The sequence below is a fragment of the Hirundo rustica genome, chromosome 2 (assembly GCF_015227805.2).
Source record: "Hirundo rustica isolate bHirRus1 chromosome 2, bHirRus1.pri.v3, whole genome shotgun sequence".
Classification (NCBI taxonomy): domain Eukaryota; kingdom Metazoa; phylum Chordata; class Aves; order Passeriformes; family Hirundinidae; genus Hirundo; species Hirundo rustica.
Genome location: NC_053451.1, coordinates 22,883,858 through 22,936,593, shown reverse-complemented (window position 1 = coordinate 22,936,593; position 52,736 = coordinate 22,883,858). Strand labels below are relative to the sequence as shown.

Here is a 52,736-nt window from a genome sequence, read left to right as displayed (position 1 = left end):
ATTGAATTGAAATCTGTAGTGAAACTATTAACAGAAAAAACATGCTGGCCAGAGTGAGATATTCATAACCACACCAGCAGGCAGATTTCCCTATTTCTCTGTCAAACTGTGACACATGAAGCAGAACAAGTGCTTTTACCTGCTTTTGCCTCGTACCCCCACACAGCTTGCAGCACAATACACCCAGAGGAGGGAAGGCAGAAAAGCCAATTGGTCCATTTAACAGCACATCTGCAGGTGTGATGATGGGAAGAGAGGTGCCCGGTTCACAGGCCAGGGTCCAGCCACTAATTAAGTTTCTCTTTTTAATGTGACTGCATAGGTGGCAGGAACAAATTAAGGCAGTATAGGACCTTTTGAATACTTCTAATTATAGCAGAGAGTAGATAAACAAGAGCGTCCAGTAAAACCACATCTAAAACCTGCAAATTACATTTCATTAGGAAATGTTGTTTTTTGGTTTTGTTTTTTTTTTCTTGGACCAAACTGCAGCCTAGGTTCTCTGGGGCAGACCATAGGGACAGAGCTAGTAAATTACTAAAATTTAAGCTTGCTTTGTATCTCCCCTGAAAGACTCTGCTTTCTATTGTACATGTTATTGCCAAACATCAGGCATTCACACTGGCATTGCCTGTGGCTCATGTCTGTGGCAACAGATGTCTCTTTTCTGTTGCTGGTTATATAGTTCAAATGTTAGGGAATTACTACAAAAGTAATTTAGTCCACATTAAAAATGCTGACAATCATTCCTCTGGAGTTTGAAAGAGGTATCTGTAACCATTGACACTGACCTAAATCCCAAACAATAGTCAAGAGCATGGAGCTGGAAGGAAGTGGCAACCCCAGTTGTCTTGTCTGGTCTGATCTCATCTATCCCAACATTGTGAGGCAGGCCAAAGCATCATTCCTTTCAGATATCTGTCAGAGAAGAGTAGCTGTGAGATCAGCTGGAGATGGAATTCTGGGAGAGCAGTGAGGTGCATTTTGGACGGTTGGTTTGGGTCCTGTGAACCAAAATCAGCTGAGGTCTTGAGTTTCATTTCCACCAAGAAAAACATGGACCAAATATTGTCACCAGGAAGCATGCTTGAAAGGACAGGGTGAACACACCAGCCTGCCTGCTTTCTCTTGTGTCATTAACAGCACTACTGACTGTGTCTGAGTCTGTGCTTCCCCTTAAAGTACATCTTATCTTCTTTTCACTTGGAAGGTGGTTTAGGAATTAGAGTTAGTAGACTATAGAGTCTAATGGGTAAATTATTTGTATAAAATGCTAAAATGCTCTGCATTTTCCTCTATGCAAACTACTCGACTGGGGGCAGGGAGAAGTGTCTCAAGTCCCAAGAAGGAATTCAAGGCCACAGATGTCTCAAGGGTTGGATATTCTGAGACATTAATATGAAATGGTTTAAAAGATTAAAATACGAATTATACACATTAGAAGAAAAGGGTTTTTTTAAAGGTTCTATAGTAAAGAATGAAAGAGAGAGTCATTATTGTTCATATGGCAGCTAACACTGCTAGTCCAAGCTGAAGAATTGTTTCCACTGGTTTTCCAGAACTAAAATTCTCTTTACAATATCTGTTTCAAATTTGATTTTTTTCTCCTGGACCCAAACTTACAACATCAATACTAGGGAAAAAACCAATGCACGTCTCTGAAAGTTAAATGTTTTGGGGTTTTTGAGTTAAAAAAAAGAGCTTTAAGTAAAAAAAAAACTTTTCAAGGTGAGTGCTGTTACTTGCTTTGAGCAGGAGATGGAGAAGAAAGCACAGCTGTAACACAGGTCCTGACAAAAAACCCTCATAGCAGCAGAAACAGCAGCAGCAGCATGAAGCCAATCTGCAAAACTGCTTTGTCAGAGGCTGAAGCACTAATGCCCATTAGCAGCTTGCTCTGAAATGTCCAGGAGGGCAGCTAAACCCAGAATTTGTTAGGTCTGTTATGGGGGGTGCAGGGGAAGGCTAAGTTACTCTGCTGGAGGTGTGATGTACATCCAGAGCCAGAAACAACATAAAGGGAACAGGATGTCATGTAGTCATTAATGGTGGTTGTGAGCTGTGAATTCAACTAAAACAGAGTCTCAGAACACAGAAGCCTTCTGAGCTGACACAGAAAGTATCTAACAGCGAAGGACACTTGAAATCAGCCCCAGGGCTGTGCTGGAGGTGGTTGGAGAACAATCAGGTCCAGTAGCACAGCTGCTTGGATCTGCTGCCTGGGGCACAGCCATGATCCTCTTGACACAATACTGCCGTGCTCTCTGATTCCACTTTTAGCATCGGACTGAGAGTTTGGGCTCCCAAAACCAAAAACCAGTCCAACCCCTGCCAAATCACCCATGAACAACCTTTCCACAGTCATGCAGTAAGTTGCTGTGTTGTGGCCAGGCAGAAATCCAGAGACTCAAATCCCAAAAGGCTAATTAGAGAAATTCCAACACAATTTTCCAGCCGTCACTTTGAATGTCAGAAATGAGGCAGAACATTTAGCAGAAAGCCCCAGACCCAAAACCATTAGGCCTTTCCCCAAAGTAACTGGACTAGGTTGCATCCCATACTTTAGGGAATTCTCCCCATTTATCAGGTGTTTTCCTGCCTTAGTTTCTAAAATGACTCTACATTCTCCAGGTGCCTGGATCTGTTGCTCCTCATTAAACCCCTAGTAATTAGAACCTTAAAATCTTCTGATTTTCATGACTCGGACCATTATTTCATGCTGCCTCTGCCAGTTAGCTCTGAACTTACCACAGACTATATGGTTGAAACTATGGTATGTCTCACACTACAGGGATCTACATGTGATCTTTGCATCTTGGACCTGCCTTGAAACATAAGTAATGGTTGTTGCACGTCACTGCTAAACCACACAGTACTGAAGCAGAAGCTGTGTTGACCAAGGTGCAGGCTGCTATCTAAGATTAATTGACAGAGTGACTTTTTGGAAAGTATAACTGAAGCAACAAGACATCAGAGATGATGGTTTCATTGTACTGTTGCTGTTGTCTTTCATAAGAACTGTAAACAGAGGTTGCCTAACCTTCTCTTTGGACTCACCCAGCTTTTTCTTGGAGTCATTTATGGATGTTATGTCTCCTCTCAGGTAAATAGCACCCACTATTTGGGTTAAGGGTGGGGTGAAGGAAGTCATGGTTGTCTGTGTGCCAGTAATCCCTCCAGTGATGGGTGTCTTGCATCTATTTGATCACAAAATGGAAGCCCGTGTGTCCTGGTTTGGAGACAAATTTGGGGGAAAACCCCTGAATAGGATCCCTCTGGGAAGCAAACCCAAGTGGCCCCTCCCTCCAACCAGTCCGAAAAAAAACCCTCTTTGGGGATCAGTGGAAAAAACTATTTTACTAAACAAAAAAAGTGCATACAAGTATAAAGAATGAATAATATGAAACAATAAAACCTCTCCTTCTGAAGTGAGATGGCAAATTGAGAAAGTCCTTGCCGTGGGTGTAGCTCCGCTCTCTCTCTCAGTCTCTCATCAATCCCAGTCTCTCCGGCGCTGCTGGAAAATGCCGAGGTCCAGGCCCCGGTGGGCTGCAGGTGCAGCCCCCAGTGCTCCCCTGGGTTTTCAGTCTAGAGCAGGTTTAAACAGTTCCAAGAAAAAGGGAAAAAAAATAGTCTAGGGAACTTCTCTGCCCTAGCTAGCTGAAACTAACTAAAAGCAAAAAAAAAAATCTGTCCTGCAGTCTCTCCAAGCCTCCGCCAAACACTCCGTCCGCAGAAGAATGTGGAGGAGTCAGGCAGTTTTCTCAAAACAAACGCCGCGCTTCTCCTTGCTCTTAGAACCAGTCTTAAAGGCACAGGACTCAATATACAGCACAAATAGAGCAGACAACTGGGGATACAAGCATCATAAAGTTACCCTAGGACATTCCACCCCTTATCCCCATATCGTCTATTTACTAAAACTAATATATACTCTAGCTCTACACACACATACATCTATATAAAAAACAATATGCAATATACAGCTACATACAGTGGCAGTACCATTTTGCTGCCTTGGACTTCAGCTCATACTGGAGTTCCAGCATGTCCGGCACAGCAGCGCTCAATGGTGGAGTCACTTCGTTCAAGGCACGATAGTCCACAGTCAATCTCCATTCTCCGTCAGGCTTGCACACAGGCCAGATGGGGCTGTTGAAGGGTGAGTGGGTTTTGCTGACCACCCCTTGGCTCTCCAGCTCACGGATCATCTTGTGGATGGGGATCACAGCATCTCGAGTTGTTCTGTACTGTCGGCGATGCACTGTTGAAGTGGCAATTGGCACTTGTTGCTCTTCCACCTTCAGAAGACCTACAGCAGATGGGTTCTCTGATAGTCCAGGCAAGGTATTCAACTGCTTAACACCCTCTGTCTCTACAGCTGCTATCCCGAATGCCCACCTAAATCCCTTCGGGTCTTTAAAATACCCATTTCGGAGGAAGTCTATGCCCAAAATGCATGGAGCTTCTGGGCCAGTCACAATAGGGTGTCTCTTCCACTCATTTCCAGTCAGGCTCACATCAGCTTCCACCAAAGTAAAATCTTGTGAACCCCCTGTCACCTCAGCAATGGAAACAGATTCTTCCTCCACATGTCTTGATGGGAGTAATGTGCACTCTGCATCAGTGTCAGCTAAGGCCTCATATTTTTGTGGTTCTGATGTGCCAGGCCAACGAATCCAAAAAACACAGTCCAAAAAACATGGTTTTCCCTAGCCTCTACCTGGCTAGAGGCAGGGCCCCTCTAAGCCTGATTATTCTTATTTCCCTGGGTAACCGGAGCTGCTTCCTTCTTGCTGGAACTTCCTCTCACAGTCTTGCCATCCAACAATTCATGCAGCCGTTGTGTCATAGCATCAGTAGATTCTCCATCCCATCTTTTCATGTTTTCTCCACAATCACGCAGGAAGGACCACAGCTTAGCCCGTGGGATGCCTTTTCCCTCTCTATCTAGGGAATGTTTGCGTGTGGTGCCAGAGCCCCTAACTTGTACTGCAGAGATCTGGAGAATGTCCTCCTTGAGTTCTTTGTGATTCTCCTCTATCTTGTCTTCTAATTCCCTCATACGCGTTTCCAGAGCTGCAATTCTTGCATGTGTTGGACCATGCACAGCATCTGCATATGTTCGGAGCTTCTTTGCCATATCAAGCACGGTCTCCTCTGTCTCATCCCGCTTCATTATTGCTAAAGCAGAGGAGTATTCTTGTGGCCCAAGTCGTACAAGTTTTCTCCATATCACAGGTGTACATGGTACCAAGTCGGGGTTCCTAGTGTTTAGGTCATCTGAGAAGACAATCTCCGCCACTGCCATTTCCCTCAAGCGCTGGATCCCTTGTTCAATGGTTTTCCACTGGGTTTGCTGCATATAGAGATCGTCGGCACACAGATATCTTTGTGCCACACTTCCCAGGACCCGTTCCCAGAGACTGCAAGGACTAGCCTCCCTCATCATTTCTTGGTCAATAACTGGATCATGTGATAGGGATCCAAGATGTCTTGCTTCAGTGCCATCCAGTATTGTGGCCTCGCCTGCAGCATCCCAAAGACGGACTAACCAACTAATTATAGATTCATCAGGTCGTTGAGTATAATCCTTTCTTAGGCCACGAAGGTCCTTCAGGGAAAAGGACTCAATAGTATCTCCGGATCTTGTAGCAGTTGGTCGGGCTCCTGATCTTGTAGCAGTTGGTCGGGCTCCTGATGTTGTAGCAGCTGGTTGGACTCCCGATCTTGTGCCAGTTGATTTGGCTTCCGATTTTGTATCAGTTGGTTCGGCTTCTGACTGTGTATCATCAGTTGCTTCAGCTTCTGATTGTGTGTCAGGTGGTTTGACTCCTGACTGGGTGTCAGGAGGCATTGAGGATCCTTCACCTGAATCATCGTCTACTGGTCGATCGGTTTTGTCCGTGTGCTTCTTTCCCTTCTTTACTGCAGCAACTGCCGGTGTCTTAGCCTCACTGTCTGGTTTAGCTGCAGCCTGAGTGACTGATTTATCTCCCTGCTCCCTTGCCTCTATCTGCTGCCCTACAGTGTTTAGCAGTGTGTGACTCATTCTAGAAAAGCTATAAACCATATAGAGGAAGCTCACCAGGTGAAATACCAGGAAGGTGGTGTCTTTAACATTCAGGAGACCCTGAACATTCTCCAAAAGTGATGTAACTGAATCAAAAGAGAAGATGAAAAAAAGAGGCTGAAGAACCTCATCCCCTACTCTTCCTCTAACAAACTGGGTGCAATTATTGATAAATCCCCAAAACATGCTGCTGGAACTAGGATGCAGGGTAGGACGAAAAAACCATAAACTGAACATACCCAGAACAAACTCCATTATCTTTATAATCTTCTTGTAAACCATAATCACCGAACCCAGCAAAATAACTATTCTAATTTGTGCATCCCTAGTGTAAAAGCTGTATGTTAGGGACAATATTGGAGCTATTTCTGGGTAGGAAAACAAACCTAGGGACCAGAAAGGTATTAAGACCTCAAAAAAGCCTAGGGAACAGAAATGCAGAAAAGACTCCATTCTAAGAGACATTAGGACTTCAAGAAGCAACATGGCCACTGACTGTTTAATCCCCACCCAAAGGACAACCAAAAAAATGCAGTAAATAATAATCAATACAAGTTTTTTCCACTCTCTTGAGCCCGCAGTGGGCGCCAGTTTGGGGTATGTCCTGGTTTGGAGACAAATTTGGGGGAAAACCCCGGTATAGGATCCCTCTGGGAAGCAAACCCAAGTGGCCCCTCCCTCCAACCAGTCCGAAAAAAACCCCCTCTTTGGAGAAAAGTGGAAAAAACTATTTTACTAAACAAATAAAGTGCATACAAGTATAAAGAATGAATAATATGAAGCAATAAAACCTCTCTTTCTGAAGTGAGATGGCAAATTGAGAAAGTCCTTGCCGTGGGTGTAGCTCGGCTCTCTCTCAGTGCCTCTCCTCAGTCCCAGTCTCTCCGGCGCTGCTGGAAAATGCCGAGGTCCAGGCCCCGGTGGGCTGCAGGTGCAGCCCCCAGTGCTCCCCTGGGTTTTCAGTCTAGAGCAGGTTTAAACAGTTCCAAGAAAAAGGGAAAAAAAATAGTCCAGGGAACTTCTCTGCCTTAGCTAGCTGAAACTAACTAAAAGCAAAAGAAATCTCTGTCCTGCAGTCTCTCCAAGCCTCCGCCAAACACCCCGTCCGCAGAAGAATGTGGAGGAGTCAGGCAGTTTTCTCAAAACAAACTCCGCGCTTCTCCTTGCTCTTAGAACCAGTCTTAAAGGCACAGGACTCAACATACAGCACAAACAGAACAGACGATTGGGGATACAGGCATCATAAAGTTACCCTATGACACCGTGCAACCACATTTCACACAGCCACATAAATACATAAATCTGCTCTGATGGTAGTTGTAGGGGGAGAGTTCTGTTCTTAGAACTGTGAAATAGTCATCATCTCTTTGCAGCTTGGTGGCTTCAGAGTGTGGAGAGGCAAATATTTCTCTGATAAAATTAAATTCAGTATGTTAATTTCCAGGGAGGTTCATCTTACATCTAGGAAAGCTGTCCTTGCTGGTATAAGGCAGGAGTCTTAATCACATGGAAAGATGGACAGTAGTAGTTTAGGGAAAGGCTTCTAGGGATCTTGCATAAATTAAGGCCCTCTTCTGTCCCTCTACAAAATCCCACAGCTCAATGTTCACTTTTGTGTATATGTGGGGGAATATAGGACCAGAATATATTGAGAAACAAAACAGCAGTAAAAAAAAAAAAAAAAAAAAAAAAAAAAAAAAAAAAAAAAAAAAAAGCAGCCTTGGCCTAACTAGGTGTACTGTTGTCAGAGGAAAAGAGCCGTAATATAAATGTACATCATACCTATCTACCCTCCCCCCCTGTAGGTGAGAAGTGATTGCCCGTGCCTTTTAGAGAAAATGTCTTTGTCTATTACATATGTGGGGAAGGACAGAGTGGGCAGAATTTTTTTCAAGAGATTTTGCTTTTAATATGTTGAACACCCTTTAAGTGGTTAACTAAAAATATACTTCCCCTAATTCCCAATGATAAAATTCTTACTGTGAGCATTGAAAATTTTATGTTGTTTGAAATAGGTGTTTGTTTGAAATAAACAGTTAGAGTTGTTAGGCTACAAACTGAGCTTTAGCTGAACTATATAAATATGTTGTGTAAATCAAAGATGGATTGTAGTGAAACTAGGAGATAATAATCTGAATATTCATGATAGTTATGAAAGGTAAACCTAGGAGCTTAAATATTACTTTAGTATTAAAAACAAGAGTGGCCAGCCCGTAGATTGGGTGCTGGAGTGTGTCCAGGGCAGGGCAGTGAAGCTGGTGAAGGATCTGGAGAGTAAGTCCTGTGAGGAGTGGCTGAGGGAGCTGGGTTTGTTTATCCTGGAGAAGAAAACACTCAGGGGTGACCTTATCACACTCTTTAACTATGTGAAAGGAGGTCATAGCCAGGTGGGGATTAGCCTCTTGTCCCGGGCAACAAGCCAGAGGACAAGAAGACATAGCCTCAAGCTGTGCCACGGGAGGTTCAGGTTGGACATCATGAGGAATTTCTTCACAGAAAGGGTGATCAGACATTGAATTGGACTGTCCAGGGAGGTGGTGGAGTCACTGTCCCTGGAGGTGTTGAAGAAACCACTGGACATGGTAGTCAGTACTATGACATAGCTGACAAGGTGATTGGTCACAGGTTGGACTTGATGATATTGGAGGTCTTTTCCAGCCTAATTGTTTCTATGATTCTGTGCTATGAACTGTAACAGCCATATTACAACAAGGACTATGGGGCCGACCCAAACCCCCGCAGAGACCAACCTAGGAGGATGTGAAGATGATCGTGTAGCAACCACTTGGTAATGGAACAGAGAGCCAGTGAAGAGTGAGAAGATCCCAGACCCTAATATTGCTGTGGGTCCAGACTGGCATGTGAGGGATGGGGAATCAGATTGTAAGGGTATAAATACCCAGAGGTGTCTTTGTTCCTGTCCTCTCTTTTGAAATCCCTAGCTTGAGCTGCCAGATGTCATAAGTGATCTTGTGCCAATAATCCTGCCAAATGTAGATGAGAGCCTTGTGTTAAAATTTTTGTTAACAGCAAGATCCAAGCCAAACATGAAAAATCACACCAGTTAGGCTTTGTTCAAGCTCTGCAGTAGGCTTTGTCTTCTCACAATAACACTGGGGACAGCATGTCAGAAGGCCACTGGGCAGAGAGCAAATACAAATACCACTTCCTCTCTGCTCACCAATTCTCATCAGAGAAAGCCTTATGCTAAGAAGAAGAACCAGCTCTTCGTAACCGCACTGTGGGGCTCTCAGGAGCAGTGGAAGAGCAGTGACTCTGGCTTCAGGGTCACTGGCAGGAGATGCTGGGGAACTCTCAGCAAGACGGAGCGTGCAAGAAGTCCTTCTCACCCACAAAAGCAAGAGTTACTTTGAAAGTTGTTGGAAAGAGCACTTGCACCATTGTCCTTCTCACCATCGCTGCAGTCACAGGAGCTACAGGTACTTCTGATGGTACTTTGCCACCACCTCTCTCTTAAGGGCAGAGGAGGAAAAGGCGGGGTATCAGAGTGATATGTACTCTTCTTTGGGAAAGAAAAGTCTGGTAGAAGGGAATTTTACAAATTGCTGAAGGGACTTTTGGATGGAAAACCAATAACTTGCAAATCAGAACATTTCTAGCTGCAAACAGATCTTTTCAGTTTTTCAGTTGTCAAGCAAGGAGGTGCTGAACTTGGACTTTTTGATGCTTTGATGAAAACTAGTAATGATTTTGTTGGGGTGTAATATTTTTTATTAAAAATATGATTGATGGGTGATCTTATGATCAGTGTGATCACCCTAAGCTCTGCTCTTAGGTCTCAGTGACCTGTCCTGACAAGTGAAGTAAAATGAGATTTTAAGACACTAGGTTCAGAATTAAAGTTTCAATAAGACTTAAGAATTAAAGTTTCAATAAGACTTAGAAGAGCAAATTCCCAAAACATGGGATCTGAGAATGCAGCTATAATCCTTTCCCTCCTTAATCTACATTAATTATGCAAATTCCTGGTTGTTTTTCTGTTTGCTATTGTTAGAACAGGTGGAAGAGGTCACAAAGCAATGACTTTGTGTCTCTTGAGGATCTCTGCATCTAACAGCAAACAGGAATGGGTTTTCTCTACAGTGAAATGCCCTGGACTCCTCAACTATTTCATCTGTCACCACTATAATCAGGGAAATTGGCTCCTAGAAGCTCTGGAGCATCAGGGCAGAAATTTCCACCTGTGCTTGACTCCATTAAAAGGGTGGTTTATGTCTAGAACAAAAGTTGGGTGAATGTTTTCACACTCATTCTTCTGCTGTACTGGGCAGTGATGCTGAGGGAAAAAGCAGCCTGAGAGATCTCTACAGAGAGATGGGATCTGCAGCTCATCCAGACTCTGCTTGCCAGTCATGCTCTTTACCCCCTGGCCCAGGGAGAGGATCTTACAGAAGGAGGGAGTGAAAACAAGGCTCAGTGTATGTGAACACAGCCATGAAACTGGAGATGTATTCCTGCCTAAGTAGAAAATCACATCTCTTGGGCTGGCACAGACAGGGCCTTATGCTGGCATGTCCCAGTGGAGACATTTCTCTGTGAACTACAGACCAGACCTCCAAGGCCACGTGTGCCATCCCTGGGCATCATCTCACATGTTCTTCTCATTCTTTCTCTCCTCAGGGAACAACATAGTGACCACAGCAGGTAACAGCTCAGTTCTCACCTGCCTTATCAAAGGACAAATAAGTAGGCTAACATGGACAATCACCCCCAAGGTTGGAGGCCCTTGCACCTTGGTATACAGGACTGATACGAACATGACACACAGAGCAAACTGCAGTGACAACATAAACTGGAAGTTCAGAGCAGATCTGGCTCCTGCCCTTGAGATACAGCAAGTGGGAATAGCCCAGGAGGGAAATTACAGCTGCGAAGTGGCATCAACAGATGGGAATTTCCGCATGACGTACCATCTGACTGTGCTGGGTAATGCACTCCTTGCTCCTTTTACAGTTATCCAAAGGACCACGTCTGTGCTCCTCTCCCCATGCAGCAGGGGAAGTGTGCAGTAAGAAGTGGAGCTTTTTCTTTTTTCTTTTTTTTTTCTTAAGTGAAGGAGAGTAGATTTAGATTAGATATTTGAAAGAAATTCTGTACTGTGAGGGTAAAGAGACCCTGGAAAAGGTCACCCGGGGAAGGTATGGATGCTCCATCCCTTGAAATGTTAAAGGATTAGGTGGATGGGTCTCTGAGCAGCCTGGGGGGGTGGAAGGTGCCCCTGCCCATGGCAGTGAGGTCGTAAGTAGAGTATCTTTGAGGTCCCTTAAAATTCCCTTAACCGAAGCCATTCTGTAATTCTTGCTGGGATAAACTCATGCATTTCATTGATAGTAGCTGCCATATCCCTTCTCCTTATTTTCCAAAACTCTCTTTCCTCTGTTTCCTTTCCCACTAGTTAGAAATGACAGGTGTGAAGTGACTTCCCATGTACACACAGAGGTCATGAATGGCTGTGGTAAGGCTCAACTGGGTGGAGGAGGAATGTGCAAAAGGGAAAAAGAGAGCTGTTCTTTGTCTCTTGTGCTTTGGGTGGGATGGGATGCCACCTCCAAACTTATTCTCCCCTTTTCACTGGGTTCATTTTGGGTGGAGAAGAAGAAGAGCCCAGCCCAGCTGTGCCAAACTAACTCCGTGCGTCTCCCTTGCCGGTGCTTTGCAGCCCCGCCGAGGCTGAGCGTGTACTGCGATGAGCAGGGCAGCCCTGTGTGCGAGGCAGCGGCGGGGAAGCCGCCGGCTCAGCTCTCGTGGGTCCCAGGGAGCAGCTCCAGTGCGGAGGAGCGGTGCCACGACAACGGGACAGTGACTGTTCTCAGCAAGTTCACAGCGTGTAGCACCCATGGAACCAATGTGACCACGTGCATGGTGTCCCACGCAGCTGGGAACTGGAGCCAGGCCATAGCCTGCTGTCCCCCAGGTGAGCTTCCCTTTGTGTGTTCGTGTTCAGGGCCCTGTTCAGCCCTCTGCTCTTGCATGAAGCAAACATGAGTGGCTCTGGGAGGATTGCAGCAGGAAATATGCAGCTGAGTTTCCAGTAAGAAATTTGCTGGGAGGGGGAAGGATAAAGACAAGGGCTATCAGAACTGTCATGCCTTTTCTGAAATTGTAGGAGAGGAGATGGATACAGTGGATTTGCCATCTGCCTCCAGGGCTGAATGGAAAGGTGGGATTAATTCAAAAGGTCATGACACACAAAGCTGTCAATGGTACGATCAGCCAGATCTATGTATTGTAATCCAGTGGTGCCATTACGTGTTGCTCATTTTTTGGTTCCACATAGGTTGTGACAGGAAGACTGAAGGCTGTCTTACAGCTTCCCAAGGCTAGATGGTGGGTGAAGGCTTTAGGGGGTGAAGCTGTGTGCAGCCATAGGTAATTGACTGAAACACTCAGCTGGAATCAAATCAGAGCTGAGATTTACTGGGGTGCACATGCAAGGCCTGCAGCAGTGCTGCAGGCAGGAGCGGCCATATAGCAAAAGGCAAGCTTCCTCCATCAAGGACATGGGGGGGATGTTGTTTCTTCCCAGTTGTGTGTCTGGTACTGTATTCCAGTTGCCTTAGATCATCCTCTGAAGTACAGCACACAGAAAGCATTGTCCAGGAGATGCCATCCTGACAGAGGCATAACGAAAACAGCTTCTGTGAGATGTATCTAAAAGAGTATCTGTTTCTCTTTAGAGAAGAGTGCATACTTTCTTCACTGTTTCATCAGCCTCATCGGCCTCACGAGTCTCCTCTTCTTAATGGGTGCTTTTCAGCTCTACACTTTCTTTAATAGGTATGCATGGGACACAATACACACAAACCCCTTTGGCCAGTCCAGAGAAGCTTAGAGGGACTTCTGGTACTAATTCATGTCATGCACGGTCACCTCAGTCTGTCACAAACCCACCAGTCCTGCACATTTTCATGCAGGTTTGTCTAAGGACTAGAACAGCTCAGTTGGGGTGGAGGGGGAGGGAGGGGAGTCCATACCTTACTCTTCCTGCTACCATAAATCATTCAGAAGAAAAAATACAAAGGCAATGGTTAGGGGTTTTCCACCTGATGGAGGGATCTGAATAAAGATTGCCAGGCTATGAAGATTAAAGAAGCAGCAAAATGCCCATCTGAACTCAGAGCCAGACTTCTGGTCTCTTTTGTGCTAGTTAAAGAAAGCCAGAGAAGGCAGGGTCAGTATAGAAAGGCAGGAAGTATTGCATGAGAGCTGAACAGTCTGCTGCTGTTTTTAACTGCTGGGGATTTTTGGTGCCTTGGCTGATCAGTCTGTCTAAGCTGGCCTCTCTGGCACAAGGTGCAGTCACTGCCCCCAGTTCCTCTGCAAACACCACAGAGGCAGAGCTAACTACTGTCTTTGAGTCATGCTTTAGCTCCACTCTTTGCCAGGGCTCTTGGCAGCTCTCCTTTGGGTGCTGGCTGGAGCATGGCTAGCTCTGGTTATGCTCATGTGAGACCACAGACATGAAGCCTTATGGTATTGTGTTTCTCTGACAAATAAAAGGGAGGAATCCTGGTTTTACACTCTTAGAAACCAAAATTGCATTCCCACAACAGCCTTACCCTCATGCTTACAGTGTTGGTGCCTTGTTTCCTAGGACAAGGTGAAACTGGTGCAAACCAAGACAGCTTCCACCTGCAAAGGTGTCTGGGCTTGAGCAGAGATGAAAGAAAGTCCTGTTATGTGTCAGTGATGTGGCCTGCAGCAAGAACTCAGCAGTACCAGAGCTCTCAGAAGAAGGAAGCAACCATCTACAGTGCAGCCAGTGTAATTGTGCAGAAACACAGCGTGCAAGCTGGATCCTCCCCAGCCCTGTCAGCTCTATCTTCCATCCTCTCTCTAGTGCAAGTACAGGTGCTGTTATCATGCATACAAGTATCAGTCTTTTTGTAAAAGGTCAAATCTAACATATATGCAATTGGAAATTAACTCATGTTGTATAAAATTGAGGTCATTCCATGTCAGGTACATTGTATCCTACTATTTAAGTAGGACGTCTTCTATGATAAAATAAATCAAGAAAAAATGTTGGTGTGTAATAATTGAGCAGCAGCCTTCCCAGGACGATCACACAGGACTGAAGATAAATTTAAGCAACTCTCATTTTTGCTATAAAAATTCTGAAGTGTTTCATCACCACCACCACCACCAAAAAAAACACAAAAAACCCCAAAAAACCCCCACAAACCCCCCAAAAACCAAAACTAAAATGAAAAACACCAAAAAAAAACACCAAAACCAAAACAACATAAAACCCAAAAAACACGTACCAAAAAAAAAACCAAACAAAAACCCACAAACTCAAAACTTTCTGAGCTTGAGCAGTTATTCTGTATTCCTGTACTAAATGAAGCACAGAAATTATTCCAGTCCTGAGATCTAAGGCTCGCACTAATTTTTCTCTTTGCATTAAATCCAGAAAGCCCACAGAACACAGCTTTTGTATGTTAATTTCTTTAAACAGATCTTACTGGTTCTGTCACAAGGGAGCCCTTGAGTTTAATTTTTCATCTGATGACATGCTGCCATTGCTAAGCCTCTGAACCATGGAAGAATACTTGTCTAAGGCTGAGTTAGTTTTCATGACAAGTGCAAAGAGGAGGACAGGGCAGCGACCAGAGAAGTCCAAGCTGGAACACAACCTAGATCTTTGTTGCTCCTTCACTGCTTCTGCCCAGGCCTGACCTAATCTCTCAGGCTTAGTGAGCCTCATTTCACATCTGAATCAGCTACTGAAGGAGTCAGGGCCAAAAACCATCTAAACATCAGTGATCAATCATTCCTGCTTTTCAGTCTCAGTACAGTTACATATGCAGTAGTTATCCAGCTTTATTCCTCAGAGGAAATGCTGTGTTGCTGCACTCCCTCTCCTGTGCAGCTTTTCTACCATTGCCCTGCTTCCTCTCACCCTTTCCTGGTGCAGCCAATAAACTGGTGTAAATCCCTGCCTGATGAGGTTTCTGCAGGACACCAGCAGGATGCAGACAATGATTCTGCAGGCACAGCACCACGAAACTGCTCCTTTCATGTTTACAGACCCAGCTCCATTCTGTCCATCTGTTGACACATGGAGCTGTTTGGTCACAGCAGAGTCTGCATTCTGCAGAGCTGACCCACAATGTGAATGCACCCAGAGATAAGAGCTAGAAGAATAAACAATTCAGAAGCTAAAAAAAAATACTGCTAATTCTTTATGGTAACCTATCTGCCTAGAGGCCAGCAAGCAGAAAACCACAGGGGCTTTACTGATACTTGTAGCTGTCCTGGTGTCTGAGTTTCCACAGTTCTCATCAGCTGCGTGCCTGCAATTTATGCTCAGCTCCATCTCCTCTCTGCAGCAGCTGAGCAGCTCTGAGCACCTGCCCCTGCAAACCTTCTCTGAGGTTCAGATGCTCAGAGCTTCTCCGCTCGCAGGCTCACGCTGGGGTCAGACTGACCTCAAAGCCGCAGCCCTGCTGGGCTCTCACGGGGTGTGTTACCTACAAAGAGACCACACAGAGAGGATCGTCTTCCTTCCCTCCCTTCACAGGAAAGAGCCAGGACAAGTCACCAGGACACGTCACAGTTTCAGAGATACCAACAAAGGTGTGACCTAGGTCAGCCGCAGCCACCAGTGTCCCAGGTGTTCAGGACACCTGCTTTGTGAGTTCCACTTACTGTGTTTCTTATCTTTTCTCCAGATTGGTCAAGTCTCCAGCCAGAAAGAAAAAAAATCTCATAGCTTTTGTTACAGTTTCCATTCAAATAGGCCAGGATCTCTCTTTCCTCCAGGAGGGTAAAAGAGAACAGATTCACATACCGGAGTCCACAAGAGTTCTGCAACCAGCCCTACTCTTTGTTCTGTTTACTGTCAAAGCCATCCCAAATCCTTCTGCAGGAAGGAGAATACAGCAACATGAGCATTCTGGAGTCAGAGTTTCAGCACAGGCTCCTGGGCAACTCTCAGAGCAGATAAGAGCATGTCTCACTCCTCTCACTGAGCACCGGCCTTCTTGGTGGTGTGTTCGGTACACGAGGACGACAAATTTGGTTGGAATGTGCTAGATTGAGTTTATAGCCACGACTGCTGTTCAGCTGTTTTTCAGTATGCAGCACACCCTGGGAAACATTTGGCATTATGGCATTTGTCTTCCCAAGCCACTGTTATGCTTGATGGATCTCTGCTTTCCTGGAGGTGGCTGAACACCTGCCTGCCAATAAAAGGTAGTGAATGAATTCCTTGTTTTGCTTTCCTACACATGCAACTTCTTTCTTTTACTATTAAACTGTCTTCTTCTCAACCCCCAAATTTTCTCATTTTTACCCTTCCAATTCTCTGCTCAATCCCAACTGGGGAAGTAGCTAATAAGCAAGTGGCTGTCAGGGGCTTAGTTGCTGGCAAGGGTTAAATCACAACAGAAAAAAAAAAATTGCATGCACTTTTTGTGGTAGTTGTCTTTTTGGTTTGTTTTTTTTGTACATATACCAGTATTCAACTATTGTCTTCCTCAGAAAAGCCCCAAACAAAATAAAACAAAAAACTAAATCCAAACAAACAAAAAAATAGCCAAAACCCCCTAATACCAACTAAAGGAAAAAGGTTCTGACAAATTCAGTGTTGTTGGCAAGAGTGATGCCCCTTGCTGTTTCTTATTATGAAAATACTATAACTGAAACTGCTCAGAGCAATGTGCATCAAACTGAGCTCTTTACTGACACGTAAAGTTGAGGACAGGAGGTTGTTCTGGAGCAGACTGCAGATCCAAGTGGCTGCTTGGGCCCCCTGCCCAGTGAGACACAGGCCAAGTCACATGCCTTCAACAAGGCACGCCAGATTTGGATATCATCCAGAAAAACAAAAGCATTTTCTGAGGAAGACAAGGAGCACATTTTAAGTGAGAGAAATTGTGCACTCCAGAAAATAAACTGTTTACTTCTGTGAGGGTTTTTTTGGTATTTCATGCTGTCACTGCAGCACTCTCACTGGGGATAACAGGGGGTTCAGCAGTGACTGTGTAACCAAGGCAGAGACTGAACTTGCTCTGTGCATCAGGGAGAGCAGGGAATGTTGTGTGCCTTGACCTAAAGACTTTTGGCATGATCTCTTACAACCTTCCTATGGACAAGCTGGAAAAGTAAGGGTGACATAAGTGCACAGTGACATTGATGTACAACTGCAGAGCTGGAAATACCTTTATGATGGATGTTGAATTTCTGAATGCCTCACTTTGCTTAGACCAAAAATGCCTTAGAATTAAATATTCAGATTAAACATTTAGAAAGACCTTTAAGTCTTCCCTGAAGTCTAACAAGAATAAAAAAAATGCACCAAAAAAAAAAAAAAAAAAAAAAAAAAAAAAAAAAAAAAATTCCCCACCACGAATCAAGTGCTGTTTTGGCTCAGATTAAACTCTCTGTCTGCCCTTAAAGATAAGTGTTGTTATTGGTCTGACACGTAAGACAGAGATTAAAGAATAGATAGCATATTTTAGAACTGTTACCTTAGTTTTACATGTAAAAAATACATGAGAAAGAACATTGGTAAGTCTGTGTAGTCTTATGCACCAAGATATGAATAACCAGATAAAAAAATATCTGGAGGCATATCAGTAAATGCATTCCCATGCAAATATAAGAAAAATAGCATTTTCAGTGCACTTTTGAAGCAGAGAAAAGGTTGGAGGTGAAAAGAAGAACATTTCTCCCCCACATTCACCCAGTTCCTAATTGTTCTGTATGTCAATTCATGATGTAGCAGCAAAGCACGGTACTCATGTAGCACTTGGCACTGGTGAATGCTGGTGAATTACACTCTATGTTACAGTCATTCCTAATAATGCTCTGAAGAATTGTACAGCCTGAGACTTGAAACAAATGAAATTGCCATGTAAATCTAGAATCTTGGAGTTTATTTTAATTGGACCTTTGCTTTCGTTTCCTCTTCAAGCCTAGCCTTTACCTCACCCTTATTTGCAGAAATGAAATAAACATATTGTAGTGACTCTAGTGAGTGAGATTCCACAGGAAAACAAACCCAGCACAATGGAAGGCACTCAGCTGATTTGAATCAGTTGAGCTTTTTACACACTATCAGGACACACCTCATTAACAAGTGGACTTGTACTGAACACTCCATTCAACTTTGAGTCCAAGCAAATTGGTACACCCAGGAGCCATCACTAGTCTGCGTCAAAATTTCCCAAGTGCCACAGAGAAGTTCCTTTGGTCCTTCCCTGCTAGGGCCCTTCAGGCTGAGTTTGAAGCAGTAACATCATCACTGCACGCGGGGGTGTCCAGCCAGAGCATGAGAGAAAATAAAGCGGGAACAACACTTTTAGCAGCTTCTTTCTACAAACCCAGCCACAGGTTTCATTCCTCTCAAGGACAGCGAGGCTCAGCATTGCAGCCTGGACACCACAGGATCACAAACAGACTTTGGAGCTTTGCCCATTCACAGATAATCCATTCTTGAACTCTCTTGGAGGAGGAGAGAGAGCACACCTCAGAGCAGGAGAAGACGCTACTGCTCCAAGTTCCAGCATGATATCTATGTCAAGCAAGTGAAAGGCTATCTCCAGATCTTCTAATAAAGCTGTTTTCCCTGCAGTTTCTTTTCTCCTACAGACACAGTTTGCCTCAGCTGCAGGTCATTCCAGTGAAGGCCCAGCCTCAGATGGTCAAAATAACAAAGTCCCTTGTTAATTCTTTCTGCATAGTCTTTCCCTGTGGTTTGTGTACACTGCCACTTTGTGACTAATTACTGACTGTAAAATAATGCACATATGCTGTGCAACGTTTGTGCCTTTTACCGCTTCTAACTGCCTAATTTTCAAATCTTTAATAATGTGCATTTAACATATGACCTTCTGTGCTATTTTTTTCCTATCATCTTCTTGATGTAGTATGTTCCCACTAATGGTACAAAGTGAACAAGTAGGTGGAGCTTCTTGTGAGAAAACAAGCCATTACTTCTAACTTTCCATTACCAAAACAGAGATCAGTAAGTTTCAAGTCTTCCTCTGCCACTCATGCTTATTTTCAAGGCAGAAAATCTGTGACCACAGGTTCTTTAATTTTTACTCAGTGTATCTGTCCATTGGAGGTTTATGAAAAATCCACCCCATGTTTTCAGTGTCTGGACTCTCCAGAGAGCTCCTCTCTATCTATCCTAAGTTACCTTATTAGGTAAGCACCTCTTAATTTTCAGTGTGTTTACTCACACAATAGCATTTCTAATATGCATAAGATTATAATTATAAAATTATATGCGATTACCTGCTCAATAGAAAACAGGATGTCTGAAATCTAAACAAATCTGCTGAATTTAGGTTAGGCTACAGAGTGTCACATCTTAATCCAGGGATCCTTTTCTTTCATGCAGTGAGCCTGATGGAAGTCATAGCAGTGGCTTTGGGACCTTCTGCTAAGTGAAATTGTCACTTTGGAAAGGGTTTAGATTAAAAAGGAGAGGCTAAAAAGCTTTAATCCGGAAAAGAACACCTTGAAACATGAGTAGGAGGAAAAGCCTTTTAGTCTGGTGAAACTATACCATGTTTTTTTTCACAAGTAGGCTTTATGCAAGTCCTGTGCAGAATCATGAGTGAGTGCTTGTAGATAGGGTGGGTACAGGTATCTCTTAAGAATGTGCAACAGTTCCCATTATAAAAATCTGTTTTCCTCAGTTTATAATATTATCAAATGTTATGGGTTTGGGCTGGAATTGTCTGTGGTAAATATCTGCCTCAGCCTGATTTTTTTTTTTTTTTTCATTTACTTTTTCATTTAGATTAATAATTCAATAACTTTTAACTCATACCAGAAAATGTGGATAATCTTTCATTTGAAAACCTGCAGCTGTGATGTATTTGAGATTCGGTGGTTAATGTTTTGTAGTGCTTGACTTTCTGTTAGTGCTGAGTCCCCATAAAGGCTTACCCAGAATTAATCAGGGCAAAAAGACTTCATAAGTGTATAATTCATATATGAAATGCAGTATTCACTGAATCCTTCTTCCCAAAGAAGACAGTCAGGTATGTTCCTTTCTTCCCAAAGGAACATCCAGAGAATGAAAGCACAGGTGTAGTCAAGTGCTACTATAAGATTTTATACCCAGATATGTGAGTATACACACATACCCTAGGAGTCTTGGCAAAATTAATTATATAATTTTGAAACAGAGGGATTTCAAAAGACAGGAAGATATCTGTAAAAATTAAAATTCAAGCCAATTCTAATCCTTTAAGTGGGAGGGAAAAAAAAAAAAACCAAAAAACCAAAAACAACAACAACAACCAAAAAAAACCAACAGCAAAACAACAACTCCCTAGGTGAGTAACAGGACAGAGAACAAGTTCCCAAGTCAGGGGGATCTAGGATTGCTAGACTGGTCATGAGCCTCTAGGGTTCAGAGAAATAGTCCCACAGAAGTATCTCAAGAAGAAACCTATAACCATGACTGTCAAACCAAATCCCAAATACTCACAAAGAGCAGCAGGGAAACTGAGGAAGAGTGACAAACAAGGGTTCCCATTTAGTCCATATGCCACATGCAGAATGAGCTTGCCTTAGGAACTTGCATATAAAGTCTGTTCCTTGTAGGTCACATAAGCCTGAAAGAGAAGTCTGTGATCCAGAAAGAAGAGAAGCATGAAGAGCTGGGAAAAAACAGTGTCTTACTTCACCTGCCCTGTCGGGGTGTGTAGCTGTCCTGGGAGCCTGTGGCACCGAGATCCTTGGGTTCCACTTTGCAGAGGTGTTCCACATAGAGACACTCTTCTCAAAAAATGGGTCAAAACCAGCAGAGCCAGTGGTTGAAGCAGAAAGTCATGAACCAGCCTTTTTTTTCTGCTTTTTGCCTCTAGCTGTGACAACACCATGACCAGGGGCAACTACTTCGAGCTGGCTCCTTCAAGCCATTGATGAGAAAGAGCACCGCACAGTTTCATTACCGGAATTACATGTGTCCAAAGTCCATGTGAAAGCCCTCATTTCATTAAATATTTGGTATCTCCTGTCTGGGAGGCCTCAAATCTGTCAGTAAGTGTGCCCCTTGAGAAGGGAGACATTGTAAGGATGCTTTTTCTACAGAGAAATTCTATGGTTGTTCTTCTGGGTCATAAATGAATCAAATCGTTCTTTGGAAATAAGCAGGTGCTATAGATAGGTTTATTTCCATTTTATTTTTTCCTGCACCATTGATCCACATGAAGTTGCAACCACTGTTGGGATTTTTCACAGAAGGCATAATATGTCTGCATTGATGAAGACCTCTTTGGTTTGGGTTTTGGGGTTTTTTTTGTTGTTGTTTTTCTTTTTTTTTTTGGTCTGCCCTGACATACCAAGCTCTTTTCTTATGACCAGAATAATGACCAAATCAATGACTAGATACAGCAAGAGACAGGGACAAACCTGTTCTGGTCTGATTTTGGAGGTTTTGACATTCCCCGTGCCCCAGACATTTCTTACGCTCTTTCCCTCACAGCCACTCTCTCGTCAGTAGCACATCTGAAGAACACAGGCAAAGGTAAGATTTCCACCTAATACAGTCAGTAGTTTGACTGTTAGTTAAAAGAAGCTTCTGTGCAGCCTCATCCTTGTTTTATTAAATATTTGAGAAATTATAAACATACTAAGAGGTACCACCTAGGCATGCAGATTTATATGTGTACCTGTGTAGGCAGTAGAGTTTCTAAGCAGTGTAAACTCTGTTTTTAAAAAAGTGGGGTTTTTTAAAGTTTCTTGAAAAAAAAAGACAGTGTGGTGTGTAAATCAGCCATCAGAGCAAAGAGAGAATTTTCTTTTTGCACTGAGAAGCAGCACAGTAAGCACTTTACAAAACTAGATTGGGGCTGCTATTAGCTCTTTTGTGGTAATGCAACTGCATGACTGAAAGCCACAAAAAATGTTGTAGCAGAAAGCTACACTGCCCTGAATATATATTTTAAGTTATCATGAAGATCAATTCTGCAGGGTGAAAGTGGTCTTGCTGCAGCAAAATGGTGCTTGGTTATTATAAATTGGAGTGCTGATAATGTATCTAAGCAAGCAACTCTCTACCACTGAGATAAGTCAGGTAATTGTTTTAGTATTTTGGAGATGGGGAGCAAAGGACAGAAACCTGACAGGATAGCCTGTCAGGCCTGCCAATATTTGCCAGAAGGGACAGGAGCAACTTCCAATAATACAGGGTTTTTCCAGCACAGCTTCTCACTTAGGCAAGTATCCAATGGACAAATAGGCCTGACAGGTGCTCCAGGCTCCCCCAGGCTATGTTTTTGCTTCTGATTATGCTGAATTTTCCAGAGATAGAGAGTATGCACTAGAACAGGCATATGGAAGAGGATTGGTACTTCTTCCCAAGCCTGAGGAGAATGTGCCAGGTGTCTGTGACCTCTGCTCCTTTCCTTTTGTTCTCTTGAAGTGCCTGGGAGACCTTCGGTTTTCAGGACATTGGCTCAGAATTCCACTCTTGCTAATGCCTGAGCACCACTTCATTGTAGAAACATCAACACCACAAATGTAAGAAACTGTATATTGCTACTATTTTGTAGGACTGGGGAGAGGCTGTGTAATTTTCACATTTTCAGTGCTAAAGAAAGAATATGTTTTTTCCACTAGCTTAGAATAAGAACCCTCTCTCTGATATGAAAAACAGACAAGAAGAAACTCCTACCCCATTTGAGCTTTGCTCTGGGGTTTATCAGCCGCAAATCAGCCCCATAACAGAGGCAAGGCAAAGAAGGTACAGGAAGCCCAGCTCTGCACAATGACATGGGGTGGAAGCTCCCCAGCTTCAAGGACCTAATAATCCACCAGAATAAGGGGGTGTCATGGCACAGAAGTGAAGAGAGAGCCATGGCTCTGGTTGTTGGAGATGTAATGCACAATAGGAATCTGGCACAAGACAGGATGTATGGAAGACCCATGTGAGACAGACAAGACCAAGCCTGAATATTAAGTGCAAAAGCTGCTTGTGCCTTGTGTGAGAGGAGCACAAGTGCAATGGGCAGGGCAGACTGTTCTTTGGAACTGCTCTTCCAAAGATAAACCTGCTCCAGGATAATTGGATGATATGATAGAAAGAGCTGACCAGAGATCTAAGTCCTCTGGAATTTAACTGTCTTCATCTGGCATTAGGACAACAGACTTCAGGGAGGAGTAAAAACCTATGAGAACTCAGTATCAAGCTTCAAAAACCATATCTTATGAACTAAATATTAAACCTCTGAAAACTAAATATGGAATAAATATCACCAAGGACATGGAGTATACATACACAGTTTTTCTGCAAGTGCTTAAAAAGTAGTTCTAAGGACTGCATCCCTTTGTAATGTCTTTTGGGTTCAGTGCTAAAAATATGACAAGATTTCTGAATATGATACTTAAAAGGAAATGGTGTCACCAATCCTCAATTAGTTCTGCTCACAGCACCATTGCAATGGGAGCATTGAAATCTCGTTCAGATACTTAATTCTAAGAGCCAATGGAAGTTTTTGTCCTAATCTTATCAGTGATTAATATACTTCTTTTTTTCTTTAGAATTAAAAAGAATTGCTGAAGAACTAATGACATAAGAATGCAACCACCATCCTTTATGGCATTATCAGTGAAGATTTAGCTACCATTAAAAAGGATTTTTATAGTGCCCAGCTTGGCAAAACAGTCATAAGGCTATGAGGTATCTGTCAAGGTTTGCAGACATCCATACATCTGCCTTCATCTGGATTTCTCTCAGTAAGGATATTGCACAGTAACACTACTGGAGTCAGATTTAGCTCCTGTTTACAACAGAGTCAAAGGTCAGAATTTCAACTCAGGCATATCTGCTGTTAAAGGGAGCTAATAACAAATGTGAGTGATTTTTTTTTTTTTTTTTTAAAGTACAAATTGCTATTTGTAGGATCACAAAATGGGCAGTGTCACTCATAGCTACAACTGAACAGGTCATCCTTGGTCCAGAGGGCTGCATTTAAAGTGCACATAATGCTACGGCTTTGTATGGACTTCATCAGCATCCAGACTTACTCACAATCAAATCAGGATTTTGCATCAGTTGGATTATTCTTTGGATAATAATCAGCCTGGAGAGAACCCTATTTATCTCAGTGCAAAAGGATTTAAAAATTACAAGCTCCAGCCTGACCAACAGTGCAAAAGACCTGGCTGGGATGATCTCAGAGATTTGGAACTGTCCAGTGTCAAATTCTCAGGATAAGATTGCAAATGCTCACAATGCACCTGTTGTAACAATACAAAAATAATAGTGCCTGCCTAATCTTCTCATACTGCTATCTGTCTTTCTATCAGCAGGCTTGTTAGCCCTTGCTTCTTTTTACTGCATCTGGTTAAGTAATTTGCTTAATATCTTTACATCAGGAGTTTATCTTACATTGAATCAAATAGAGTTTATTAATTTCATGCGTTGCCTGATAATGTCATCTAAACACAGCATCTTAAGAGATCGGGCAAGCACAAACAATCCTCTAAACCAGTGAGTCTCAGCCCATTACACCAGAAAAAATACTGAATTATGAAACTCCTTCCTATATGTACCTTGTCACAATAAAAACTGTGCCTGTGTTCTGGCCCATTTATGTACGCTGAATTGAGAGGCAATGACAAATTCAATGTTTTATTTGAAAACAAAGATTTAAATTACAGCTATAAAGTACATCAGAGGCAATGTTCCCCTGATTCACTTCTGCTTGTTTCAGGTCTTATGGCATGGGGTTGAAGCATGAGGTCTTACAATGCTTAAATTCTTAAGTCTTTATGCTTAATGTGAAAAAAAAAACCTCATTAAATTATATTTTTTCACTTTTCTTATTCTCAAATATACAGAAGAATGAACTTACCTTACTTAAAAGAGATGAATCTTCACAGGAGTCTAAATGGAGGCAAATGTCAGTATGGATTAAAAAAAATCCAATAAAACTTTTCAATTTAAATATTTTAAGACAAACCTTCATATAGTGATGACCAATTATTGTGCCATACTTATTCAAGCAATTACACCAGGTAAAAATTCTGCAGTGGTACATTCTGTCTCCTGAAGTTTCACAAAAAGTAGACCTTCAAAAATATTTTAGCACCACATCACCTTTGCCAAATTCTATTCCTTTGACCAAATAAAATCTTGGGCCCTGGGCTGAATAAAGTACTTCATTCCAGTGTATTTTCATGCCAAATTCGTTGCAATGTATATTTGAAACAGAACAGCATCATCTGGTATGACCACAAGGTGGTGATGAAAGGGTGACTGGGTTTTTTAGTCTGCTGAGATCACCCACAAGTGAAATGTGTGTTATCCCAAATGCCTGGTCTTATGCACTGAACAATGAGGAAAATAAGGATTATCAGACAACTGTTTTGAAAATGCTGGGAAAGAGACATTTTGGATCTCAGTGAATTCTAGCCCAGAGGGACTAGAACAGGGGAAGAGGGTTGGTTTTCTCCTCTAGAAGAAACAAAAGTCCCATCTCTCAGATCCTGCTGCTACAATAGCTGAAAAGTAGGGTGGAATGGAAATAGATACAATGGAAGAATTCTGCAACATAGATGAGATGTTACTTTTAAAGCAAATTCTGCTCTTTCAGTATTTCTGGTGAAACAGGAGCTTGTAACTCTTTCCTCAGCAGATATATCAACCAAGGATAAAAGACAGCTGGTAAATTTACAGATTCCTCCTCGCAGGTTGTATGGGTGGTCAACTTTATCAGGTTAAAAGTCCAGTGCAACAAATATTAGTTATTTCAGCTGCCTGGGCCACATATTTTTAAGACAGTTGCATGATTTGAGTTCTCAGATAATTTTTTTTTTTTTTTTTTTTTTTTTTTTTACTCAAGACAGTAGCTGTGAAAAGATTTGATGTTATCTGTAGAGTACAGAGCCTGGGCTGAACTCCATGTTGCAAGTGTTCTCCAGTGACTTTTGTTCTGTTTGTTTGATCCTTCTGGACTTTAGTTTAGATCTTTGATTCTCACAGAAATCAAATGTGCCAAAAAGACTCTGTCATTTCAAGGCATTAACTATCTTTGTCATTTCATATACAGTCATTCTGTCTTCTAGATAGTATTACTGAACCAAGTCTTGGCAGGGAAAAGTTGGGAAGCTTGAGCTGATCTAGGTCATGAAGTAAAGGTATGTATCCCAATCTACCCTGAAAGCAAGCAGAGTATTTAATCACAGATTTAATTCTCTGATCAGATATTGTTTGGATCACAATAATATATTGAAAAGGTGATCTGGGGAGAGAACAAAGCTGCCGTACTCTTGCTGCACACTCACTGAAAGCCATGCAAAACTCATTAGCTAGCTACTGTTGGTATTTATAACTTGTCAGGGTAAACAGTTCCTTTTGCAGGGTTCAAGTTATAAGTTTCCATTATAATCAAAGGGCACAGGGTTCAGAAAGGCAGCCCAAAGTGGGAAGCTTAAAATGCTCTGCTCAGTACCATGCTTTTGTCTCATCAAAATTCATGTTGCAGCATTTCCTGGATTTTAGTGCTGTTTCATTCTACTTTCAGCATTTTTATCTCAAGGAGTAGCTACAGCAGTTTCTAAAGAAAGAACAGAGCAGCATGAGGAAGCACTTCCCCAAATTGCAATTTTTGACCTTCTGACTCACTGTCTTTTTCTTCTTACTATTCAGACAAGCTTGCCAAGAGCTGGGGTGTTGAAAATGTCAAATGTCATCACTCGTATTCACCAGTATCTAGTTTAAAAATTCTGACTTGATTAAAACATAAACCCCCAAATTTATTGTCATTACCAGCATTTTACCATTACGTTCTTTTCTTCACCTGAAATGTTGTCTGTATTGCCAAGTTCCCAAATTAAATTATATTTGGAATTCTGCTCCAGATGGAGCCCTATGGTTCTGAGATCTAATGTTTTAGCCATTGTTGTTACAGAGCAAAACCACCCAAGAAAATGCATTTCTTTGGCAATGATATGAATAGTGGGCAGCGAGGTGAGAAATTATGTTTTCAATTTTCAGGGATATCCAGGCTCTGTTTTCCAAATCATATAAATGCCATATACTGCCAGTCTGTGCCAGACAGGCCTCGTTTGTTCTGCTGTAGCAAGCAGGGTTGATTTCTTGTTACACATTAGTATCAGAAAAAAGAACTGTTAGGTTAGCAAGTCTGCTGACATGAGAGAAGCCCGTGGGTTCTCAATATCCAATTTATGCATTTCCATCATAGCATTGTATGTATGGAATACATGTAGCCTTGGGGGTGGAGCTTCTATGAGACAAAAGCAATGTTTACAATTCACTTATAAAAAGTAAAGGTGACAAAATGAGCCAGTAGAAAAACTGGAAGAGAGAACTTTACCTCTGGACTATCATGAACTCCTGAGATCAGGACTACCTTCTTCAGAAGTTATCAAGAACAGTGCCATGAAATCAGGAAATTCCATCCTGCACATTAAAACAATTGAGACTATCAGGAAAAATCAAGGCTTGATGAATAAACTGGTCTTTCTGGAGTTATACCAGAGATTCTTTTGGATTTACATATCTTAATTAAACCAACTTTAACTGAACTATTTTATGCCTAACACAGCTGTGATGGACTAGTCTCAACACATCTCATACCAATTCAAGGCAGGAGAAGGAAGCAATTTTACTTTAGCACATAAATGAGCTGTGTACATCCTTATCACCAGATATTGTTGAAATAAGAAAGAAAGAAAGCCTGCATAAAACATAAATCATTAATTATGGTAAACATGAGAAATTAGAACAATACAGGCACAGTACTAAAACAGATACTAAACTTTATGTACTGTCATTTAAACCAATACCTAATTCCTGAAGATTAGAGTGTCCTACACCTCTGAATAATCTGATGCTGGACTTGAATTTCTTCAATAGAAATAGAAATAGAAATAGAAATAGAAATAGAAATAGAAATAGAAATAGAAATGTCCATTCTACTAGAGTTCTCTGCTCTCACCCCTGTTGCAAAATAAGACAGAAATAACTGTCCAAACCTGCAAAATCAGGCAGAAGGATCTCCTGCTTCTGTTTACACGTGTAGCATCTATTGCAGAAAATGAAATTAATACCTCTACACCCTGCAAACATCTCCATCCACCAGTTTCTTTCCACTAACTTCCATTCACTTATATCAGAAAAAAATTCCCCACAGATATCTCATGTTTTCTTAGTCTGGGTATTTGAAGTAACGGAGGATAGATCACATACAGTCTTAGTATTCTGGGCAGCCACAGTGGGGATAACAGACACAGCACAACATTCAGAGCAGTGCCAAGGTTAGTCAGTCCGAAGCTAGCTGAGCTAGCAGACTTCCAGGCCACATCATTGGAGTGCTGCAAAGGGTTTTCAAATGCAAAACTTCCTCCTTCATATCCGTAGCTTGCCTGTCGTGGGAGATTGCTAGGGAGCATCTCCATTGGAAAAAAATAGCCTCACTCTTTGCTGTCAACTGAAGATATCCTGTTCATTTCTCAAGTCAAGTATCTAAGGAATTGGAGAAGTGAAACATCTTCCTATTGTTCAAGCAGAACCTTAAAAATTCATTTCTTTGCAACCTCCTGACCAAAGAAAAGAGGGGCAGACTCCAGTGCTTTGTGCAACCGGAAGTGAGGGGAGTTAGGCTTCATCTGGATGTTCCTGCCCTTTCCTCTCATGAAACATGTGTCAGTTCATCCTGTCCTCTGAGCCACTTCCTCCTCACTTTTCAGACAGCTGCTCCCAGAGCACTTCTGCAAGTAAGCCCAGTCTTCCCTGCACAGTCTGGAGCTGTGCTCAAGGGGAGCCCTGCTGGGAGGTAGGCTAGAACGTAACCCCAGCGTGTCACAAAATAAAGCTCCTGGGCATTGTGACCTGGGCGGGTGAACATCGTGCATTTTAAGGGTCTTAATGCCGATTTCAAGAAAGCCACAACATTTCACCCCAGCAGAAATGGGACTTTGGTGTGTGTCAGTGACCCAGAAGTGGCTCCAAGTGAGCTGACAGGCCATTGCATTGCACTGGGTGGACTCTTTCCTCCCCCCATGTAGCACAGAGCTGCACACACAAGTTGCTGTGCCCTGGCTGTGTGCAGTGCTGTGCTGACTCAGTCACAGCTTCTCTGTCTGAAGCCAGCTCGAAGGCAGCCCAGGGAGCTCGGCACTGTGGGCATCTGCGCAGCACAGACGTGGCCTGCAGAAACTGTTAGGACAGGACTCCCAGAAGTGATGGGAAGCAGGATTTCAGACTGGGCTGCAGGGAGGCCTTTAGTACTTCTATCACCTGCACTCAACCCCAGCAGTACTTTGAAGCGTGAGTAATATTATATTTACCTACACGTGTGTATAAAGGGCTCACAACAGTTCCGAATTCAAAGTCAGGTGCCCTGGTTTCAGTCTTGTTATTTAATGTAAGCTTCCCTGAATGGAGAAGGACTCTGGGAATGTGGGCTTCACCTCAGCCTTACCTACCCTCCAGTAGGAGTTGTGTAAAAGGAAATTTATTCTCATCAGGACTTTCAGGTGCGTGGGTGTTTCCAGGAATAAGCAACACCCAACCACAGAACAACCAGGAAGAGGCTTTATAAGCATATTGTGCCACTTTGCTGCCACAAAGATTATGAATTATATCTTCATAGCCAGCCTACTGCATGATGCCATTCTACTAGGGGACTTGCCACGTGATGGGATCCATGCGCTAGGAAATGAGCACCGTGCACTGGCCTGCATGGCATGGTGAACACAAAAGCTCAGATTACTGAGTCTGCAATAGCAAACATTCAGACAATCAAATCTGGAGCAGACCTGTTGATCATGTTCCAGGTAGACTAGATGAACTCTGTTAGAGTCAAGAAATGGAATAGCTGGAGGTACATCAAAGTGCATCAGCTAAGTTAGATAGAGAAGTTTTGCATCTGCCTGCACAAAAAATGATGCTATGGATACTTTCATTTTCTCTTTCACACACCTCCATATGCAAAATTAAAGTGTTTGTTACAGAATATGCAAATAAAACTTCTGAAATTCTTTTTCCACCATTGTTACAAGTTCTAGGTTCTAAGACAGGTCATCAAAAGGCAGGAAATTCACTGACAAGTGTGACAGACACTGCAATCTCTGAAATAATTAAATTGGTTTTAATGCCCTGCACATTGAACAAGGCCGTTGCATACTCTAATCCAGCCTTACTTTTACCTTTTTGCCAAGTTACCAGACAAAACTGTTCTTGGGTTGAGCTCTTTGTGACTGGAACAGATGTCAGTACACAGAGAATCATGACCCTTTCCCAGAACCGTTTCCAGCTTCAGAGGTTTACTAATTTATTTGCAGACTATCGAGCTATCTGAATCTTTAGGATTCTCAGCTGACATAGAAAGAGACAGCAGGGAGAATTCTCACAGTCGTGGTATCTTCATGACAGGTCAACAAAACTGGGCCAGCTTAAGTTTGTACCAGACAGGGTTTCAGCACTCTGATATTCATGTCAGCATTGGAAACTAAGATCCTGGAACAAATTTAATTTCTTTCTGCACTTGGTTAAAAGTTAAAAACCAGCTTTACACTTCCTGCACTTCTTGTTAAATTAGTTATTAACATGGATTCTGCTGTCAGCAAGGACTTTAAGCTGAGTAAAACCACTTCAAACAGAGCAGATCACAGAGACTGTCAAATAATATCTGATGACATTTATGATAATTAACATAAAATGGCACTACAATAACCCACACTGAAAACCACAGGCAGAACCTAGATCTGTGCTCTTAGAACTCAGAAGACATGGAAAGTTCAATCTCCAGCAAGGCTGTGGGGATTCTTCATAGCATCTTAAACAAAAAATCCTCGGTTTCTCTGCTGTTGTGAGGAAACAGACGCTTACTGGAAGCATATCTTTAATTGCACTTTTTGGCAACGTCTCTGTCCTCAACTGTGTCTCAAGCTTCAGCTATCCCAGTCTCTCCACTTTCCTTCCTTTACATTAAATGCACACAATGTTTTTAATTAATGCAGCCAGCAAATCCTGACAACTTTCATTCCTCTACATGCATCATTTCTTTGTCTAGGTCATCCTCTGTCCCAGTCTGTCCTTTCTCAGGATCAGGTGTGGCAATCTGGTGAAGTTTCCACTGACTGGAAAAGGGGAAACATATCCCCTCCCATCTTTTAGAAAGTAAAATAATGAAGACCCAGGGACACTAGAGGCTCAGTCTCATCCTCTGTGCCTGGCAAGATCATGGAGCAGATCCCCCCTGGAAATTATATCAAAGCACATGGAAAGCAAGGAGGTGATTTGCGACATCCAGCATGGCTTCACTGGCAGGTTTGAGGGCCCTCCATGATGGGTGAGGGCATTGGCAGATGAGGGAAGGGTCACTGATGTCATTTACCTGGACCTGTACAAATGGAGCACACGACACTGTCCCACACAACACCCTTGTCTCTCTGTGGAGAGGCCCAGAGCTCACCACAGTGGACAAGGGTTTGGCTGGATGGTCACAGTCACTGCCTCCGTGTCCCCGTGGAGACCAGCAGTGAGAGCCATTCCTCAGCGGCTGGGGCAGTTTAACACTTCTGTGGCTACATGGACTGTGGGACTGAGCACACCCGCAGTGAGTTTGCCCCCAGCACTGAGCTGTGAGGTGCAGTCTGGAGGGAAGGGATGTCATCCAGAGGGACCTGGACAGGCCTGAGAGCTGGGCCTGCACAAACCTCATGGAGCTCAACAATGCCGAGCACAAGGTCCTGGGCCAGGGAAATCCCAAGAACAAACACAGGCTGGGTGGAGAATAAATCAATAGCAGGCCTGAGGAGAAAGACTTGGCGGTGTTGGTGGATGAGAAGCAGCATCCTTTTGCAGCCCAAAAAATCAAACACATCCTTTTGCACACAGCCAGGATGTGCTTAGCTTTCTGGGCTGCAACCAAAGCAGTGTGGCCAACTGGGCAAGCAAGGTAATTCTCACCCTCTGCCCTGCTCTGGTGACACCCCACCTGGAGTCCTGCATCCAGATCGGGATCCCACAACATGAGAAGGATGTGAACCTGGTGGAGAGAACCCAGAGGAGGGCCACTAAGATGATCAGAGGGCTGGAACACCTGTACCATAAAGGCAGACTGAGAGAGCTGGGGTTGTTCAGTCTGGAGAAGGCTCCAGGGAGACTTTAGAGCAGCCTTCGATCATGGCAACCTGCTAGAGAGCTGGAGAGAGACATTACAAGAGCATGTGGTGACAGGACAGGGGGGAATGGCTTTAAACTGAAAGAGGGCAGGTTTAGGTTAGATATAAGGAAGAGAATCTGTTCTGTGAGGGTGGTGAGGCACTGGAACGGGTTGTCCAGAGAAGCTGTGGATGGCCCATCCCTTGAAGTGTTCCAAGGCCAGGTTGGATGGGGTTTTGAGCAACTTAATCTAGGGAAAGTTGTCCCTGCCTATGACAGGAGCATTGGAAATAGATGATCTTTAAGGTCCCTTCCGACCCAAACAATTCTAGGTTCCTATGATTTCTATGTCATGGGATCATGGCTCCCAGTATGTAACTTGGAGAAAAGTCTGCTGTGATTACTCATCACTTCTTCTGGTAAACTTCTCTTTTCTGTCATAACCTGCTACAGACTTCTCATAGCTCACTTCCTAAATTCTGCTGCCTTCAACCAGAAAGTTGCTTCCAAAGTATCTTAATGTCATCTTAAATAATTCTTCCCTACCTAAAGTATCTACCTGTCTAATTTCTGGTTCTGAATTAATTTTTATAGTAAAGATCTTCCATGATGACAACTTTAAGTTGGACTTTTCTTATTTAGAAGAGGGTTTGCTGTCTTTCAAAATCTTCTCCATCCCATTGCATCTCTTATTTTTTTTTTTTGGTTTATACAGCAATCTCGTATCCAGTACATTACAAGACAGCACATTTTATACATCTTAATATCCTCTTGTCTTTGCATCAGATTTGAGCACCGTGTCTATTACATTTGAGGCTGCTTACATTCTGCCTATTTCTCTCTCCAGTCTTCTTACCTTTACTTACATAAACATTTCTTCTTCCTCTCCATGCTCTTGTCTAAGATACAGAGATCTCTATTCACATGCATTACTAATTCCACAGTCAATGGTAAATACTCAGAAAATAAACCAGTGTTACTGTGAATAGCACATTGAAAACCTCAGAACAATGAAGAGGAGTGTCAAAATCCTATACTGAATTTTAGAAATCAAGTGGAAAAAATATACAGAACACCTTCCCACAAAAAGGAGTAGTCAATGAGACATTCCTGGGACCAAGATCATCCATCTGAATTTGTTTTGCATTATTTTCTTTATATGATCATTATCAGTCTTTCTTTTACTTATTTACATAAGACTTTAATTCACACTCCTCTGTTCCAGTGAGCATCAATGCAGAACATTTTGGAACACCAGTCTGATTAAACAAAATTACCAGAACATCAGACTGCAGTCATCAGAACAGTTTAAAAATTGTGTGCAGTCCTAGTGCCTGAGCAGTTCATTTCCTGCCAACTTTGATCTGTTTTCTGTCTTTTCCTCTTATGTCTCGGTCCTCACTGCTTATTATTCTGACTTGTAGCTTTTAATAGCTGAGGCCTTTTCTCTACCACTGACCCATAGAATTGTGCTGGGGAAATGCTGTGGCTTAGGAAAGGAGAGGGAGCACGGAGTCTAAAATTATTGTATCAGTGAGGAAATGGAGAAACTGATACAATATTATTTTAAAACAACCCACACAAGAGTATTCTGAAACAAAACAACCCCCCAACATATTTTTCAGTGAAAGATGTGGGTGACATTCAATTTCTGGTGACAAGTATTTAACACAGACTTTTCATTCTGAAACAGCTTCACCCTTCCCCTCTGAACAAGGGCAAGTCTTTTCTTCATTCTGATTGCAAGACTGTAAGTATTGCCTGTCCTTATCCACAATAACTGTTGGTTCCAATTTTTTTTATTCATAAACAAGGAAAAGAGAAAAGCAGTTTAAGACAAAGCTAAATGAAAATCATCCCTTCTCTTTAAAATACTGATTTAACCTTATATTTTGAAGTAGCTTTTCCTCAAAGGACACCCCAGTTTCTTATTTAAAGTATTTTCCTGTGGAAATTTTCAGGAAAATTATTATGTTGCCAGTAGCAGAGGGAGCCACAGGATTTTGGAGCTCTTAATTCACCCTGTACAGGACTGAAACAATATGCACAGGTGCTTTACCCAAATCCTTCTTGTCTGCACAAAACTCCTGTGTGTCCTATTTGTGTTCCCACATTGCTCAGCATCTTCCTCATGGTACCAGCATTTATGCTGCTTTATGCATCCCATCTCTTTACTCTCACCACATCCATGGGCTGGCTCCTCTCTTCTCCATAAACTACCTCCATCTTTGCTGGCACAAAAGTCAAGGCACTTGGTGAAAAAATTTGTAAAAGAAAGGGACCTTATTAAACTTTGAAAACAAGTCTCTGTGCACAAAGAGTGCTCCATTTCTTTACCCCATAAAATTCGTGGTGTCACCTGGTGAAATTTCAGCACGCAAACTTTACTGCTGCTCACTGGACAGTCGATCCTCTGGCATAGCACATTTTGGCAGTGGGGGTGCGACACCCAAGCTACTTCACCTGGCAAAAGGAGTGAGAATTTGTGAGAGAAACAGCCCTGCAGACAGCCAGGTCAGTGGAGAAGGAGGGGCAGGAGGTGCTCCAGGTGCTGGAGCAGCGATTCTCCTGCAGCCCGTGGTGCTGACCATGGTGAGGCAGCTGTGCCCCCACACATGGGGGTCCGTGGGGATAGAGAGACCCAGCTGCAGCCCATGGAGCTGGTGGATGTCTGAGAGGAGGCTGTGACCCCATGGGAAGCCTGCACTAGATTAAGGGTACATAATAGTGGAATTTTTTTGTTGTTTTCATCATCCAGAGAAAAATGTAATTTCAGTTGTAAAACAACAACAACAACAAAAATGCTCAGTATTTTGGCTTTTGTACATTTCTGCCCCCTTCAATTAGGTCTGTTTCTAAACAAAAGCATCATTTAAGTGTGGAGTGTCAGTGTTTCATTTTGGAAATATTTACTGTTTCCTTGTTTCAGCCCTCCAGAATGAGACATTCTGCAATTTTTCTGGAAACCGTCCCATATTCACAATTTTTTCAGACTTTGTAAAAAGTGAGGTTTGGATTTGTAATATTTCAGCTGGCTGGGGTGGGGATTGGACAAGGGTACACCTACAACTTATTTAAGAGTTCACAAGGCCTGGACTTAAAAGTTCACATGAAGTTGTGTATATAATATATATATATAGGAGAAGGGCAGAATTCCATGCTAAGTAGGTACTTAAGAGAGAAATAATTGAAAATGTCACTTACGGAGAAGATTTATGACTGTTTTTTTGTTTGAGGAAGACATGAGGAAGAATTTTCTTGGAGGTTGTGCTAAAGATGTGATAAAGAAGTAGCAGAAGTAAAAATAGTGAGAAACATGAAGAATAAGTCTCTCTCTAGTTTCCCTAGACTAAGATTTCCTTCTTGATATTAAACTCAGCATTGAATAATCTCCTCTGGTTTTACTCTCTCTGTACTCTGCTGCAGGGTTTATCTCCACTCATCAGCCTCCTGAGGAGAGCCAATGAACGGAAGGCAGAATTGCTCAGCCTGTTTCCTCAGTGTTTGCCTTGATTCTCAGCACAGGAAGCTCTGAAAAGTGCTCTGAAAAGTCAGAAGGAGGAACCTCTCCAGCTTTGAGGAGCCAATCAATCAGGGGCATGCACAGCTAAAGGAGAGGCATGGGAAAGGGGGAGAGGAAGCACTGACGCTGGCTGCTGAGGATGTACTGGCAGGCAAGAAATGCTCCCCATGGCCACAGTTAAGTTGGTGGAGGGATGGATGAAGTGACGGAGCTGCCTGAGCCATGAAAGCAGGAACCAACATGAAGATTGCTCAGAAGACTGTGTATGTTTTTGTGCTGCTTGCCATCACCATGGTCACGAGATTAGCAGGTGAGTCTAACTGGGACCAGTTGGCCATTGGGACGTAAGAACTGGAAATGTGCACAGCTCCTTTCTTTCTATAAAAGGTGTAAATAATTCTGTGGCTTTTATTAAGTGCTAAAAGTTATGAAGAACAATTAAGATATGCTTTCCCAATATCCACCCACTTCTGCTCCTCTTTTCTTAGTGGTCACAAAGCTGCCAGGTATTTTCCCTGATTTCCATGTCAGCAACTATGTAGTGACTCTTAGCTGGGAACGTACAATCTGTCACAAATGGCCTTTTTACTGAGACCTCCAGATCCGCATCATCTGGGAAACTGAGTTTTTTGCCACACTCAAAATATGCCTAAGGGTAAGTGTTTGGGAACTTTTGGACAAGTAGTTTTTGCTGAAGAGGGGCTGCAAGCTCTTTGAAATAGGGCATGGATCTTTCAGAGGAGAAGTGGAAGGTCTCTGAATGTGCTGATAGAGGGGAGCAGCTTCTGGAATTTTGTTCTAAGGGGCATGGCTGGCATCAAGATGGGAAAGGCTTTTGCACCAAGGGCAATGGTAGTCCGAATTGTCTGTCTTTCAGTGTAGTTGACTTCATTTTAATGCTGTTTAGCTACAGCAGTTAATGTTTACCACATACTGCCCATTTGCATTTTTAGAGCTTGTGCCCTTCCAGACACCATACAGAAATCCAGGGATTTGATAATGGAACTAAGGATTTGAGGAGCAGTTCCAAAAACTTCAACTGTTTCTGTATAGGAGGTAGTAGGCAGATAGGTCCATGAGATTCAAATTAAACTTCTGACATCTCTGAATAATAGGTGATGTGAATGTGTCCAATTCTATTATGGACAGATAGAACTAAACTACATGGACATGAGTTACTTCATTCCGCTTGGTCAGAAAATAAAAATATCTCCTTTGTGATACTTTAAAGCAAAACAGATGGAGTCATTGTTGGCAGTGATGGAACACCCATCTCTAATGTGTTTGGTGTGATGATGAGGGATTCCAAGCGGTTACCTCACTGATACCTAATGGAAAAAAAAATAAATCCTTTGTGAACATTATTAAACTTTGGATCACTAACCTCACAATAGGCACACTGGAGGTAAAAGATCTGTCCCTATTCTCTAGGTAAAGAACTGTCTCAAAAGAATACTGAGGAACCTGCTCAAGTTCATGCAGATCAATTATGTTAGCATCAGAGACAGTCTACATTTTTGAAGAGAGTTGCTCAAGAAGTAGAGGAGTGTGCATACACCACAGAGTGTTGAAGAAAAATGGGGAGACAAAGGGGAATCCTACTGGCAAAAATTATTTTAAAAAATTCACTTCACTGGAAATATAAAAAAAAAAATCTCCAATGCCAAAAAGTGGGGGGGTTTCACCCTAAAGTATTTGGATTTAAACTTCTTTGTGTCTTGGTTAACTAATTATATTGCCCTTCAAAGAATGCAGAAAAAGATGTTCTATTAAAATCTGATTTCACACCTGAAACCTCTTCCCCCAACTTGCTCCCAATAAAAATTAGCTGACATTTAATGGGAAGTTTTTAGCTAGCACTGCTCCTAAACTTGTTTCCTTCAGAATTAGGGTGGCTCTTCTGAGCAAGATCTAGTGGCAAGGGGATTTTTTCTTCAGAGATCACAGGCTAAATGTGTCAAGCTGATCCAATGTGTGTATTCTGTCCAGATAATTTTAGTCTTCAGTGTTGCATGAAGCTCAGAGAGAACTATGTTCCCCCCTCCTGAAGACTAGAGCAATCTACTCTGAAAGAAATAAAGTCATAGAAAACTTGTTGTATATAACCAGACTTTATCTCCATTAACATTTTCCTTAACATTTCCTTAGCATGTTGTTTTGTGTGACTGGGTTAGTTTTTACCACAGCAGATGGGGCAGCTCAGAAAAAAGGCTGAGGTTACCTCCCTGTTGTCATACCTAGATCTGCCCTCAGGCAGAGTTGGATAATAAACTACTGAATCTGTTGGGGCATGATCTCTACTAAAAATTCTTTTGTGCCAGTCCTCAGTAGCAGCAGTGAAAAAGACTCAACATTAAAATATTTTTGGTAATACTCTGAAGATTCCTCTAGTTTAATGAAGCCCACACGACACCTCAAGTAGTTGCGTATACTCCAAGAGAGAGTGGTAAGGACAGGCAAGGTCTTCCATGAGAAGTCCATGCAATAAGTCTCTTTTGATTGAAATAAAGTTTGCAGCATTTGGCTGGGTAAGTCCTGCCTCTGTATTTTATCCTGTGACAATGGATATGTCCAAGTGCATCACAGGAAGCTGCAAGAAATCCATTATCAGTAACGAGATGCGATTCCCTGTGATTGTTCGGTTTTATCAGTTGTGAAAAACTGAAGTCAGTGACATTGTGCTGGAATAATAGACTATGAGGTGAATAAAAGTAAAGTTGATTTACACAGCAACCTAGCCATAATTCAAGTTTGCCTGCAAACTTCCTTGAATGCTACTGCTTTCATTTAGTTTCTATCCTTAATAAAATCTTTTTCACTAGTGTACTAGTGTTTTATTATCTTTTGACTCTCTCTACCCTAGTATGTTTCACTGGACCCGTCTCTGTTGCCCTCTATTCTAGTTTATGGTGGAATCTTGCTCCAGATACAAAAAATCATAGCCTAAAAAAGCATATTATAATAAACTTACATTTGTCTCCATTTCACTATTCTTTTGCTGCTCCTTTGGGACTATGTGCTGGACTCATTCTGACTTCTTTTACCCTAAAAACATCTGAATCCAAGCAGCCTGTTTTTCTCATCCGAATTCTTTAAAAAGAATTCTTTTCAAAGCATTAAATAAAGCAAAATTTTTCTTAGAACACATCTAAATTGCCATAGTACAATCTTCCAAACACATCCTCATGATACCAACATTTTACTTTGCTGTGGTCCAAACGCAGAGTGCATTCATGTCTGAATTTGTCTGCTTTCAAAACCATGGAAAGAAGGAAATTCAGTCTTCCAAACTGGCCACATACTTCATGACTTACAAGTCATAAATAAAAGCAAGCAGATTTTCTTTAACTGTGAGTGCACTTCTAGAGGTTCATGCTACTTACAACTCACAGCTGATATATTTTGTAGTTAGAGGTGCAATCATTCATAAGGAAAAAAGAATAGAGGATTTTCTTTCTAGATGCTGCCTTATCTTGGTGTTGAATAAGACAATGCTGGGATGAAAACTGTAATGCTAAAGGTAAGCAATAAACAAGGTATGACTACGATTTTAGATTTTAACCATATAAAAGTGAGGTGAAAATTATGTTTTCACAGCAGTTCCTTATCTGCTCTCAGCGAAGTATGAAAAAGAAGGCACACAGCCTACAGCTTGCAAACAATGCTTGATTTTTGTTTAGAATAGTAGGAAAATGCCACTTAAGCATCAGTTAAGAGTACTTGATTTATTTTTCTTCTCATGGCCAAGAGTAAAAGGCCAAGTTCAGCGCATAGAGCAAAACATAGAACAATCTGTATCTGTTTCTGTACTGAGAACTGGAAGCATTTTGTTACACTTGGTGTCACAGTGCTACTCTGAAAGCAATACTACCCAAGGCACTTTGACATCCAGTGCAAAACCATTTTGCTCTCATCCATTCCAGCCCATATTCTGCAAGGAGGAAGATCTACTTACTTTGCACAGTTCAGAAGTAGCAAAGTTCAGAGTTTACAGCCAGACTGGTATATGATGCTTACGAAGTTCAGTGAGGATTCATTATCAGCTGAGGATTTGGCCAACAGTGTTTGTTCTCTATACTGCATGACTCTGACACATTATTTAAACATCAATTAATTTCTTCATTTAAGAAGTGTAGCCATTCTTTTTCTTCTACACAGTCATATTATATTGAGACATAACCAATTTATGTGAGGATAAATCACTGAATCACGGGATCGAATTGTGGGCATTGTATTAGAAAACACTTTTCATAAAAAATTTGAGCATCAAAACAAGCACCCATTTTATTGAAAAGCTGGTTTTAATACTCATTAAGGCATGGTTCTGTATTCTACTTTCCAGTCTAAATTTGTTGAACTACCTCTTTTTTATTATTATGACATTTTTAGCTGCTGAATTTCAGTACACATCTAACGTTCTACTCATCGAGGTCAGCTGGTTCTTCTTGTGTGACATATCAATTCTTCATACTAGTAACACTGTGTTCTTCCTGCTTTCAACAAATTTCTTCACACATTCCTAATACAGCCAATGCCATAAGTAAAAAAAGTTAAATGGAATTATGGCAAAAATCATCTGCTGAGAAACAATATCAGCAAGCTACCTTCAACTTGGCACCTCCATTTAACTGCCTTTTCTTTCTCTCCTTAACCCAGTTCTTTATCCATCATGTAATTGTCCCTTTATTCTTTCAGCTTAATTTTTTTCAAGGGGACACTGTATCAAACACATCTCTACCTAAGTGAGCTTTAGCATCTTTCCATTGCTTTCAAAAACAGCTGTCTTGAAAGACAGCTTGAAAAGATACTGGAGAAAGCTTAAGGGGATTGAAAGGTCATAGAAAACTTACATGCTAGAAACTGGCAACTGCAAAGGTATATTCCATCTTGGATGGGAAGACTGAAATCTTGGGATCACTGTTGAGGTCTATCAATATCCTCAGCCATTTACAACATATAAAGTCATGTTTAAGTTTGCAATCTAAAAAATCCAGCCATTCTATGAGCACTTGTAAAACCAGTGACAAAATGCGTGAGGTTACTATTTCAGCTTGCATGAAACAGCAAGAAAGAGTGACAGTGGTGGTGGCGAGAAAAGTACTGCAAGTGGCATGATAGTGATGACAGAAATGTGTTAAAAGAAGAACAAAGTAACAATTTGAGTATGAGGAAGAAAGGAATTTCTGAAGATAAGGAAAAAGCCTAACTAGGACAAAAGGAGAATAGGACATCTTTTCAAGGAATAATGATAAGTCTGGATAAAACAGTGTGAGTGTGAAACTAGCAGTAAAGATATAAGTCTTTTAATGTGTCCTTTCAAAGATACATCCGTGCTGAAAACGCTGTGATCTAGATTTCAAGAAACACTCATATGAGCGTGGGTCAGCTATTTGAAGTGTTTCTGTAATGAAATTTCAAGTAGTCTAACTACTTACTTCTCACCTGAAACACAGGGGTGGTTTTTAGCCTACTCTTCATCCTGTGCTGTTGTGACTGTGTTTTCACAGTCACAAAGCTACGCTATATAAGAGTCTGTCAGTAGGGTAGCAATTCCTAGTCCAGTACAAAGCACTTCTATCTATCTTTCATTTCATTCCAGACAAGCTTTGCTGGGTGTCACAGGAACCCAGTGGCAGTAGAAGGGGAAAACAGTTGCCGAACGCAGACTTGTATCTGAACTCTTCCAAGCGTCCGGTGCTGCCTTTTTGATTATGACTTGCTGTGACTCATATACTACATTCATTCCAAGATGCAGTTAGTCATTGGCTGTGGTATGATCATTGTTTCAGTTCATTATATCTCTAAGGTTAATATCTGCGGGGAGTGTAGGGGGAAGATGCATACAAATGCTCTGGTAAATTGTTACAGTAACAAAGAACCAATAGGATGCCTGAGAAATATGTCTGAAAAGTAAAGCAGTCTCTTAATAGTGCAAAAAAATTTTTAACAGTTAAATTTTGCAAGAGGCTGTCACGGAAATTGAGGCAATAAAAAATTCAACTGTGGTTTAAAACCTGCTATGAAGAATTACAGAGGCTGGAAATCTTTTGTGTTTGAAAGCAACCAAAAGTACTTTCAATCTGCGTAGCTGTCTCTGATTTTGCAGTGATTCCCCTCAAAAGTTTAGTGGCTTCACAATGAAATGTTCCTGTTTTTAAAACCTTTCTTCTTTTAGTGTGAGAAAGTATCTGAGGAACAGGAGAAATGATGAAACAAGTGATACTGCAAAGAAGCTGGTGGAACTAGTTATTTATGAGAGCTGTCAAACACACTGCATAAACCACACTGAAAAAATGGAGCAGTCTTTCCCCCAGTCTTTTCAAATTACAGTAATCTTACCGTGACAACAATAACCAGCACATTTTTGAAAGACAAGTGTGAACTCCTCAACCAAGATTTTTTTTTCCTGAGAGAGGATATGTCCATTTTCAAACATAAAAGTGGAATCTGTCAGTGCATTGGAATATGCACTCAGTGCACTGCAATAGACCTTGAGAACCTTCTCAAACATGGCTTGAAGTCTTCTGGAAGGAAAGACAATGAGAGATGGCATAATTAGATAGATTTCAGAGGTTGGAGTCAAACTGGAGGACCTCAGTCTAAAGGCCTTCTACTGTCAGATGAGTCTCCAAGGTGAAACCTGATCACAATGGATTTGCATTCACAACCAAAATAAAATGGCTCAGTCTGGTGCTGTACAGAACCCCTTAGAACCTGACTCATCTGTTTTCCACATCAATTTGACGGACAACATGTACTCCTGGTTTCCTGAGACCTCCTCTTTCTGGCTAACAGAAAAAATGATTGCTGTTTTCCAGTCAACGTTGGAGAACATAACCGAAAATGAGATGTTATTTACAATAAATATGTGACCCTTCGTTTCATCTCTCTTGTGTGTACTGAAATAGTTAACAGTGCTGACATTTAATTACCATCCTACAGTTAGCACTGCACCAAGATGAGCTCAGTAGCTCACACCTCTTCAAATCACTTGTTCTCTGCAGGCCCACAGAGGATGAGGCCTCTGCTGCACTAATGTCCTGGTTTAGGGCAACTCAGACAACGAATTATCCCCTTTTTCAGCCACAGCAAGCTGTCAGTTCAGCTCAGCTCTAAGATGAGTTTTCACCTTGAGAGATGTAGCTGTGCAAAGTGCTGGCTTGTTTCTGAGCCTTTGAGTAGATAAGTGCTGATGTGGTTGCTATATATCTGCCTTAATGCATATAAACCAATTGGTTATCACAGAGGAAACAGCAGCAAATGACTTTTAGACACTTTGAAGCATGAAAAGACCATTCCAGAAAACAGCGGTGTGGTAAGAGGTCTGACTTGCAGCACTAAACATTTTCTCTTTAACAGAATGGAATACTGTGCTGGGTTTTGGAAGGGATAGGGTTTATTTTCTTCATAGTGGTTACTATGGAGCTGGATTTGTGCTGGAAACTGTGTTGACATCACAGGGATGTTTTGAGCAGCGCTTGCTCAGAGCCAAGGCTCTTCCTGACTCTCACACCACCAGTGAGTGGATTGTGGGTCCAAAAGGGCTGGGAGGGAACACAGCCAGGACAGCTGATCCCAGCTGGCCACAGGGATATTCCAGACCGTGTGGTGTCAGGGTCAGCACATAAAACGGGGGGAAGAACAAAGAAGGGGTGCTTGGAGCTATGATGTTTTTCTTCCTGAGTCACCATCATGTATGATACAGTCCTGTTTTCATGGAAATGGCTGAACACCTACCTGCCCTTGGGATATTTTGTTTTTCTTGTGTGCATAGCTTTTGCTTTACCTATTAACCTGCGAGTTTTCTCACCTTTCTGATTCTCTCCCATCTCACTATAGGGGGAGTCTGCAAGAGCGAGCCAGGGGCTGTGTGGGACTTTGTTACCAGCTGGGATTAAACCACAAGAAATACTTCTGTTTGCTTAGTTCTCCTGCAGAGTAGACACACACCCTCTAGGTTTAGTGAAATTCCCAGAAAGGGAAGATTGTGTCTTCCCTCAGAGCATCCGAGTACATATCCAAGAGCACAGGCTGGGGCAGGCAGCATTAGGAGGACAAAGAAAGCAGATCAGGAGACCTTGGCAAAGGGCTGGATTGTAGCAGACCCACAAGAAGTCATGGAAGTGGGGGAAAAGGAGCTCAGATGTGATCAGGTAAAAAACATGCAACCTGACAAGTCAACAAAATCTTGTGGAGTAGAAAAGAGGACTGAGGGAAAAAACCTGTTCTTTAGGAGCAGAGAGAGCAGAGGAGATTTATTTTCATGTCTTTTACTCTCATGAATAAATCCAGCAGTTCTATGTGCCTTGCAGAACTCTCACTTTCTGGCATATTGATTTGTGTTCTAATAAAATATACATTTAGATACTTAGATGGCTTTTAGTATGCTCATTAGAAATAAAAAGCAGAATATGTCCAACTTCAGTCCAACGTGAGGTCCTAGCAACATCTTCAAAATGGAGCAAATGCTAAGGCTGACCAGGAAGGATAGGATAGGGATGAGGTTAATTTCTATTTAAAGAACTGCCTTTGTGCTTGGGGATCCCATAGCTATTTACATATTAACCTCCGAGAATATACATTTCGGATTGCCTCTGAATAAAGCTAACTCTGTGGTAAAGACTAGCAAGTTTTGACATTTCCTGAGATTATATTTTACCTTGAAATAGAAACTTCATCAGAAACTTCTATGAAAATGGATGACATTATTCTTCATGGTTTGGAAGTTCCCTATCAAGTATTACTGAGGCCCAGTCCTAATTTGCTTGTGACTCACTTCAAAGTCACTTCAGAAAAACAAATTAACCAAACCTTTAAGGATTTTTGGCAGACACATTCTTTTGCAAAAGCATTCAAAAGATCATATTCCTAGCGGCATGTACCAAAAAAAAAAAAAAAAAAAAAAAGGCAAATCAAGGAAGAAAATTCACAATTAATATTTACACTAAAGCTGCTTACCTGCATTCTAGCAGTAAGAAGGAAGTAAAGTGAAGACAGTTTAACCTTTTATATTAATGAGACCTCTTTGCAAAAGTAGGAAGCTGTATGGATAAGATAAGCAAGATTTTTTACTAATTAATGTGCCATCTGGGAAAAATCCTTGTCTTACTAAAAGTCTTCTGAATTAATAACAAGATACAGGGGATTTCATAAGCCTTCTACAAATTTTCTGTAAACTTAAAATTGTTTTTAAACTTGATTCAGCAGATTTTAAGCTTTCTGATGTGGTTTCTTATTTGAAGTGAATGGTACCTGATTCATTCAGAGGAGAATATGACAGAAAGGCATAGCAAAAAGCACCACTTTCACTGCCTCCTTCTTTACAGCCTTGAAGCATGAAAACCCATTATGTTGGGAACATTGCAGTGAGCTGCTTAGGAGATGCTGAGTTGAAAGACAAGTAAAATGCTGCTGCTTTAATATGTAAATGAACGTGTACACAGTTCAACAAGCACAGCACTGTCATTCTTGCTAACATTTGCAAACATGATCCAAAAAACCTCCAGCTCCAACAGACGGGCTGTTTGAGTGCTTAGGTTTGCTTAGTCATTTTCAGCTGAGGTCAGCCATACTCTGCATGACTCGGAGCTCTGAGGCTCTCAGCAGCGTTAAACTAGGAGAGGAAACACTTTGTTGTCCAGTTCTGAGAGAAACTCAGTGAACTCACCCAGAAACTATCATGAGACAAAAGGCTCCTTTCAGTTCCACCCCTGGTAAAATCATCTGAGTTTAAAATACACACCTCACATTTTTTTGGAATGCCATTAAGGAGAAAAATACTTGTAATTTAAAAACACCTCCAGAGTAATAATGCATCACTTTTAACAGAGGAAGTGTCTTCACCCAAAGGATACTTAATGCTCAAAATGAAGAGGCAAAAACCTTTAAAGGAATATATAAGAATTTGAAATGCAGTCAACTGTGTCCATTTTGCAAGTCAGAAATCATTTCCCAAGGAATTAATCAAATAAAACCAGAAGTAGTTCAGCTGAAATGGTTCATTCACCTAGATTAAGAAGATAATGATATTTCAGACAGTATTATTAAGGTAAAACCAACTGTAGTTTTCTCAAAGAGGCTAATAGTAATGATTTGAACAATTACCTAAAGTTGATGCTTATTAAGAGCACTTCTTATAGAATTGTAAATGTTCAAGAACTGGGCTTCTCAATGTGCTGGACAACAGAAATTATATAATTCCAGATCTGGGTAGGGGGTTGCATAACCCAACAAAGTCAGATCTTGTACCATGGAGGAAGAATGACAAGGGTTTAACTAGCCATGCAAAAATTGAATCTTCTAATTCTTTCCATATCCTAGATGAACTTTCAATTGCTGCTTTAGTGTATTTGCTTGTAAGGTTTGGAGGGGGGGTTAATACTTATTTGTCACTACCAATCAGATTGGTTAACTTTAGCTGTCTTCTAGATTAATGCAGGTTTTGAAAGTAGTACTCTTATTTTCTTCTCACACACGGCTTTCAGACTGCCACAAAAACCATTACTCAGCCAAAGGAAAGAGCAACTTGTGTTCCACCAGTGACACAGAGAACTGAGAGATCAGTGGTTTACTGTCCCAAAGTTTAATGGCCACCCACTAAGAGGAAGTATGTAAAGTCGTAAATAGAGGTTTATTTGGACTACAGATATGGGTATTGTTCCTATAAATCCATTAATTGTGAAGTTTCATTCACATACATTTTGAAACCTAGGGATTGCTTGTTTTTAATTTCAGCAGAAGCCGAAGGACACAGAAGTCCCATTCCCTCACCTACTATTCACACTGGATTACAACCTGCACGTCAGACTTTATTTCTCTCAGTCTCACAAATGCCTCACAAAAGAGGATGCCTTTGTACATGTAGGCAACACTAATGCACAAATAAGAAAACTCTGAGACATGAGGCAAAATCCTTTCCTCCTGCACAAAACTCCACCAGTGTTATGTGTGCCTGTGCAATGACCAAGAGGTGTAGACGAGGCCTTTGCCCACAGTGTTGGATTTCGTATGAATGCAGAATTAAAAGTTTACTTTTCTGGCTGCAACAGTTACAGAGAAAAGCCACTATCATGTGGCCAGATGCAACAGTCATATTTCTGTATGTTAAGCCCTGTGAGCAACCCACTGGAGGGTTTGCTGATACAAGCACAGTCTCTGGATGCAGAACTACTAAAGGCAATGGGCAGGAGTAGGATCCTCCTCCAGTATCTGGTATTATCCACTAAGATGATCCTCAGTGGGAAATTTGTACTACAAGGGTTGGCTGTGATAGGCCACTGGCTCCATAATCCACAGCTGTAGTAAGAGTTGACAGACAATGTGCAGATGAACACAGCCATGGCCTCATGCTTGTTCGTACCACTGCAGACATTTCCCTGTGAAGTCCAGACCACAACTCCTGGGCTACTTCTCACACATTCTCTTTTTTTCTTCTCAGGGAACAACACCGTGTTAGTGACCACAGTAGGTAACAGCTCAGTTCTCACCTGCCTTATCAAAGGACAAATAAGTATGCTAACATGGACAATCACCCCCAAGGTTGGAGGCCCTTGCACCTTGGTATACAGGACTGATAGGAACATGACACACAGAGCAAACTGCAGCGACAACATAAACTGGAAGTTCAGAGCAGATCTGGCTCCTGCCCTTGAGATACAGCAAGTGGGAATAGCCCAGGAGGGAAATTACAGCTGCGAAGTGGCATCAACAGATGGGAATTTCCGCACGATGTACCACCTGACCGTGCTGGGTAAGGAATGTGCAAAACTGGAGGGCGCTTTTTTTTTTTTTTCTTTTTTTTTTTTTTTTTTTTTTTTTTTTTTTTTTTTTTTTTTTAAATCTAAAGAGGGTAGAGTTAGATTAGATTTTAAGAAGACATTCAGTACTGTGTGGGTAGTGAAGCACTGGAACAGTTTGTCCAGAGAAGCTGTCGACGTCCCAGTGTTAAAGGCCAGGTTGGGTGAGACTTGAAGCAAACCAGTCTAGTGGAAGGTGTCCCTCTGCATGGCAGAGTGGTTGGAAATAGAGGATCTTTAAGATCCTTTTTAACCCAAGTCATTCTGTGATTCTATGATTCTTGCTGGGATAAACTCATGCATTTCATTGGGAGTATCTCTGTGTCTCCTTTCTCCTTACTTCCCACAACTCTTCTCCCTTCTGCTGTTCCCTTTTTCCACTGCCAAGTTAGAAATGACAGGTGTGAAGTGACTTCCCATGTACACACAGAGGTCATGAATGGCTGTGGTAAGGCTCAACTGGGTGGAGGAGGAATGTGCAAAAGGGAAAAAGAGAGCTGTTCTTCGTCTCTTGTGCTTTGGGTGGGATGGGATGCCACCTCCAAACTTATTCTCCCCTTTTCACTGGGTTCATTTTGGGTGGAGAAGAAGAAGAGCCCAGGCCAGCTGTGCCAAACTAACTCCGTGCGTCTCCCTTGCCGGTGCTTTGCAGCCCCGCCGAGGCTGAGCGTGTACTGCGATGAGCAGGGCAGCCCCGTGTGCGAGGCAGCGGTGGGGAAGCCGCCGGCTCAGCTCTCGTGGGTCCCAGGGAGCAGCTCCAGTGCGGAGGAGCGGTGCCACGACAACGGGACAGTGACCGTTCTCAGCAAGTTCACAGCGTGTAGCACCCATGGAACCAATGTGACCACGTGCATGGTGTCCCACGCAGCTGGGAACTGGAGCCAGGCCATAGCCTGCTGTCCCCCAGGTGAGCTTCCCTTTGTGTATTTGTGTTCAGGGCCCTGTTCAGCTCTGTCAGCCCTTGTTCCTTCTAGGAGGGAAAATCTCTAAAAGATACAGAAACCTTCAGTGAAGTCCTATAAAAACAATAGTATCATCCCTGTCTGCCTTTGCCCAGAAACATCACCAGCTTGATTGTGTTCTGGACACTATTTCCTAATGCTTTCTTCCCTAAGAGGGATACATATAAGTGTGGTAATATTCTTTTGGTAGTGGAAATGCTTTTGGAAACAGAGAGAAAGTCGTCATTATCTTTGTGTTCAAATAATTGCTTGAAAAGAGAATATTAGGTGGTTTTTTTTTTTTTTTTTTTTTTTTTTTTTTTTTTTTTTTTTTTTTTTTTTTTAATGCAAGTTTTAATGTCATGGTAAGAGAGACAGAGAGCCAAGTCTTGAGTGGCTAACAGAAAAAAATACATTCCTTCATTCCAGGTTGTGAATGTCAGACACTGTATGACCCTTGGGTTGTGGTCTTTGGTTTTATTGTTGCTTTTGAGAGTATATATGACTGCTTAGAAATGCTGAGTCCTTGAGAGAAACTCAGGTGTGTCTTAGTGAAAATATGAGTGACCACTATGAGATTTGTGAAATCTACTTTTGCCTCTGACACAGACTCCATTTGTGTTTCTCAGCAAAGTTTCATTACTAACTTTCCCTTCTGCCGAAGGACATTCTATTTGTTTTACAAACATGCTGAAAATGCACATATGCGCTAAAGCAACTTTAATCTTCTGCTGAAATGATAAAGAAACTGAGAAGAAGATATAACTGAGAACATATCTTTATTTTTAGAGAAAACCAACTTTCTCCTGTATGCCTGCATTGTTGCTTGTGTTCTGATCATTACCACCTCGTTAGCTGCCATTTACTATTTCAAGCTCCACAGTAATGGGTACGTATGTCTGCTAAGGTGCTAAGGAAAAATTGTCTAGTGCTAGAAGAAATTTTAAAGTAGTCTTTGTGTCTTGAAATCATATGATTCTGTCAGTCTGTGCTGCTGTGAATAACCAAATTAACTACATCAAATATTTCTGTACTGCAGACACTGCACTGTGCAATGCACACATCTTCACAGAATAATGACCCCGAGTAAAATATAAGTGGGAAGAAATTGGCCAAAGACCCTGATTGCACTGCTTTCTAAAGGGGAATACTTCATTCTGATAGGAATGTGTGAGAGTAAACCTTCTTCAGATATTGTGATAGTCTGCCAGGGTCTCTCTTGGTTAGATCAGGGCATTGGTTCTGCTGCCTAATAAGTTCCACTAAAAATGCCAGAGGACTGAGCAATGCCAGCCTGCCATATGAACAGAAGGGACAGCAGATTGTATCTGTATTTATTTAAAAATTCCTTGAGTGAAGCTGGGCTCTAGTCCCTTTAGGATTTCCTATGAGGAAAAAAAAAAAAAAAAAGTAGTTCTGAGGAAAAACTACAGAAATAATTTGTGCAGTGGAAGGCTGAATTAGCACCTGTACTGAAAAACCTCAGATAGGTTCCTCATTTGCCTGTTCCAAACGGTTTTTCTCTCAGGCCTCTTCCCTCAGAGGTGAAGAATTAGCTCAATACAATTTCACTAACTGCAAAATATATGTCCTTACAGAGGGCTTTTATTCTAATCTGCTTCCATTATATGTATAAGGTCCTACAAACATAAGAAAAGACCTCTTAAGATAGGTAAGGTGCTATAATTTCAGGATCAAAAGTCAAGGACAGAGAGACACAAAAAGGTTTTACTCTTGAAGACAAGAAAAAGAAATGTTTCGTAAGCTTTTGATCAAAGAAACCAAGCTGTGATCCAGCCAAACATGTTTTAATAATTTTTTTCTGATTCACAGACTATGCCACAGAACCAAACCTCCTGAAATTGCTCCTATACATTCCCAACAGGTAAGGAGAATGATGCAAATTAGACCACCACCAAATCATGGTGACTCTGGTAGCTCTGGAAACATGATCAGTGAAGGGAAAACATGAGATTTTTACTCTCAGCTTTCAGCAGGTACTACTATGTCAGATATATTTACTCTTAGTTCATTATAGGACAGAACAAAGCTTACCCTTACCATAAGTTTGACTTGGAGCAAACACTAGAAGTGTGTTCCAACAGCAAACATTCAGCTACTGCCATCCTTTAATTTTAACATGGAGTGAGTCCCACCACATTTCCCTTGTCATATCAGATACTCTGGCCACAATTGCTCTCCAAATAATAATCAGGAAGGGGATCAATAGCATGGGTTGGGGGACACATTAAACGCACACATTATCATTCTGGAGACCAAAAGTGGAGCAGATAAAAGAGGCAAGTGAAACAGTACCTCAGCTTCACCCTCCAAATCTTTGACAGAATCAGCAATCCACATTCCTTGGTAGAAAAAGAAATAGAGGAGTTGGTTTTTCGTGGTGGTTTTTTTTTTTTTTTTTTTTTTTTCTTTCTTTAGTTGAAGAGGAGTAAACATGAGAGCAGTATTTCCCAGTTATTTTCTTCAGTACAGGTGAAAGATTTGCAGTCTTGCCAAGCTAAACTCTTTCTTGTATTCACAATTTTTGGTTTTGTTTTGCTAGGACGACACGATGGAAGTGGAACCTTATACTACTTATGTGCAGAAGGAAAATGTAATTTACAACTCAGTGTCTGATCTGACAGCAGGGCAGAATTTTCCACAACATCTGTGTCAAGAAACATGAATGATTCAACAACACCAGAAAAGGGAAGAGATACTTTATAGAAGACTGGTTATAGAAAGAAACTTCTCAGAGGATTTCTTCAGATTTTGGGGCAGCACAGATCACTAGGTCTGTTCAAACACCTCTGCTTGCTGATAAGTCCATAGTTCTCTTTTTCCTGTTTTTCTTTCTTCGTTGGGAAAATGTGTTATTGCTTGGGAAGAAGTGAGTGACCACACACCATAGTTTTTCCTGGAAAAGAAGTTGTGACCAGTCTTCCCTTCACTGTTCTTGCCTTGGAGATCCTAGTTTTGTCAGTCACTTGTTGTTACTTTGATGCACTTGACACTATGATGCACATGTTTGGGAGACCAAAGGAGTGTTCTGTCTGGTTAAGCAAAACACTCTTCCACCAACAGCCACTTTTTTCTAATATATATGTTAGTAACGCATGACCTGGGTACTGATCATCACTGAATACCTCAAATAGCAGAAGGCAGAGAAAACTTAGTTCTGAAAACGGAAATAAGGGATATATTTAGAAGGTCATCCACTAAGAAGGAGACCGCACTAGCATGACTAATTCACTCGTTAGGTTCATATCCAGCATTTTGAGATGCCATTATGGGAGGTCATCCAGAAGAATCTGGACAAGGTTGATAAGTAGGCCAATGGGAATCTCATGAGATTCAACAAGACCAAGTGCAAGGTGCTGCACCTGGGTTGGGACAACCCCTGGTATCAGGACAAGCTGGGGATGAACGGACTGAGACCAGCCCTGAGGAGAAGGGTTTGGGGTGGCTGAGAGGCTGGCCATGACCCAACAAAGTGCACTTGCATCCCAGAAAACCAATTGTATCCTGGGCTGCATCCAAAGCAGTGTGGGTAGCAAGGGAAGGAGGGGATTCTGTTCCTCTGTTCTGCTCTTGTGAGACGCCACCTGCAGTGCTGCACTCAGCTCTGGTGTCCCCAGCGCAAGAAGGACATTGACAGGTTGGCGTAGATCCAGAGGAGGCCATCAAGGCCATTAGAGGGATGGAGCACCTTTCCTGTGAGGAAAGACTGAGAGCGTTGGGATTGTTCAGCCTAGAAAAGAGAAGACTTGGGGGTGACTGAATTGTGGCCTTCCAGTACCTGAAGAGAACCTGCAAGAAAGACAGAGATGGACTGTTTCAAGAGCATGCAGTGACAGGGCAGCGGGGAATTAATTCACACTGAAAGAGAGTAGGTTTACATTAGATATTAGGAGGAAATTATTTTTCTTTGAGGGTGGTGAGACACTGGAGCAGGTTGCCCAGAGAAGCTGTGGATGCCCCATCCCTGGCAGTGTTCAAGAACAGGTTGGGTAGAGCTCTGAGCAATCTGGTCTAGTGAAAGGTGAACCTGCCAGTGCCGGGGCGGGTGGACCTCTTTAAGGTCTCTTCCAACCCAAACCACTCTGTGATTTTGTGATTTCCACTAAATATGCTCATTCTGTGTTTGAGATCACTGATATAATTATTTTTCTCTAAGATTCTATGATTCCTCTCTTTCTAAGTGTATAAGCATTAAGATACTGTAAAATACTTATGTTACTCAAACCCCATAGGCTACTTTTACCAAAAACAA

General features: G+C 42.0%; 2 protein-coding genes across 2 annotated transcripts; both read left to right on the top strand.

Annotated features, from left to right (window-relative positions):
- Window positions 1-9,374: 9,374 nt before the first annotated feature.
- On the top strand, window positions 9,375-20,989 carry LOC120747837 (cell surface glycoprotein CD200 receptor 1-B-like). The gene is made up of 5 exons (XM_040053881.1): window positions 9,375-9,513; window positions 10,715-11,020; window positions 11,754-12,008; window positions 12,772-12,871; window positions 20,932-20,989. Exons 1-5 carry the CDS (start codon window positions 9,375-9,377, stop codon window positions 20,987-20,989), a joined length of 858 nt encoding a protein of 285 aa, XP_039909815.1.
- Window positions 20,990-35,907: 14,918 nt separating this feature from the next.
- Window positions 35,908-51,149, top strand: LOC120748960 (cell surface glycoprotein CD200 receptor 1-A-like). Its single transcript, XM_040055971.2, has 6 exons — window positions 35,908-36,037; window positions 47,165-47,476; window positions 48,175-48,429; window positions 49,253-49,352; window positions 50,297-50,348; window positions 51,027-51,149. The coding sequence occupies exons 1-6, from the start codon at window positions 35,950-35,952 to the stop codon at window positions 51,147-51,149; spliced, it is 930 nt and encodes a 309-aa protein (XP_039911905.1). The 5' UTR covers window positions 35,908-35,949.
- Window positions 51,150-52,736: the final 1,587 nt, after the last annotated feature.

Coding starts and splice junctions, on each gene's coding strand:
- LOC120748960 (XM_040055971.2), top strand. CDS start 35,950: ATGAAAGCAGGAACCAACATGAAGATTGCTCAGAAGACTGTGTATGTT. Junction 48,430..49,252: donor CATAGCCTGCTGTCCCCCAG/GTGAGCTTCCCT, acceptor CTTTATTTTTAG/AGAAAACCAACTTTCTCCTG. Junction 50,349..51,026: donor CTCCTATACATTCCCAACAG/GTAAGGAGAATG, acceptor TTGTTTTGCTAG/GACGACACGATGGAAGTGGA.
- LOC120747837 (XM_040053881.1), top strand. CDS start 9,375: ATGCTGGGGAACTCTCAGCAAGACGGAGCGTGCAAGAAGTCCTTCTCA. Junction 9,514..10,714: donor TGCAGTCACAGGAGCTACAG/GTACTTCTGATG, acceptor TTCTCTCCTCAG/GGAACAACATAGTGACCACA. Junction 11,021..11,753: donor GTACCATCTGACTGTGCTGG/GTAATGCACTCC, acceptor GGTGCTTTGCAG/CCCCGCCGAGGCTGAGCGTG.